The 72,089-nt window shown below is 36.2% G+C and overlaps 2 pseudogenes; both read left to right on the top strand.

Moving 5' to 3' along the window:
* Positions 1–34,285: 34,285 nt before the first annotated feature.
* LOC150001887 (protein NipSnap homolog 1-like) lies at positions 34,286–35,383 on the top strand (annotated as a pseudogene).
* A 2,115-nt stretch (positions 35,384–37,498) lies between these two features.
* LOC150001888 (protein BTG4 pseudogene) lies at positions 37,499–38,193 on the top strand (annotated as a pseudogene).
* The last annotated feature ends 33,896 nt before the right edge of the window (positions 38,194–72,089 follow it).

Below are 72,089 nucleotides of genomic sequence, written 5' to 3' on the forward strand. Positions count from 1 at the left end.
TCTTTCTTTGAGTTAAAACATCTCTTATCTGTTTTTTCTATAGTATAATAGTTTTAAACCTCTTTACATCTATATTAATACTGGATCATTTGCTGCTGATAGTGTGATTGTAGGTGGGGGATATTTTTGAGAGTGTGGGTTTCTTGCCTGGGTTGTATGTTTATGTTTTAATAGCATCTCCAAAAAATAACTCAAGATGTAGTGGGCAATGTGACTATCAATAACTAGTCAGAGTGAAGTTTCCACCAAAGAGTAACTGAAAAACAACCAGAGAGCTTGAACCAATGGTATAAAAGGCATCCCAAGAACATCTAACTCAGAATATCAAAGGAATGCACCACTGAATCCCACAAGTCTCTTATACAGAATCTCATACCATGAAGGTGGGAAATCAAAGCAGGCAAATCTAAGAAACAAAAACAAACAAGAAGAAGCATCCAAAATGGGGAGACACAGAACAACCTCCCAATGAAAGGAAAAGAGTAATCCACAGAAAGAGTGCTAAATGAAACAGTGGTAAGCAAACTATCAAACATAAAATTTAAAAGAAAAACAGTTTTAAGGAAGCTCAATGAACTTGACAAACACAGAGAAAACTATAACAAACTTCAGGGGAACTACAAAGAACTTCAGGGAAGCTACAAAGAACTTACGGAGAAGTACACCAGTATAAAAAAGGATATAGAAACTATCAATAAGAACCAGGAAAAATGAAGAATGCAATTTCTGAACTGAAGAACAAAGAAGAAGCAATAAAAAACAGGTTAAATGAAGCAGAGGATCGGATCAATGAGATAGAGGACAATGTAGGAAAAAATTCCCAGACAATACAACAAAATGAAAAAAATATTAAAAAAAAAATGAAGAGGGTTTAAGATAAACTGCTGACAACATGAGACTAAACAACATTTAAATCATAGGGATACAAGAAGAATAAAAAGAAGAATAAGGGATAGAAAGACTGATTGAAAAAATAATGACAAAATTTTCTGAACTTGATGAGAGAAAAAGTCATGCAAGTTCAGGAAACACAGAGGGTCCCAGTGAAGATGAACCCCAAAAGGCCCACTCCAAGGCACATTATAATTAAAATGGCAACACTCAAAGAAAAAGAGAAAATCCTAAAGGCATCAGGAGAGAAAGAGCAAATAACATTCTGGGAGCTACAATAAGACTATCAGCGGATTTCTCAACAGACACACTACAAGCCAGAAGGGAGTGGCAAAAAAATATTTCATACAATGAAAAACAAAGGCCTACAACCAAGACTACCCTACCCAGCAAGGTTCCCATTCAAAACGGAAGGTGAAATAAGGAGTTTCCCAGACAAAGGAAGACTAAAAGAATACATCTACACCAAGCCAGCATTACAACAGATGCTAAAGGGAATGCTTTAAGAAAAAAAAAAAAAGAAAAAGAAAAAGAGAGAAGGAGAGGAACATGGGTACAAAAGGAAATGAATAAATATATGTCAATAATAACCTTAAATGTAAGTGGATTAAATGCTGCAATCAAAAGACATAGGGTAGCAGAACGGATATGAAAACATGACTCACAAATATGGTGTCTACAAGAGACACACCTCAAAACAAAAATTTACACAGACAGAAAGTGAAGGGATGGGAAAAAAGTATGCCAAGCAAATTGACATGAAAAAATGTGGGGGTAGAAATACTTATATGAGACAAAACAGATTTCACAGCAAAGGCCATAAACAGAGCCAAAGAAGGACATTTCATTATACTTAAGGGAACAACCCATCAAGAAGATATAACCCTGGTAAACATATATGCATCCAACATAGGAGCACCCAAATATATAAGAAAAATCTTGGAAGACTGCAAGAAGGATATCAATAGCAACACACTCAAAGTAGGCAACTTTAATACCTTATTGCCAACAATGAACAGATCTTCAAAGAAAGTTCACAACAAGGATATTGAGGCATTGAATAACATTCTAGATCAAATGAACATAATTTATATATATATATATATATATCTCAAAATTTTCACACCCAAGAAGCAAAATATACATTCTTTTCCAATACACATGGGACATTTTCCAAGATAGACCATATGATATGGCACAAAACAAGCCTCGACAATTCAAGAAAATTGAAATTATGTCAAGTGTCTTCTCAGATCACAATGCCTTAAAACTGGAAATCAACCTCAGCAAAAAAAAAAAAAAAAAAAAAAAAAAAATCAAAGATTTTCAAACTCATGGAGAATGAAAAACATGCTATTAAATAATCAATAGGTTAACAATGACATCAAGGAAGAAATCCAGAAGTATCTAAAAACTAACGATAATGAACACAAAACAGCTAAAAACCTATGAAACACTGCCAAAGAGTCCTGAGAAGAAAATTCATAGCAATACAGGTCTATCTGAAAAGGATAAAAGACTCTTCAATAAAAATTCTAACCCCACAGCTACAAATACTAGAATAACAACAAAGCCCAGAGTGAGAGAAGAAGAAAATCATCAAGATCAGGGCAGAATTAAATGACATAGAGACTAAACAAACAATTCAAAAGATCAACAAAATTAGGAGCTGGTTCTTTGAAAAGATAAACAAAATTGATAAGCCTTTAGCTAGGATAATCAAGAAAAGAAGAGAGAGGACCAAGATAAACAATATCAGAAACAAAAGAGGAGAAATCACGACCAATACCACAGAAATAAAAAGGATTGTAAGAAATTATTACAAACAACTCTATGGCAAGAAACTTGACAACCTAGATGAAATGGACAAATTTCTAGAAACATATAATCTTCCAAAACGGAATCAAGAAGAAGTAGAAAGCCTGAACAGACCAATAACAAAGACTGAAATTGAAGAAATAATTTAAAAATTGCCAGCACAGAAAAGCCCTGGACTGGATGGCTTCACAGGTGAATTTTACAAAACATTTAGGGAAGAACTAACGCTTACACTTCTCAAATTATTCCAACAAATCCAGGAAAGGGAAGACTCCCAAACACTTTCAATAAAGTCAGTATAACCATAATTCCAAAACCAGGTCAAGACACCACAAAGAAACAAATTACAGGCCAATATCACTTAAGAACATAGATGTTAAAATCCTCAACAAAATTTTTGGCAAACCAGATGCACCAACACATTAAAAAGATTTACACAACGATCAAGTGGAATTCATCCCAAGGATGCAAGGATGGTTTAATATTCCCAAGTCAATAAATGTAATACACCACATAAACAAAATGAAAGACAAAAATCACATGATCATATCAATAGATGCTGAAAAAGCATTTGGTAAAGTACAACACCCATTTAGGATGAAAACACTCAGCAGAATGGGAATAGAGAGAGCATACATCAACATAATAAAGGCTATAAATGAGAAACCGGAAGCCAGCAGCGAACTCAATGGACAAAAACTGAAAGCATTCCTCCTGAGATGAAGAACAAGACAAGGATGTCCACTCTCTCTACTCCTATTCAGCATAGTCTTGGAAGTTCTAGCCACAGCAGCCAGACAAGAAAAAGAAATAAAAGGCAACCAAATTGGAAAAAAGGAAGTAAAACTGTCAGTATTTGCAGATGACATGATAGTGTACATAGAAAACCCTATAGACTCCAGTAAAAAACTACAAAACTTAAAAATTAATCTGAAAAATAGAAGGGTACAATGTCAGTATTCAGAAATCAAGGCATTTCTGTACCCTAACAATAAAAAATCATAGTACCAAGAAAAAAATTTTATTTCTATTACAAAAAGAAAAATACTGTATCTAGGAATAAACTTAACCAAAGAGATAAAAGACTTGTACTTAGAAAATGACTTAACATTGAAGAAAAAATTAAGGACACAAATAAATGGAAACAAATACCATGTTCATGATTGGGAAGAATCAACATCATTAAAATGTGCATACTATCCAAAGCAATTTACAGATTCAACGCAATCCCTATTAAAATACCAGTGGCATATGTCACATATCTAGAATAAATACTATAAAAGTTTATATGGAAGCAAAAATACCCGAATAGGCACAGCAATCTGGAGTCAGAAGAACACAGTAAGAAGAATCACAATACCTGACATCAACTATATTACAAAGCCACTGTAATCAAAATGACCTGATACTGACATAACAACAGATGTATAGATCAATGGATGAGAATAGAGAGCTCAGAAATAAACGCCTTGTCTATATGGTCAACTTACATTTGAAAAATGGAGAAGGAACATAAAATGAAGTGAGGAGAGCCTCTTCAACAAATAGTGCGAGGAGAACTGGACAGGGACGTGCAAAAAAATGAAACTAGATCACCAATTTACACCACACACCAGAATAAACTCAAGATAAACCGAAGACTTAAGTGTAAGATGTGACAACATAAAAGTCCTAGAGGAAAACATAGGCAGGAAAATTTCAGATATCCCATGTAGCAATATTTTCACCGTACATCTCCTATGGCAAGGGAAATAATGGAAAGAATAAACAAATGGGACTACATCAAACTAAAGAGTTCCTGCTCAACAAAAGAAATATCAGTAAGATGAAAAGGGAAAACATATTTGTAAATAATATTTCAGACAAGGATTGATCTCCATAATATATAAAGAACTTATACGACTCAACCACAAGAAGACAGACAACCCAATTTAAAAATGGACAAAGGACATGAACAAACACCTTTCCAAAAAGGATATACAGTGGATCCAAAGTCATATGAAAGAGTGCTCAATATCACTAGGCATCAGAGAGATGGATGCATATGAAAACCACAATGAGATACCACCTCACAACAGTCAGAATGGCCATCATCAACAAATTAACAAAGAGCACGTGCTGGAGAGGATGCAGAAAAAAGGGAACAATAATGCACTGATGGTGAGAATGCAGACTGGTGCAACCACTATGGGAAACATTATGGAATTTCCTCAAAAAACTAAAAACGGAAATGCCTTTTGACCCAGCAATTCCGTTGCTAGGATTATATCTGTAGAATCCTGAAACATCAATTCAAAAGAACCTATGCACCCCTATATTCATAGCAGCACTATTTACAATTTCCCTGGCTGGTTTGGCTCAGTGGATTGAGCATCGACCTGCGAGCTAAGTGTCGCTGGTTCGATCTTCCAGTCAGGGCACATCAGAGAAGGAAAACTCTGACTCCAAAAAACCTCCGCTGCCTTGCGGCATACCTCTTCAGGGGAAAGGCTAAGGGAGTATACCCCGACAGAAAATCCGGAGCCGGAGTCCCTAAGGCGGTTTGACGTTGTAGTCAACACTGGCAACTCCTGCGGCGCACCTGAAGCCAAACTGTATTGACTCCGTCTTTCCCTTGGACCCTTCAGCTGCGAAGAGAGGGGGGGTCTGTTGCATGGGCAACAGCAGACCCTCCATATCACCCTGCCCAGGCTCTGTAGCTTCAGCTTCACTGGAGAGGACACTCCAGAGTCATCGCAAGATGTCGATTCAACACGGGAGGAGACAGATACCGTGTCACTCCCGAGTAGGACTGCACAGCCATTCTCGGCGGTGCAGATAGACTCTTAAGAAGCTACACCATCGTCTCTCGAGACGGACAGCTGCTGACGATGACGACAACGACGATTATTTACAATAACCAAGTGCTGGAAACAACCTAAGTGCCCATCTGTAGATGAGTGAATCAAACGACTGTGGTACATTTACACAATGGAGTACTGTAAAGCAGAATAAAAGAAGGAACTCCTACCATTAGCAACAACATGGATGGAACTAAAGAGAATTATGCTTAGCGAAATAAGCCAGGCAATGAAAGAAAAATACCATATGCTATCACTTATTACAGGAGACTAATGAACAATACAAACAAACGAGCAAAATTGAACCAGAGGCATGTAAACAAAGAGTAGAGTAACAGTGACAAGTGGGGAGGGAAAGGAAGAGAAAGAAGGTAAGAAGGAAAGGGGTTAGTCAAAAAACATGTATAAATGATCCATGGACATGGGCAACTGGGTTGGAACTGAAAGTGGGACAACTGTAATAGAAAAACAAACAAACAAAATTTTTTAGTGGGGGATAAAATGAAAGCAAAATAAATTTCTAAAACAACCAGCAAAACCCCCCACCCCCAAAGAAAGAACCGTCACATGTAGGAAAGTGAACAAAAGAAAATGTAAAGTATGGATATGCAATTTTAGTGAATATTAGAAGGACAAGGATTTTCCTTCACACTCTATATTTTTCTCCCTACCTGAACACTCCAGAATTCGGCTTTCTGAAGAAGTTAGTGATGCCAGAAGATTCTTTACATAAAAGTAATACGACCAGTTGTCAATAGTTTTGCTAAACAAGAATTGACTCGAATGTCATGCCTAAAGGAGACATGCTTGCGCTCTGGTTGTTAACAAAAAGCCCTGAGGAACTGGGATTGACTTTCAAATATAATAAAATCCCATGAGAAAAAAGGCCTGGACCTTGGCTGGTTGTGCGGTTCATGGCAATGAAACATGGCTAGATGGGACCTTAAGGCACAATGGAAAACCTAAAGGATTTGGAAAATACAGGTGTTTACAGGCAAGGCTGAATGGCAGTTATGTAGCTCAGATGTGTCCTGAAGGACAGACCAAAGGTCACCCTAAAAGTTTCTTGTGTAAGTTTCAGCAAAGAAGACTTAAAAATCATAAGTGATCATTTGCTGCTCTTGTTGTGTTTATGCAAATGAACAGCATAAATTAAAACTGGACTTATTGCAGTCCCTTTAATGACAAGGAGGGTAATCTTAAGGAAAAAAATCACAATTTAAGGAAAAATCACAATGCTCAGTGGTAGACTATAAAGTAGTGCAACTAATTGTCTTTAAAGTTTCTTTTCATTTAAAGTTTGTTTTCATTTGAAAGTTAAACTAGGACTGTGACATCATCAAAGATGCTTAATTTACAGGCAAGAAGAATGTCAAATGCCTTCCAACTGGATGTCTTTCTAATCATACAGTCTTGAATATTTAGAGACTCATTTGTGGGTTATGTTGCATAAATTAACGTGTGTTCTGTTTCCATAGGGCATAAGCCTATGATCTCATTATCTGACTGATAGTAGGAACAGGCCTCACTTAATCCTATCTGAATTGCTGTGTTCTGAGACTCAATGGTTTGGCTGAACTAAGTGGTTGGGTTGCTGAAGTATAGGGTTGTCTGTGGACTTCACTCTTTTTAATTAATTTATTTATTATTTGTTTATTTATTTATTTATTTATTTTTATTTCTTGGTTTTTCAATTACAGTTGTCCTATTTTTTCCCCATTGCTTCCCCCCCGACCACCCCTTATCCCATCATCATATCCCTCCTCGTTGTCCATGTCCATGAGTCATTTATACATTTTCCTTGACTAAACCCTTCCTTTACTTATCACCCTTCTCTCCCTCCCCCTACCTCTATTGACTATTATTCTGCTCCTTGTTCTACTTAGTTCATTTGTTTATGTTGTTCTTTAGTTTCCTGTATTAGGTGATATCATATGGCTGTTTTTTTCTTTGCCTGGCTTATTTAACTAAGCATAATTCTCTCTAGTTCAATCCATGTTGTCACAAATGATAGGAGTTCCTTCTTTTTTTCTACTCCAAAGTATTCCATTGTGTAAATGTACCACAGTTTTTGATCCACTCATCTACAGGTGGGCACTTAGGCTGTTTCCAGCATTCAGCTGTTGTAAACAGTGCTGCTATGAACATAAGGGTACATAAATTCTTTTGAATTAGGATTTTAGGGTTTTTCGGGTATAATCCTAGCAGTGGAATTGTTGGTTCAAAAGGCAGTTTTATTTTTAGTTTTTGAGGTAATTCCATACTGTTATCCATAGTGGTTGTACTAGTCTGCATTCCCACCAACAGTGCAGTAGGGTTCCCATTTCTCCACATCCTCGCCAGCACTTGTTGTTTGTTAATAATGGCCATTCTGACTGGTGTAAAGTGGTATCTCATTGTGGTTTTTATTTACATCTCTGATGGCTAGTAATGTTCACCATTTTTCATGTGTCTATGTGCCTTCTGTATGTTCGCTTTGGAGAAGTGTTTTTTTAGGTCCTTTGTCCATTTTTAATTGGGTTGTCTGTTTCCTTGATGTTGAGTCATATAAGCTCTTTATATATTTTGGAGATCAGTCAGTTCCTTGTCTGAGATATCATTGGCAAATATGTTTTCCCATATGGTTGGTTTCCTTTTCATCTTGCTGATGTCTTCTTTTGCCGAGCAGAAAGTCTTTAGTTTGATGTAGTTCCATTTGTTTATTTTTACCTTTATTTCTCTTGCCTTAGGAGATGTATCTGTGAAAATATTGTTATATGGGATATCTGAAATTTTCCTGCCTATGTTTTCCTCTAGGACTTTTATGGTATCATGGCTTACATTTAAGTCTTTGATCCATCTTGAGTTTATTCTCATGTGTGGTGTAAGTTGGTGGTCTAGTTTCATTTTTTTGCATGTCCCCATCCAGTTCTCCCAGCATCATTTGTTGAAGAGGCTCTTCTCAGTCCATTTTATGTTCCTCCTCCTTTTTCAAATATTAGTTGATCGCATAGTCCTGGATTTATTTCTGGGCTTTCTATTCTATTTCATTAACCTATATGTCTATTCATATGCCAGTACCAGACTGTTTTGATCACAATGACTTTGTAGTAATGTTTGATGTCTGGTATTGTGACTCCTCCTGCTGTGTTCTTCTGTCTCAAGATTCCTTTGGCTATTTGTGGCTTTTTTAGTTCCATATAAATTTTTGAAGTATTTGATCTAGGTCTGTGAAATATGTCATTGGTATTTTAATAGGGATTGCAATAAATCTGTAAATTACTTTGGGTGGTATGGCCATATTGATTATGTTGGTTCTTCCCATCCAAGAACATGGTATATGCTTCCATACATTTGTATCTTTTTAAATTTGTTTCTTCAATGTTATATAATTTTTAGAATACAGTTCTTTCATCTCTTTGGTTAAGTTAACTTCTAGGTAGTTTATTTATTTTTTTGTTGCTATAGTAAATGGTGTTTTCTTTTTTGTTTCTGTCTCTGAAATGTTATTGTTGGTGTACAGAAATGCCTTAGATTTCTGTATATTTATTTTTTACACTGCTATTTACCCAAATTCGCTTATTATATCGAGTGGTTTTTTGGTGGAGTTTATAGGGTTTTCTATGAATACTATCATGTCATCTGCATATAATGATAGTTTTATTTCTTCTTTCAAATTTGGATGACTTTTTTTTTTTTTCTTGTCTGCTTTCTGTAGCTAGGACTTCCAACAATATGTTGAATAGGAGTGGAGAGAGTTGACATTCTTGTCTTGTTCCTGATTTTAGGGGGAATGCTTTCAGTTTTTGTCCATTGAGTATGATGTTGGCCTCAGGCTTCTCATATATAGCCTTAATTATGTTAGGTATGCTCCTTCTATTCCCATTTTGCTGAGTGTTTTCATCATAAATGGGTGTTGTACTTTATCAAATGCTTTTTCAGCATCTATTGATATGATCATGTGATTTTTGTCTTTCACTTTGTTTAGGTAATGTATTATATTTATTGATTTGTGAATATTAAAGCATCCTTGCATCGCTGAGAGGAATCCCACTTGATCTCGGTGTATGATCTTTTTAATTTATTGCTGGGTCCAGTTTGCCAATATTTTATTGAGGATTTTAGCATCTTTGTTCATCAGTCATATTTGCCTATAGTTTTTTTTTTCTTTGTTGTGTCTTGACCTGGTTTTGGAATTAGGGTAATGCTGACTTCATAGAAAGAGTTTGGAATGTTTTACTGTTTTTGGATTTTGGGGAATAGTTTGAGAAGGGTAGGAGTTACTTTTTCCCGAAATGTTTTGTCAAATTCGCCCGTGAAGCCATCTGGTCCAGGGCTTTTGTGTGCCAGGATATTTTTGATTACTGTTTCAATTTTATTCTTTGTTATTGGTCTGTTGAGACTTTCTGCTTCTTCTTGGTTCAGTTTTGGAAGGTTATATGTTTCTAGAAATTTGTCGATTTCATCGAGGTTCTCAAATTTCTTGCCATACAGTTCTTTGTAGTAATTTCTTACAACCCTTTGTATTTCTGTGGTATCGGTTGTGATTTCTACTTTTTCATTTCTGATTTTGTTTATATGGGTCTTCTCTCTATTTTTCTTGATAAGTCTGTCTAAAGGCTTGTCGATTTTGTTTATTTTTTCAAAGAACCAGCTCCTACTTTTATTGATCTTTTGAACTGTGTGTTTAATCTCTATGTCATTTAATTCGGCTCTGATCTTGGTGATTTCCTTCCTTCTTCTTGCCCTAGGCTTTGCTTCTTGTTGTTGTTGTTCTAGTTCTTGTAGCTTTATGGTTAGATTTTTTATTTGAGATTCTTCTGTCCTTTTCAGATATGCATGTACTGCTATGAACTTCCCTCTCAGGACTGCTTTTGCTGTGTCCCATAGGTTTTGGGCTGTTGTGTTTTCATTATCATTAGTTTCCAGAAATTTCTTGATTTCTTCTTGATGTCATTGTTAACCCATTTATTCTTTAATAGCGTGTTATTCATCCTCCATGAGTTTGGGTGTCTTTGATATTTTTCTCTGAGGTTGATTTTTAGTATCAAGGCATTGTGGTCTGAAATGATGCTTGATATGATTTCAATTTTCTTGAATTTGTTGAGGCTTGTTTTGTGTCCTATCAGGTGGTCTATCTTTGAAAATGTCCCTTGTACATTTGAAAAGAATATATATTTTGCTTCTTTGGGGTGAAAAGTTCTATATATATCAGTTAAGTCCATGTGGTTTAGTGTGTTGTTCCATGCCTGTATATCCTTGGTGTTTCTTTGCTTCAAGGACCTGTCTTTTGTTCACAATGGAGTGTTAAAGTTTCCTACTATGAGTGTATTGCTTTTAATATCTTTCTTGTGGTCTTCTAATATTTGTTTTATGTATTTGGGTGCTCCTATGTTGAGTGTATATTTTTTATCACTGTTATATTTTGATAAATTGTTCCCTTAAGTATTATGAGATATCCTTCTTTATCTCCTTTTATTGCCCTTGTTTTTAAATCTGTTCTGTCTGGTATGAGTACTGCTACCCCAGCTTTTCTTTAAGTCCGTTTGCTTGGAATACTTTTTAATATCCCTTTACTTTCAGTCTGTGTGAGTGTTTTGTTTTTATGTGTTTCTTGAAGACAGCAAATATGTGGGTCCTGTTTTCATATCCATTCCATTACCCTGTCTTATAATTTGATCATTTACTCAATTTACATTTAAGGTTATTATTGACAGGTGTTTATTCATTTCCCTTTGTACTTGTCTTCCTCTCTTCTTTTTTCTTAAAACATTCCCTTTATCATCTCTTCCAATGCTGGCTTAGTGGAGATGTACTTTTTTTGCTTTCTTTGTCTGAGAAACCCCTTATTTCACTTTCCATTTTTAATGATAGCCTTGCTGGGTAGAGTATTCTTGATTGTAAGCCTTTTTTTTTTCATTGCTTGCAATATTTTTTGCCATTCCCTTTTGGCTTGTAGTGTTTCTGTTGAGAAGTCAGTTGATAACCTTATCGAAGCTCCATTGTATAATATTTGTTGTTTTTCTCTTGCTGCTTTTAGGATTCTCTCTTTGTCTTTGAATGTCGCCATTTTAATTATGATGGGCCTTGGAGTGGGTTTTTTGGGATTCCTCTTCATTGGGACTGTCTGTGCTTCTTGAACTTGTGTGACTTTTTCTCTCATCAGGTTAGAAAAATTTACTCTCATTACTTCTCATATCAGCTTCTCTTTTCCTCGTTTTTCTCCTTCTCCCTCTTTTATTTCGAAGACCTCGATATTATTTTGTCTCATGTTATCCTGTAATTCCCTTAGATCTTCTTAATATTTTTTCAGTCTTTTTTCATTTTGTTGTATTGTCTGGTAATTTTTTTTCCTACATTTCCTCTATCTCACTGATCTGATCCTCTGCTTCATTTACTCTGCTTTTGATTGATTTTACTCTGTTTTTCAGTTCAGAGATTGTATTCTTCATTTCTTCCTGGTTCTTATAGTTTCTATGTTCTTTTTTATGCTGGTATAGTTCTCCATAAGTTTCCTGTAATCTTCTTATATCTGTTGGTAATGTCCTTGGAGGTTGTTGTAGTTGTTTTTGAGGTTGTCGAGTATATTGAGCTTCTTCACCATCATTATTTTGAATTTCATGTCTGACATTTGGGCTATGTTTATTACATCTACCTCTCTTTCTAGGGATTCCTCTTTTCTTTTCATTGGGGGGGGGCTGTTTCTGCGTCTTCCCATGTTGGATTCTTCTTGTTTGTTTTTGTTTTTTGGATTTGTCTGCCCTGACTTCCCACCTGTGTGGTATGAGATTCTTTATAGGAGATCAGGGGGTTTCAGTGGTGCAGTGTCTTTGATCTCCTGAGCGTGATGTTCTTGGGATACCCTTTATGTCATTTGTGTATGCTGTCTGGTTATATTTCAGATGCTCTTTGGTTGGACCTTCCCTCTGACTAGTTGTTTGAGAGTCACTCTGTCCACTTTGTCTTGAGTTCTTTTGTGGAGATGCTGTTAAAAACATAAACTCACAGCCCAGGCAGGAAACCCACACCCTCAAAAATATCACCCACCCTCTATCCCACTATTATCAGCAAATGAGCCAGTATTAATATAAATGTAGAGAGGTTAGGGCTTTTATACTTTAGGAAGAATAGATAAGAGTTGTTTTTAAGGAGAAAAAATGTAATTTTTGAGAGAGGGGGATGATAGATTAATAATAGTAGCAATTAGTGTCGAGACTATGCAAGACAGTAAGTAATATTTCCATTGTGTGTCAATAATATAAAAAAAGAGAATGCATAATCTATTAAGAAAGTGGAATTATGTAGTATTTGATTCATATAGTAGCTATATGCTATATATTTAGTGTGAAAGGGAGGCTAAACAAAACAGACAAACAAATAATCAAAAATTAAAGAGGAAGGGTGAGAAGGAGAGATGGTATGAAACAAATTAAAGAGTAGTTTAAAAGAAAAGTAGAAGTTTAAATTTAAATAAAAATAAGAAATTAAAAAATTAAAATATAATAAAATACAAACAAAAAAAAACTAAAATAGAAATAAAAAGTTTTTTTAAAAAAATAAAGTTTCTACTCAGTTCAGCCTTTTTGCGCCGTCTTGTCTTTCTGGATCCACAGCTCATCTATTGAGGCGGGCCAGAGTTTTCTGATCCTGGTGGCATAGGTGTGTGCCCGCGTGCGGTGTTGTCTTGCGCCTGGGTAACACTCACGCACCTAGTGGCTGGAGTGTTCATTTGGCGCTTGTTGGAGCTAGCCGGGGTGCTTGTGTGCACAGGCACGTGCGCACACACGGTGGCCTATGCGCTAGCCTCAGGCCTGCTGCGCCATGCCCCAGGAGTCGGTCTCTCGCCCCTTGGGGCAGGGCCCCAGACACTTGTGCAAGGTGGAAGTGGGCATCTATAATTAGCTGCTGCTGCCCGCTGTTCCTGCATCCACCTAGGCGGGTACGAGTAAAGCTTGAGCAAGTGGGCTGTGCCCTGGCCTGACGCCTATTGGGGCAGGCCAGGGGTGTCTGTGCATGGTCTCCTGCATGCCCAGGGGGCCGACCCTGCGCCTGTTGGTGCCTGTTGGGGTGGGTCCGAGGGGCTCTGGGATGCACGGCCAGCAACCTGGCTGTATGCCTGGGCCAGTGGATGAGGGCACCTCCCTGTATGCACCTGGGCAACCCAAGAGGAGAGTTGGTGAGTGTGCGAGCACATTTCTGCGCCTGCGCTCCTCAAGAATGTCCTATTACCCCAACCTTTCCTCCTCTCTCCACAGCACACAAGAGAAAAGTATAAAGGAAAAACATGTTCTTACATACACAGCAGTATGCTGTTTCTTGTCTCTCAGTGCCAGATGCCACCTAGCCCACTCCTGGCTCTGCCAGTGGGCAGAGACCCACTCTCCTCTGGAGAAGCTGTGGTCACTAAAAAGTCTGTGTATTCCCAGCCACAGATCAAGAAGCCAACCCAGTCAGAAATCCCGTTTGGTTCCTTTTTCCTCCATTATCCTCACCAAACAGGTCATTCCAAGATGGTTTTCTCTGATGCAGCAGTGCCAAGGCTCAACTCCTGCCACTGTCCAGATGCTCACTGAGATGTTCTGTCTGCAATCATTCCAAACTGCCGACAGGTCTTGGGAGCCAGAAAGCGCAGCTTCCCCTCATTCCTCTGCCATCTTCAAATCCTCCTCTGTGGGCTTCACTTTGAAATTGGTTTCTCTTTTCTGTCCTAATGGCTTGGACCAAAAAGACCCAGAGTTCTGAGAGGGGAGAAAGCTAAAATATTCCCCTCAGCCCAAACTATGTATAGTGAGCAAAAGGGTTTTGGACAGGTGTGACATGCCTTGCACACCTTCCTCCAAAGTCTTTTTTTTTCTAATGTGAAATATTGAAAAATTAATCCCTGCCTTTTGTAATCCAGTGATTATGGATTGAATGATACCTTTTAACCCTGTTGCCAAATTTGTTGCCACAGAATACAAGGATGCCATTTTGTTAAACCAAGCATGTTTTTGTCCACGGATAGCCCACTGACCTGGAGTCTGCAAGATCCTTCCCCATGTGGGAAGACCACCCTCTCCTCCACACCCCCACTTTATTAGAGATTTCTGGACCCAAGCAGCTAGAGGACCACGAGACCTTTGCCCATTTTCCTTTATAAGATCATAAAGGGTCTTAAGTCTGAGAGGGCACAATTGTTACAGAACAGTGGTCCCCTCAAAAATAAATAAATAAATAAATAAATAAATAAATAAATAAATAGTGGCTTGAACAGTTATTAAGATGGTTTTATGAAGACAGGAGTCCCCCCACTCCACCATCTTATCAAGATGCCAGCACTTAAATAAATCATTTTCCTTCTCACCAGCAAAAACCAAAACAAAACAAAAACTTTGGTACATTTACACAATGAAATACTATGCAGCAGAAAGAAAGAAGGAACTCATGCTATATGCGACAACATGGATGGAACTAGAGAGAATTATGTTTAGCGAAATAAGCCAGGCAATGAAAGAAAGATACCTTATGATATCACCTGATACAGGAGACTAATAAACAACACAAACAAAGGAACAAAATTGAAGAAGGAACAGAGTAACAGTTATTGGGGGGAGGCAGTTAGGGGGTGAAGGGGTTTAAATAAGGTAAGTAGTAAAGGAACTAGTATAAATAACCCATGAACATAGACAACAGGGTGGGATTGATGGTGGGAGAAGGAGTGGGCTGGGTAGGAGGTGGGGAGCAATGGGGGGAAAAGTGGAACAACTGTAATTTAAAAACAATAAAGACAAAATTGAAAAAAAGTTAATGCTTTATTAAAAAAAAATGAAAGCAAAATGAAAAATGGAGAGGGGCATATTTTTTTTCCAGTTTGAATGGTCATTAAAACACTTGCAAAAAGAGAAACATAACATATATAATAAGTGTTGGTTTCCTTTGAAGTAATCTTATATTATAGTGCAAAATTGTACATGGCTTGAAGAAGTTTGCTGATTCTCAGGTACTCAGTTGATTATGGGTAAACAGGTTAGTATAAACAGATTGAATAAAAATATGTCACCTACTTTTCCCCAGGAAATTGAAAAGAGTTGTAAAGGTAAATTTTTATTTAATGTCTGTGACATAAACAGTGGTGTGTTTTACCTAATGTCAGGCTGGATCACTATGCCAGAGTTTGCTAGTCAACATCATGCTGCATTATGTATTAGAGAATAGCACCCCTTCTTCAATTAGCTAGACGATGTTAATTAGCAGACAAGTGCTCTCCTGATACTCATGGAGGGAGCAAAAAGGAGATCAAGTGTTTCCCACTCTATAAATGTCTGCAAACACATGGGTCTGTTAGGATTCCAGAAGATAGTGAACATTTCACAGCTGTTGAAGCACTGCTTCTTGACTGTGAGGCCTGCATCTTACTGTGGTGTGCAAATTATTTAGCAAGTGCCGCATTACTTATAGAATTAATTGCACAAATTAATCTCATAAATAATTTATTTGGGGGACTGTGAATTAACAGTGGACCATAGTAAAATAAAAACTTATTTTTGAAAAACTGATATCAAATATCATTTTGAGTTAGATTTAATTTTGTTTTCCTTTTTTAATTTTTTAAATTTCAATTTATTTTGTATTTGTTTCAAGTGTGTAGCATAGAGGTTAAAGAATCATATACTTTACAGAGTGTTTCCCTGATATTTCCAGTACCCACCTGGCACCATGCATAGTTACCACATATTACTGACTATAATTCCTATGCTGTACTTTATATCTCCATGACTATTTTATAACTACCTATTTATACTTCCTCCCTTCACTGCTTTCACCCAGTTCCCCCACTGCACACCCCTCTGGCAACCACCAGTTTTCTGTCTGCATCCTGGAGTCTGTTTCAATTTATTTGTTCATTTATTTTGTTAGTTAGACTCCACATACAAGTGAAACAATACGGTATTTGTCTTTCTCTGATTTACTTTTTTTACTTAACAAAATACCCTATGGTCCATTTATGGTGTTGCAAGCGGTAAAATTTTATTTATTTTTTATGGCTAATATTCTATTGTATATATGTACCACATCTTTTATATACAATAATCTATTGAAGGGCACTTGGGTTGCTTTCATATCTTGATTGTAAATAAGGCTGCAATGAATATAGTGGAGGATATACTCTTTCAAAATGATGTTTTAGGTTTCTTCAGAAATATATATATAGAATTGCTGGGGCACAAGGCCATTTTATTTTAATTTTTTGAGGAATTTCCATACTGCTTTTCATAATTGCTAGATCAATCTGCATTCCTATTAACAGTGTCTGAGAATTCCATTTTCTCCACATCCTTGCCAATACTTGTTGTTTGTTGATTTATTGAAGAGAGCCATTTTGACAGGCATAAAGTGCTTTCTTATTATAGTTTAATTTGCATTTCTCTGAAGATTAGTGATGTTCATCATCTTTTCATACGCCTATTGGCCACCTCTATATCCTCTTTGGAGAAATGCCGCTTCAGTTATTCTGACAACTTTTTAGTCAAACTGTTTGTATTTTTGCTGTTAAATTGTATGAGTTTTTTCAAATAAATTTTCGGTATTAACCTCTTATAAAATGTACCATTGACAAATTATTTTCTTCCATTCAGTAGGTTGCCTTTTTGTTTTATCAACGCTTTGGCTGTGAAAAAAAATTTAGTTTGATATGGTCTCATTTGTTTATTTCTTCTTTTGTTTCCCTTTCCTGAGGAAATATATCAGTAAAAATATGTACAAAATAAATGTTACAGGTTATACTGCCTATATTTCCTTCAAGGAGATTTATGGTTTCAAGCTTTTCATTTAAGTCTTTTACCTATTTTAAATTTATTTTCGTATTGGTATAAGAAGGTGTCTAGTTTCATTTTTTACATGTATTTGACCAATTTTCTCAACACCAATTATTTAACAGCCTTTATTTATCCCATTATATGTTCTTGCCTTCTTTGTCAAATATTAATTGACCATAAAGGCATAAATTCATTTCTGAGTTCTCTATTCTGCTCCATTGATCTATATTTTTGTTTTTATGCCAATACTATGTTCTTTTGATTACTATGGACTTATAATTTCATTTGATATCTAGTAACATGATACCTCCAACTTTATTCTACTTCCTCAAGAATGCTAAGGCTACTTAAGGTCTTTTGTGATTCCATATACATTTTTTAATTATTTGTTCCAGTTTTGTGAAATATGTCATTGGCATTTTGATAGGAATTGCATTGAATTTATAGATTGCTTTGGGTAGTATTATAATTTTAGTGATGTAAATTACTCCTATCCAGTGAACACAATATATGAAATAGGGCCCTTTGTAGTATAGGCTTCTTTTCTAGGCGAGTGTTCTAAAAACTCATCTGTATTAGTGTACCAGGTGGACTTGTGAAAGGCTGCATTCAGCTTAAGTTAATTTTTTTGGAGGCTGAACATGTTTGTACATTCCATCATTGGTGATTCATGAGTGCACCTGGCCACACTGTGCTGGGTTGAGTGTTCAGCAGTTTTTAACCCCAAAAAATGACATTACACCTCCCACTCCACACCTCCCTTCCCTATTCACTCAAACTCACCCTGAGGGACTTTTTTTTTTTTTTTCCCGGGTGACAAAAGTTTTCAAAGGGAAATGTTTTGCAGATGTAGAAACAGTGAAACAAAAAACAGCAGAAGCACTAAAAGGCATCAAAATTGAGTTCAAAAACTGTTTTGAGCAGTGGAAAAAAGTCTTGATAGGTGTATTGCATCAAATGGAGGGTACTGTGAAGGTGACTGAAGTTTAAACATGTAAGAATAAATGCATAATTTTTTATCAATGAATTCTAATGTTCTTTGGGTTCCCCCCTCATATGTTTTTCATTTAGTTGTATGTTCTTTGATTTCTTTCTTTAGTGTCTTACAGTTTTCTGAGTACAGGTCATTTACTTCCTTGGTTAAATTTACTTCCATTTTTTGATGTAATTGTAAATACAATTGTTTTCTTTGTTTCCCCTTCTAATAGTTCATTATTGGTGTATAAAATTACAACTAATATCTGAATATTAATTTGGTATCCTGACAAATTAGCAGTTCTAGGAAATTTTTTGGTGAAATCTTTAGAGTTCTCTCTATAGAGTATCATGTCATCTGCAAATAATGTTTTCCTTCTTCCTTTTCAATTGGGTGCATCTTATTTATTCTTCTTCTTGTCTTATTGCTGTGGTCAAGATTTTTCCAGTAATATGTTGAACAGCAGTGGTGAGAGCAGATATCCTTGTCTTGCTCCTGACCTTAGAAAAAACACTTTTAGTTTGTGCCTATTGAGTATGATGTTGGAAGTGGGTTTTTTATATATGGCCTTTATTATGTTGAGGTATGTTCCCTCTATTTTCACTTTGCTAATGGATCTTGCCATTAATATATACCTGATTTTGTCAAATGTTTCTTTTCTGCATTTATTTATATGGTCATATGTGGTATATCACTTTAATTAATTTGCAGATATTGTGCCAACATTGCATCCTGTAATAAATGGTGTAGATCTTTTTAACATAATCCTAAGTTAGGGTTTCTAATACTTTGCTGAGAATTATTGTATCCATGTTCATAAGGGATATTGGCCTATAAATTTCTTTTTTTGTAGTGTTTTTATCTGGTTTTGGAATTAGAAATTTGTCTCACAAAATTAGCTTGAAAGCTCTCTTGAATCTTTTGGAATAGTTTGAGAAAGATAGGTATCGTTTCTTTATTAGAACGTTTGCAAAATTCACGTGTAAAACCATTAGGTTCATGACTTTTGCTTGTTGGAAGTTTTTGATTATTGCTTTAATTTCATTTGTTGTAATTGGAAAGATACCCTATTTCCTTTTTATTCAGTTTGGAAAACTGTATGTTTTAGAAATTTATCTATTTATTCCAGGTTGTGCAACTTTTTTGGCATGTATTTTTTTATAATATTTTATTATAATTCTTTGTATTTTTGTGTTGCTAATTGTATTTTGGGGTTTTTTTTTTGTTGTTTTTTTTGGTCTTTCATTTCTTATTTTTCTTGATGCATCCAGGTAAAGATTTATTTATCTTGTTTATTTTTTTCTAACAGTCAGTTCTTGGGTTTATTGATCTTTTGTTTTGCTTTTTTAGACTCTATTTCACTTATTTCCACTCTGATCTTTATTATTTCCTTTCATCCATTTATTTTGGGCTTTCGTTGTTCTTTTTCTAGTTCATTTACATGTAAGTTTAGATTGTTTATGTAAGATTTTTTTGCTTCTTGTGGTAGGCCAGTAATGCTATAAACTTCCCTCTTAGGATTGCCTTTGCTGTGTCCCATAGATTTTGTTTGTGTTTTTTTTTTTCATTTGTCTCAAGGTATCTTTGATTTCTTCCTTGATCTCATTGTTAACCAATTCACTTTTTAGTAACATATTATTCAGCCTCCATGTTTGTGTGTGTTTTTCAGTTTTTTTTTTTTCTTCTTGCACTTGATTTCTAGATTCATTCCATTGTGGTCAGAGAAGATGCCAGATATGGTTTAAATTGTCTTAAATTTATTGAGACTTGTTTTGTTTCCTAACATGTGGTCTATCCTAAAAAATGTTCTATATGTACTTGAAAGAATGTATATTCTGCTGTTTTGCAGTGAAATGCTCTGTAATATCTACATTAAATTTATGTGATCTAGTGTGTCATTTAAGGTCTCTGCTTCTTTGTTGATGTTTTCTATGGAAAAAATCTGTCCATTGATGTCAATGGGTTGTTAAGTTCTCCCCATGACTGTATTATTATCAATACTTCCCTTTATGTCCATCAAAATTTGTTTTACATATTTACATATTATATCCTCTGTTGGATTAATCTTTTCATTATTATGCAATATCTTTTGTTTGAAAATCTATTTTGTTTGAGATAAATATCACAATTCTTAATTTTTTTGTTTCCATTTACAATATCTTTTTTAGTCTGCAAGTATCTTTTTTCTAAGGTGGGTCTATTATAGACAGCACATTATATGGGTCTTGTTTTATTATTCAATCAGCTACTCTACATCTTTAGAGCATTTAATCCATTTAAATATAAAGTGATTGTTAGGCGGAGAGTGGATCTCTGCCCGCTGGCAGAGACGGGACTCGACCAAGTGGCATTGGCGCTGAAGGACAGGAGACAGCGTGCTGCCGGGCAAGTGAGAACATAATTCTCCTTTATATTTTTCTCTAGTGGACGGTGGAGAGGGGAGGAAAGTTTGGGGGTGGTAGGCCGTTCTGGAGGAGCCAGGAGCGCTCATCCACTCCCCAACCCTACCCTTGGGTCGCGGGGGCGCACATAGGGAAGTGCTCTCACTCACTGGCCCAGGTGCGCGGGGCCGTGAGTCCAGGCGTCCCTCGGACACTACCCAACGGACATAAGATCAGTGCCCCTATGGGCACAGGGAGGGCCCACTGAACAGGCAGAGAACCGTGCACAGACACCCCTAGACAGCTCCCGTGGGCCCAGGGCCCCAGGCCAGAAAGCAGACCACTAGCGCAGGCTCTGTTTGTGCCCGCCCAGACGGGTGAGGGAAGGCAGGTGGCTGCGGCACGGGAACAGCGGGAGGCAGCGACTCACGGATGCTCACTTCCACTGAGCACAAGTGTCCCCGGCCCTGCCCTAAGAGGTGAGAGACCAACTCCCGGAGCTCGGCTCAGCGGGACTAAGGGCACGGGGCAGTGCGCGAGCACGAAAACACCTCAGCCCAGGGACAATAGGCACCAATCCCGGAGAAAGCTCTCGGGCTGCCCACGAGTGCAGGGACGCGCGCAGGGACACCTCGGCGCGAACAGGGAACCACCGCAGCCCGGCAACAATAGGCTCCAACCGCGGGGCAAACTCTCGGGCTGCCCGAGCACGCAGGGGCTCGAGCGCAAGGGCACCTCAACTGGCTCCAGCGGGCAGCAAGGGAGCACGCCGTGCTGGCAACCGCGGGCGTGCACCATACCAGCAACCGGGGGCGCACACCAGTCCTGCAAAAAACAAGAACCTCTGACCTGCCACACTAGACCAGCTGCGGATGCAGAAAAAGAAGGAACACACCAAGGCTAAAACGGAGTAAAAACATCGCTTTTTTTTTTTCCAATTTTTTTCTCCCTTGTTCTTTCTTTCTTCTTAATTATTTCTTTTCTTTCCTTCTTTCTTTATTCTTTTCTTGGGTTTTTTTGGGGGGGTTTTGGGAGGGTATATATATTTTTTTATTTTCAATTTTTTTCTCTCTTTTTTCTTTCTTTCTTTCTTCTTTATTCTTTCTTTTCTATCTTTCTTTGTTCCTTTCTTTCTTCCCTTTTGGGGTTTTTGTGGGGGGGGTTGTGGTAAATTTTTTTTCTTCTCTTTCTCTCTTTCTTCTTTTCTTTCTTCTATTTTCTTGGGGTTTTTTTACGGGAGTGTTTTTCCTTCTCCTCTTCCAAAAATAACAAACTTTATCTCTAACGTGTTGCATATAACCTCTCCTTCTTATCCTTTCTCTTTAATCGTTGTTTATTCATTTGTGTGTCTAGTTTAGCCCCCCTATCACTCTAAATAATGTAATATAATTACTATATAAACCCAAATACAATACAATCCCACTTTCTTACTATATTATGTATTTTTCTATCCTTTTCTTCTATTTTTATTAACATACAATGTAACTATTACTTACTGGCTTGCACAGTCTCAACTATTATTAATCTATCACCCCCTCTATCAAAAATTATATTTTTCATCCCCCAAAACAACTCTTACCTATTCTTCTTATAGTATAAAAGCTCTAATCGCTTTACATTTATATTAATACGGGCTAGTTGGCTAACGATAACAGGATAGAGTGGGGGATACTTTTTGAGGGTGTGGGACTCCTGCCTGGGCTATGTGTTTATGTCTTTAACAGCATATCCACAAAAGAACTCAAGACAAAGCGGATAGAGTGACTCTCAACCAACTAGCCAGAAGGAAGATCCTATCAAAGAACATCTGAAATATAACCAAACAGCATAAACAAATGACATAAAGGGTAACTCAAGAACATCAGGCTCAGGATATCAAAGAGACTGCACCACTGAAACTCCCAGACCTTCGATAAAGAATATTACACCACAAAGGAGGGAAGTCAAAGCAAACTACCCCCCCCCAAATAAATAAATAAATAAATAAATAAAAACAAAAAGAATCCAACATGGTAAGATGTAGAAACAACCTCTCAATGAAAAGAAGAGAGGAATCCCCAGAAAGAGAGGTAGATGGAATAGACATAGCCCAAATGTCAGACTTGGAATTCAAAACTATGGTGGTGAAGAAGCTCAATATGCTCGAAAACCTCAAAAACAACTATGACAACCTCCAAGGAAGTTACCAACAGCTCCAAGAAAATTACAGGGAACTTTCAGAGAACTACACCAGAATAAAAAAAGGCATAGAAACTATCAACAAGAACCAGGAAGAAATGAAGAATGCAATCTCTGAACTGAAGAACACAGTAGAATCAGTCAAAAGGAGACTAAACGAATCAGAGGATCGGATTAGTGAGTTAGAAGATAATGTAGAGAAAAACTCCCAGACAATACAGCAAAATGAAAAACGATTGAAAAAATATGAACAAGATGTAAGGGAATTACAGGATAGCATTAGAAAATAATTTAAGGATCATCGGAATACGAGAGGGAGAAGAAAAGGAGCATGGAATTCAAAATCTTATAGGAGAAATAGTGACAGAAAATTTTCTGAACCTGATGAGAGAAAAAGCTATGCAAGTCCAAGAAGCACTGAGAGTTCCAATCAAGAGGAACTCCCCAAAACCCACTCCAAGGCACATCATAGTTAAAATGGCAACATTCCAAGACAAAGAGAGAATCCTAAAAGCAGCAAGAGAAAACAGCAAATAACATACAAGGGATCTCCGATAAGGCTATCGACAGATTTCTCAACAGAAACATTACAAGCCAGAAGGGAATGGTCAAAAATATTTCAAGCAATGAAAAACAAAGGCCTACAACCAAGAATACTCTACCCAGCAAGGCTCTCATTCAAAATAGAAGGTGAAATAAGGAGTTTCTCAGACAAAGGAAGACTAAAAGAATACATCCCCACCAAACCAGCATTGCAAGAGATGGTAAAGGGAGTATTCTAAGAAAAAAGAAGAAAAAAACAAGAGAGGAGAGGAACAGAGGTACAAAGGCAAATGAATAAATACACGTCAATAATAACCTTAAATGTAAATGGATTAAATGCTCCAATTAAAAGACATAGGGTAACGGAATGGATAAGAAAACAGGACCCACATATTTGCTGTCTACAAGAAACACACCTCAAAACAAAAGATTTACACAGACTGAAAGTAAAGGGATATAAAAAAATATTCCAAGAAATCGGACCGGAAAAAAAAGCCGGGGTAGCAGTTCTCATATCAGACAAAACGGATTTCAAAGCAAGGACAATAAAAAGAGACAAGGAAGGACATTTCATAATACTTAAAGGAACAATCCATCAAGAAGATATAACACTGATAAACATATATGCACCCAACATAGGAGCACCCAAATACATAAAGCAAATACTAGAAGACCACAAAAAGGATATCAACAACAACACACTCATAGTAGGAGACTTCAACACTCCATTATCAACAATAGACACATCATCAAAGCAAAGAAACACCAAGGATATACAGGCATTGAACAACACACTAAACCACATGGATCTAACTGATATATATAGACTTTTCACCACAAAGAAGCAAGATATATATTCTTTTCAAGTGCACATGGGACATTTTCAAAGATAGACCACATGATAGGTCACAAAACAAGCCTCAACAAATTCAAGAAAATTGAAATCATATCAAGCATATTTTCAGATCACAATGCCTTGAAACTAGAAATCAACCTCAGAGAAAAAAATCAAAGACACTCAAACTCAAGGAGATTGAATAACATGCTATTAAATAATGAATGGGTTAACAATGACATCAAAAAAGAAATCAAGAAATTTCTAGACACTAAGGATAATGAGCACACAACAACCCAAAACCTATGGGACACAGCAAAAGCAGTCCTGAGAGGAAAGTTTATAGCAGTACAGGCATATCTGAAAACGCTAGAAGAATCTCAAATAAAAAACCTAACCATAATGCTACAAGAACTAGAACAACAACAAACAAAGCCTAGGGAAAGAAGAAGGAATGAAATCATCAAGATCAGAGCAGAACTAAATGACATAGAGACTAAACAAACAATCCAAAAGATCAACAAAACTAGGAGCTGCTTCTTCGAAAAAATAAACAAAATCGACAAGCTTCTAGCCAGTCTAATCAAGAAAAAAAGAGAGAAGACACAAATAAACAAAATCAGAAATGAAAGAGGAGAAATCACAACTGATACCTCAGAAATACAAATGATAGTGAGAAATTACTTCAGACAACTGTATGACAAGAAATTTGACAATCTAGAAGAAATGGACAAGTTTCTAGAAACATACAACCTTCCAAAACTGAATCAAGAAGAAGTGGAAAGTCTCAACAAACCAATAACAAAAAAGGAAATTGAAACAGTAATCCAAAATCTCCCGGCACACAAAAGCCCTGGACCGGATGGCTTCACAGGCGAATTCTACAAAACATTCAGGGAAGAACTAACTCCTATCCTCCTCAAACTGTTCCAAAAAAATCCAAGAAGAGGGGAAAATCCCAAACTCTTTCTATGAAGCCAGTATTATCCTAATCCCCAAACCAGGTCAAGACACAAGAAAGAAAGAAAACTACAGGTCAATATCACTGATGAACATCGATGCTAAAATCCTCAATAAAATATTGGGAAACAGGATCCCGCAATACATCAAAAAGATCATACATCATGATCAAGTGTGCTTCATTCCAGTGATGCAAGGATGGTTTAATATTTGCTAATCAATAAATATAATACATCACCTAAACAGAATGAAAGACAAAAATCACATGATCATATCAATAGATGCAGAAAAAGCATTTGATAAAGTACAACACCCATTTATGATGAAAACACTCAGCAAAATGGGAATAAAAGCAGCATATCTTAACATAATTAAGGCTATATATGAGAAGCCTGAGGCCAACATCATACTCAATGGACAAAAACTGAAAGCATTCCCTCTGAACTCAGGAACTAGACAAGGTTGTCCACTCTCTCCACTCCTTTTCAACATAGTGTTGGAAGTCCTAGCCACAGCAATCAGAGAAGAAAAAGAAATAAAAAGCATCCAAATTGGGAAAGAGGAAGTAAAACTTTCATTATATGCAGATGACATGATAGTATACCTAGAAAATTCTATAAACTCCACTAAAAGACTACTCGATATAATAAGTGAATTTGGCAAAATCGCAGGGTACAAAATAAATATACAGAAATATAAGGCATTTCTGTACACCAACAATAAAACAGCAGAGACAGAGACAAAAAAGAAAATACCATTTACTACAGTAACAAAAAAAATAAAGTACCTAGGAGTAAACTTAACAAAAGAGATAAAAGACCTGTACTCTGAAAATTACATAACATTGAAGAAAAAAATTAAGGAAGAAACAAATAAATGGGAGCAAATACCATGTTCTTGGATGGGAAGAATCAACATCTTCAAAATGGCCATACTACCCAAAGCAATTTACAGATTCAATGCAATCCCTATTAAAATACCAATGACATATTTCACAGACCTAGAACAAACACTCCAAAAATTCATATGGAACCAAAAAAGACCCCGAATAGCAAAAGCAATCTTGAGACAGAAGAACACAGCAGGAGGAATCACAACACCAGATATCAAACAATACTACAAAGCCACTGTAATCAAAACAGTATGGTACCGGCATAAGAATAGACATATAGATCAGTGAAACAGAATAGAGAGTCCAGAAATAAATCCAGGCCTCTATGGTCAACTAATATTTGATAAAGGAGGAAGGAACGTAAAATGGAGTGAGAAGAGCCTCTTTAACAAATGGTGCTGGGAGAACTGGATAGGGACCTGCAAAAAAATGAAACTAGACCACCAACTTACACCACACACAAGAATAAACTCAAGATGGATCAAAGACTTAAATGTAAGCCGTGACACCATAAAAGTCCTAGAGGAAAACATAGGCAAGAAAATATCAGATATCTCACGTAACAATCTCTTCACGGATACATCTCCTAAAACAAGAGAAATAAAGGAAAAAATAAATGAATGGGATTACATCAAACTGAGGAGTTTCTGCTCAGCAAAAGAAAACATCAGCAAGATGAAAAGGAAACTAACCATATGGGAAAACATAATTGCCAATGACATCACAGACAAGGGACTGATTTCCAAAATATATAAAGAGCTGATATGACTCAACATGAAGAAAACAAACAACCCAATTAAAAAATGAGTAAAGGACCTGAACAAACACTTCTCTGAAGAGGACATACAGAAGGTCCATAGACACATGAAAAAATGCTCAACATCATTAGCCATCAGGGAGATGCAAATAAAAACCACAATGAGATACCATTTTACACCAGTCAGAATGGCTATCACCAACAAATCAACAAGCAACAAGTGCTGGCGAGGATGTGGAGAAATGGGAACCCTACTGCACTGTTGGTGGGAATGCAGACTGGTGTAGCCACTATGGAGAACAGTATGGAATTACCTCAAAAGATTAAAAATGGAACTGCGTTTTGAACCAGCGACTCCACTACTAGGATTATACCCGAAGAATCTTGAAACACCAATTCAGAAGAACTTATGCACTCCTATGTTCATTGCAGCACTGTTTCAATAGCTAAGTGCTGGAAACAACCCAAGTGCCCATCTGTAGATGAGTGGATCAAAAAACTGTGGTACATTTACACAATGGAGTACTATGTAGCAGAAAGAAAGAAGGAACTCCTGCCATTTGCAACAACATGGATGGAACTAGAGAGAATTATGCTTAGTGAAATAAGCCAGGCAAAGAAAGAAAAATACCATATGATATCACCTAATACAGGAAACTAAAGAACAACACAAACAAAGGAAGGAAATAGAACAAAGAGCAGAATGGCAGTCAATAGTGGGGAAGGGAGAGGGATAGAAGGGGGATAAGTAAGGGAAGGTTTAATTAAAGAGCCTGTATAAAAGACTCATGGACATGGACAACGGGGAGGGATATGATTTCGGGAGAAGGGGTGGGTTGTGTGGGGGAGAGAAATTAAGGGAAAAGGGGACAACTGTAATTGAAAAACCAAAATTAAAAAAAAAAAAAGAAATAAAGTGATTGTGGAAAGATACATATTTATTGCCATTTTATTCTTTATAATTATGTTTTCTTTCTTTCTTTTTCTTAAAGCAAGCCTTTTAACATTTTTTATAATACTGGTTTGGTGATAACAGACCCTTTTAGATTTTTCTTGTATGGGAAGCTCTTTATTTTACCTTTAATTTAATATGATTGACTTGCTGGGTAGAGTAGTCTTTGTGTAAGCTTTTGCTTTCATCACTGAATATTTGTGCCAATTTCTTCTGGCCTAAAATGTTTCTGTTGAGAAATCAGATGAAAGTCTTATGGGAGCTCCATTGTAGGTCTTTCTAACTTTCTCTTGCTTCTCTGAGATTTTTTTTTTTTTGTCTCTAACTTTGTCATTTTAATTATGATGTATCTTGTTGTGGGCCCCTTTAAGTTCATCTTGTTTAGAACTCTCTGAAAGTTATGGACATGTGTGTCTCTCTTTTTTTTTTTAACATTTTAGAAAAATGTTCAGTCACCATTTCTTCAGTTAGGGTCTCTATCCTTTACTCTCTTCTTTATTTTTCTTGTACCCCTATTATTCTTCATGTTGTTCCAGAAGCCTATCCCTACTTTTAAATTTTTTTATTTTTTTTATTTTTTTGCTATTCTGGTTCGGTATTTTCAGTTACTTTGTGATTCAAATTTCTAATTCTCACCTCTGCTTCATCTAGACTGAAATCGTTTCCTTCTAGTGTATCTCTCATTTCAGATAGTTTTTAATTTATGACTGGTTCTTTTGTATGGTTTCCTTATCCATTTTTATGTTTACTTTTTGTTTAAGTTCTTACTGAGTTCATTCATTCTTCTCCTAAGTTCCTTGAGCATCCTTATAATTACTGTTTTGAACTCTGGTAGCTTGCTTGCCTCCATTCCATTTAGTCCTTTTTCTGAGGATTTCCTCTTTTTTTGAGGTATGTTTATTTGTCTCCCCATTTTGAGAGCCTCTCTGTATCTGTTTTTGTGTATTAGGTAGATCTATGTCTCCAAGTCTTGGTATGGTTGTCTTATATAGTAGATGTCTCATGGTGCTCTGTGGCACAGTCTTCCTGATCATTTGAGCTAGGTTCCCCAGGAATATCTACTTTGTGTGAATTTTAAGCCCTTTTATTCTAGTTGAGTCTTGACTTGTGTTGGCCTATCTGTGAGTAGGTTTGCACCTTTGGCAGTCAACTCTGACTGCAATGTATGAACTGCTGTGCAACAGCTGACACCACAATGCAGAGTTTTTCCCTAAAAGGATCTGTTGCGTGCTGATATCTCCCTGTGGGTGTACTGTTTGTGGTGTTAATTTGGTTGTATTTTGATGTCCCCTACCCTTGTGTTGATTTCAGGGCTTCTTGGGAGGGAGTTCAATTAAAGTCAATGTTAAGCATAGCCTGTGACCTGCCCTGAGATATGTGTTTGGAGCTATAGTTTGTGGCTACCTGCACTTGCCTGGGTATGCATGGGAGGGGAAAAGCAGTGTACCAAAGCTGGTTTCCATCAGCACTGAGTCTAGGGAAAGCAATAAAAAATCCCAGGGCTCCCTTAGATCTACCTTCTCCTTATTTGCCTTTTAGGTTTGATATCAGAAAGAAATTTAGTGGTAAAGTTCCCAGTTGCATGAGGTAGGCTTTCAGTGAGTCACCAGGTAAGGTCAAGTGGTGTTCACTAGGTTAATACAAATTCAAACTTGGTGCCAGGGCTGTGTCTAAGATCATCCAGCAACAGTCTCAGGGTACACCAACATCAACCGCCACCTGCTGGATGCTCATGTTTGTTTGTGTTGGGGTGGTGTCTCAAGTATTTGTCAGTGTGAGACTAGCAGAGTTCAGGCCCAAACAGACCAAGATTTTTTAAAGTATATTTTATTGATTGTATTGTTACAGTAGTCCCATTTTTCCCCCTTTGCTCCCCTCTGCCAAGTACCCCTCTTTCCTCCATCAATTCCACCACCCTTACTTCATGTCCATGGGTCATGCATATAAGTTCTTTGGCTTCACCCTTTCCTATATTATTCTTAACTTCCCCCTATTTTGTACCTACAAGTTATGCTTCTTAATCCCTGCACCATTTCCCAATTTCTTCACCTTTCCCCTCCCAGCTGATAACCTTCCAAATGATCACCATACCAATGATTCTGTTTCTATTCTGGTTTGCTTAGTTGGATTTTGTTTTTATTTTTTAGATTCAGTTGTTGATAGTTGTCAGTTTGTTGCCATTTTCATGTTAATAATTTTTCTCTTTTTCTTAAGTAAGTCCCTTTGACATTTCGTATAATAATAGCTTGGTGACGATGAACTCCTTTAGCTTTACCTTGTCTGGGCAGCACTTTATCTGCCCTTCCATTCTAAATGATAGCTTCGATGAATAGAGTAATCTTGGTTGTAAGTCCTTGCTTTTCATCACTGTGAATACTTCTTGCCAGCCCCTTCTTGCCTGTAAAGTTTCTTTTGAGAAATCAGCTGATAGTCTTATAGGCACTGCTGTGTAGGTAACTCTCTGCTTTTCTCTTGGTGTTTTTAAGATTCTCTCTTTATCTTTAACCTTTGGCATTTTAATTATGATGTGTCTTGGTGTGGTCCCTTATGGGTCTAGCTTGTTTGGGACTCTGTGCTTTCTGGACTTTTATGTCTATTTCATTCACCAAGTCTGGGGGATTTTCCCTCATTATTTTCTCACATAAGCTTTCAATTTTTTGCTCTTTTCTCTCTCCTTCTGGGACTCCTATGGTTGTGATTTTGGCAAGTTTAAAGTTGTCCCAGACATTCCTAAGCCTCTCCTCATTTTTTTCAATTCTTGTTTCTTCATTCTGTACTGGTTGACTGTTTATTTCTTCCTTATGTTCCAAATCATTGATTTGAACCCCAGTTTTCTTTCCTTCACCACTGGTTTCATGTGGATTTTTTTTTGTTGTTGTTGTTGCTTAATTTAGCATAGCCTTCACTTCTTCCCTTATGTGTTTGCCGTACTTAAGCATATCTGTCAAGCCTGTAAGCATCTTTATCACCAGTGTTTTGAACTCTATGTCTGTTAGGTTGGCTGTCTCCTCATCTATTAAGTTGGCTACAGACCAAGATTTATTTGTCTTAGGGGATGTCTCTGCACAGAAACAATGGTGCCAATCAAGCTTGTGAGAGAAAAATGGCTCCTCTCTTAGAGCCTCACAACTCAGTGTTTTCCAGAATCTTCCCTGACCTCCTAAAAGGTCTTCCAAAAAATTCTGCACTGTGGGACAAGGTTAGCCACAGCCCAATAACAGTTTTTTAGAGTGTAAACTCAGCAGCATGAGACCACTGGGAGTCAGGAGTGTAAAGCTAATGGTTCTCTTACAGGTGGATGAGGTGCTGCTCCTCTGGCATGCAGGTAGCAGGGATCTGTTTCTCTGGCACATGGGGCATCTGCCACTCTTTTTGGTGCTGGGGTGGATAGGGCACTCTGGCCCTGACCTGTAAAGGGGAACCGTTACTCTAGAGCTTAGGTTGCCTAACACTGCTGTTGATTTTGTTTAACAAACAATACTTTAGAACATAAATTTTTAGACAATCCATTTAAATTCTCTAAAATATAGAGATAGTTGAGACAAATAAGTGTATTCAAGTAATTGCATCAATGCATCAATGTTCCAATTCACTTTGTGTGTATAGATAGACGCACCCATAATAACGTGTACAAATTTTTTAAAAGTATTTTTTCTAAAAGAGAGCTCCTACATATACAAACTCGAAATAGAAATACATTAATAGGAAAGATGGTAGGTTTTGTTCTAACAGAGTAGCAGGCCGTCCAACTCTTTCACCAAAAAATAAAGACCTTACCCATATACCTCCTAATTCATTTTTAAAACTTGAAGTAGAAGCAAATCTCTCACTTTCCCACAATAAAACATAAGAATGTCACTGTGGACCTAAGAAAAAGACAGTCACAAGTTTGTTTTTCAGTAGACTCCTAGGGAGCTGAACACAAAATCCAATAAATAATTAGCTCTCATGTGACAGGCTTCTGAATTACTGTGATACATTAATTGGACAAAATTAGCATGAATTAAGGCAAATAAGTATAACATGTAATTTATTACTTACTAAGCATGGTGCTACAGTGGAAGCTTCGGATTTCCCTTAAGATTGCTTTAACAGCTATAATGCATTCCTTAATTTACTCTGTGGAAAATCAATTTTTTCTGAGTTCATTAAACACCAACATGTTACAGTGCAATTCTCTAGAGCACAGAGGCTCAATACATTATGCAAATCCATACCAGAGTGGTACCAATATGTAAATAGCAGTAATATTATTGTTAGCATACTATTAGTAAGTCTGACCAGAGTGAGCATATCTAGAGCTTCTTGAATCTGTTGACTTTGTGTGTGTTGAGCAGTTGCATGCTGTTCTTTGTGACTATAGTGCTAATATTTCTTTCAAGATATGTCAAAACTTTTGTAAATGGCTGGTAACAGTGTTATTTCTTTCTAAATTACATATCTTCTTGTTTATGCTAAAGAACTATTCAACAAGTGTTTATTAAGTATATAGCGTGGGCCTACTGCTGTAATATTTAAATTTTAATTGATTCTGTATGCTTCATATACCTCATTTGAGTCAGATAAATAATCTAAGCTATTTAAGCCACAATTACCTGGAAGTATATCTGAATTTCTCATTTCAGTTGGCTTTAGTGTATCTAGGTTGCATTAATAACAAAAAAATTCAACACATTATTTGACTAAAAATAACTGTAAAAAGCAGTGTGTTCACGAAAAATGTACTAAAGCAACTTGGTTGGCTCTAAATATTGATATAAAGGGTGTTCATAAAAAATGAATATCCACAATATCAGGTTTTAAAAGGATTGGTGATTTGGGTCCCTCAATTATATTTGCAGTTCTATAATCTTTCTGACTTTTTTTTTCCAAAGAATAAAAGTTTACTTTTAATTTTGAATTAATTTTTACTCTTTTTTTCTATTGGTAATTTTTAGAATTAAAAAATCAACTAAATCTCCATGTTCATTAATAAGATGCTATGAACCAAATTGTGTCCTCCTAATACTCATATTTAAATACCATGTTGATGGTATTTAAAGGAGGAGAGATGGGAGATAATTAGGTTTAAAGGATATTATATGGGTGGGCAATTGTGATACCATTAGTGCTTGCTCACTTTCTCTCCATCATATCAAGACACAGTGAGAAGATGGCTATCCACAAACCAGGAAGAGTTCTCACCAGAAGCCAATCATGCTGGCATCCTGATTTCAGACTTTGAACCTTCAAAATAGTTATACATTTCTGTTGTTGAAGCCACCCAGTCTATAGTAATTTTTATGGCAACCTGATTAAAACATAGAGTAACAGAACAATCTAAAAAGATTCAATTTAGTAGATTACATAAATAAATTATGTTAAAGTAACATAATTATGCTAATTTGGTATTTTGTTTGGCTGGTTGGAAAATACTATACATATATGTAGAAAATCTTCATGAAAGATATAAATCTAAGAGTTGTCTGTGACTGACTTTGGTTTCTGTAATGAACTTGCATTGTTATTATGAGAGCTAAATATTACTTCAATAAAAATGGAAATCTGTTAGACCATATACAATTTTTTTCCCATGGAATATATTTCTTACTTCCTTTCTCCTCTGGTCACTTGGTTTCAGCCACATTGTTCTTGTTCTTTCCTAGCACACTCCAGAAAAGCTCACACCGTGAGGCCTTTGCACTTGCCATTATCTTAACCTAGAATTTTATGCCTTCAGACAGTCTTACCAACTCCCATACCTCCCCAGGTCAGCTCAATTAAATGTCACCACAATGGGGCTTATCCTTACCCCATAAATAACATTTCAAACACCTCCCATTCACTGCACTCCCATTTACTTAACCTGACTGACTCTTTCTCATAACAAAATGATACTTTTCTTCCTGACTATAACATACCATGCTGTATAAAATTTAATTTTATTTCATTTTTAACTTTATTTTTATTACAGATGTCCTCATCCCCCCCTTGCCCATCTCCCCTCCCTGCACTTACCCCCTCCCCTTTCCTCTGGCCATCACCACACTATTGTCTGTGTTCTTTGGCTACTCCCTTCATCTTCTTTCATCCAGTTTCCCCTACCTTTTCCCCTTGTCAGTCTGTTCCATGTATCCATGCCCCTGTTTCTATCTTGTTCAACAGTTTATTTTGTCCATTAGATTCCACATATAAGTGATGATCATCTGATATTTGCCTTCCACTGACTGGCTTATTTCACTTAGCATTATAGTTTCCAGGTCCATCCATGCTGTCACAAAAGATGAGTTCCTTCTTTTTTACAGCTCCATAGTATTCTCTCTCTCTCTCTCTTTCTCTTTTTCTCTCTCTTTCCTTCCCTCTCCCCCTTCCTCTCCCTGCTCCCTCCCTCCTCTCCCCTTTCTTCCTTTTCTTTCCTTCCTTCTTCCCTCCCTCCCTCCCTTCCTTTTCTGTCTTGGTTTTTTTTTTTTTTCTGTTCACACGAATGTAAATTCCAGCTCCTCTTCTACATGGCTCCATGGCTGTGTAACATCTCTGTGGCCATGCCTCAGCTATGAGGAGATGGCCCAGGGTGGCGGTGGGGGTGGGGAAGTGTGGGCAATGTTGTGGTTATATCTGCCAAGTGCTTCTATTCCAAGGACAATGAAAACAACTGGTTACCCTCACTCTTTGTGCACAAGCTGGATCCCTGGAAGGACACCCCTCTCCAATGTTGCTGTCCAAGGAGACCAGCAACCTTTATAAAAACCAGCTTCACAATGTGAAGCCCAAATATCTGGATGCTTACAACAGCCTGATGAAGGCTGTAATGCCCACACTACACCTGGATGAGGATTACCTGTGCTTGCTCCTGAGCAACTGGAATTCATGCTATGAAGAGGAGGACCAGGCAGTGCACCTGTGACAACTTTTAGATGCTACGCAGCTGTCATGGACTGCATAAACAACCTCAAAAACAAGGAGTACCTGGAGTTCCAAAAGGAGTGTAGCCAGATGTTGCTGTCCAGGAGAAACCAGATGTTCCTTGAGTTCAGCTTCTGAAATGAGCCGCAGGCCTGAGTGGGTTCCCATACGTATGAGCTGAAGAAATAGACGTGTAAGCCAGGAACCATGATCAATTGGGGAAACAACTGGGCTCAGGTCATCAAGTACCTGCAGGAGAAATAAGGAGGTGGTGGGTGGCTTCTTCTTACATATAGGAAAGCTCTAGGTTGTACATCAATTCTGGGCCTATAAATACCTGCAGTTTTGGGAAGACACTAGAAATGCTGCATGGAGGAAGAGATGTTGGGACAAAAATATCTAGTACACAGTCTTCCTAATGTAACATATGGAGTCTTGGATCACGATTCCTTAGAAAAATCTCACCTCTTCAATTATGTTACTGCTGCCTCCTTCATTTCCCACCTCCTTCATGGCAGCCACAGACAGAGCAACTCCCAGTCCTGCTGTCTTTGTCCTCAGATCTGGGAAGACTCTGGGGACTAGTGCTCAGCTCAGACAATGGGAAGCTGAAAGATGACAGGGTTCTGAGGTCTTTCAGCTCTGTCCAGACACATCCCACCTTCCCCATCCACTCCTTCCCCTGTGCTGGAAACAGTCTTTAATTTCTATGAATGAAAACAGCAGTGTTTTACTTCTTTCTCCTAAGATTCCTCATCTCAAGAACACTAGTCTCCAGTTATCACCATGAAAAACCACAGTTTACCTTTAGTTGCATAAAAGGTAGTGTGTCTAATGGTTAGATGTGGGGTGTGAAGGGAAGAGATGAAACCAGATAAGGCTCTCAGGAATTCTCTGTTCTCCTCTGGACCACCCACTTGCTGGACAGTCTGAACCAAGTTCCTCCTGCTGGGGAAAAGCCTAGAATTCCACAAGAAGTAGAGGAAAACCCTCAAGTTAGCAAAGTCAGCAAGAGGTCTAACTGACTTACCCAGAAAGGCTGGAAAAAGGGAGCTGAAAAGGATGTGGGGGCAGGAAACAGACTGGAATAAAAACCAGAATCAGGAACCCAGAAGGTAAAACTTAGAATTCAAAACTTGTGGTTTAACTGCAGATCTTGGAATACAGAATGGGTTAGGGTTAGGTTTAGGGTTCCTAATATAAGACAGTTGGAAAGAAGTTTCCCTCTTCATAATAAAGTTGTAAACTTGAATGTGTAGTCCTAGCCCTTTTGTGCTCTCCCTTTTCCTACCTGTAGGCAAAGATATGGGCCATCCTGCATCCCTTTTCTCCTGCTTCACATTTGATCAGTCCAATGCTCATTTTACTGGGCCACTGGGTATCTGGATTTGGGTCAGTAACTTTGGAGGCCTCTTCAATGACCCCCACACCTCATGAACATCTGGGTAGATTGGTTCTGCCTCCCTTTCAGGAAAACCTGTGCTGTAGTTGTAGATGGAAACAATCAAATGCTTACTATAACAACCAAAAAAAAAAAGAAGAAGAAAATGTAAATTACATAAGACCAAGGATATTTGTTTTATTCACTCATGTGTCTTAAATGTCTAGAACAGTATATGATAAATATTTGATAAATTATTTTTTTTCTGAATGAAAAAATATTCTGACTCTGGTTGTTTGTTTATGTGTGTGTGTGTATGTGTACATAGGAAAATATATTTAATTATTTAGTACCAAATCTGTAAAATGGAAAAATAATACTTAAAACTTATAGGGTTGATATGAAAATCAACTTACATAAGGTTTGCAAATTTGAAGCATAGAAGAATGTGAAAAGCATTTGATAAATGTCATTTTAGTTTATTTACCATCTAGTTGTCTACTGTTAGAGGCAAGCTCTTTAGTGTTGTACAGATTACAGTTTTTCACACATATATAATTTATGTTATATTTAGTTTTATTTTTTTCTGATTAATACCCTTTTATGGATATTTAAGGTATTCCAACTTTTGACTAATATAAATATTTACATTATTTTGTCACTGTTTCTTTTTCTTACCTTCTTTTACTTCATAACACGTAACAATCTTTAATTACATAATTATTAAAATGTAAATTTGCTTAATATGTTTTCATAATGCACTATAATTTCATTGATGGACTGTACCCATGTAATTTGGTAACCTTTTACACTTAGAGCCTGGCAGTGTGCTTGGAACATAATAGGTAATACTTATGAATTGAGATAAACATTAAAGATCTAAAAGTAAATTTAAAAACATAGGTGGTAAACTCCTTGGTATTGGTCTTGGCAACACTTTTTTTGGATTTAACACCAAAACCAATAATCAACAAGTAGAACTATGTCAAACTAAAAGCTTCTTATAACAAAGAAAACCATGAACAAAATGAGAAAGCAAACTATCAGATGACAGAAAGTATTTGCAAATCATATATCTAAGAGGTTTATATTCAAAATATATTAAAAATTTAAACAACTCAATAGCAAAAACTGTTGTTTCTAAAAACGGGTAGCTGATCTGAATACACATTGTTCCAAAGAAGACAGGCAGATGATCAAAAGGTACAGGAAAAGGTGCTCGACATCACTAATCATCACAGAAATTCAAGTCAACCATAATGACACATCACCACACACCAGTTGGAATGGCTATTATCAAAAAGATAAGAAATCGCGACATGGGTGCGAGTTGGAAGCTTAAAGCATAGTTGGTCTTCTACCTCTCGCCCACTTTTTGTTGGGGCTAAAGAATTTTTGCTGTTGCAGATCTCCTGACAGATTTTTCCCCCCTTGAATCATGAGGGATGAAATTGCAAGAACAGTTTTTTTTGTCACAAGATTGGTGAAAAAGCATGATAAACTGAGTAAACAACAAATAGAAAACTTTGCAGAATAGCTGATGACTATCTTGTTTGAGACATACAGAAATCACTGGCACTCTGATCGCCCTTCCAAGGGGCAAGACTTCAGGTGTATCAGGATAAACAATAATCAGAATAAAGATCTCATTCTACCAAGGGCTTGTGCTGAAAGTAATGTGGATTTTTCTCACCTGGGACTTCCAAAAGAGAGGACAATATGGGTAGATCCCTTTGAAGTTTGCTGTAGTGTGACGAGAAAGGTCACCCATTTACAGTTGCTTCTTTCAAAGGCAGATGGGAGCAGTGGGAGCTGTCGCAACAAATCCGGAATGCCATCAGTAGAGCCTCACTAGACTCCTCTTTCAACAAGTCCTCGGATGAAGAAAATTGTGACAAAGAACCTCAGATGATTCCTAAAGTCAGCAATCCAAAGAGAGTATTTGTAAAGTTGAAAACTTGAAATGTCCCTTTCAATATTGGTTCCAAATCCCCAGCAAAAAAGAATCTGATGGATGGCTGTCTGGGTTTCCTGGGAAACGCTTGTCATGCATTGTGTAAGAACCCCAAGGGTCATAGGCCTGCACCTCTCTGCCGGGTGGAGAGGTACCACTGGGTCAACAGAAACCGATAAAGCAGTGGCTGGGCACTCAGTACGCAGAGCTCAAAGGAGCCACTTTATTTTATCTAAACCCAAACTAGTCTAAAATGGAGAGGCCCATGAAACAAAAAATAATGACATCAGGGACCAGCGTGCATCGTGGTGAATCCTCTCACGTAAATTATGACTGTGTTCTTAGCTGTACTTTTAATTCTTACTTAATTTCATATAAAGTTTTATGTAATACTAATGAATATACCCAATAATAGACTGAAGATCCTAACCTGTGATAAGATTCAATGAATTATGAAAAGTAACAATTTAAATAAATGTATTGTGTTTTTAATATATTCCTCATTCAGTTTGTTGCAAGAAAATTTTAAAAGTTTGTGTTTCTTCAATATCTATTAAAAATAGATCATCATTTATGGAAAAGTGATTTTCATAATACAGTTTTTGGTTCTACTTTATTACCTGCCCTCACTTTTATTCATAAGGCCAGTGAGAGCTTGTTTGAAAATTACTCCTTAAGAAAAATAATTCTCTTTTTTAAAAATTTGTTTATTTCTAAACCTTATAATAGACTTAACCATTATGACTTATTTTATAAGAGTGATACAGTCATCCTCTTATATATACAAGTGCAAGAATATATATACAGACAATTTAAGTAAAAAACCATACTACAGAAACTACTTGTTAAAAAATTTAGATTTAACTTTATCTTAGCGAAATTAAGAAACCTAAAATGAAACAAAGAATTACTGAAGTATTTAAAAGCTTTTCTATCACAAAGTATTTTATTTCCTGTACTTCTTTTTTTTTTACTATCTTTATTTATTTATTTATTTACTTATTTTACATTTTTATTTCTTTCCCCCACTAAAAATTATTTTGTTTGTTTTTTCATTACAGTTGTCCCACTTTTTTCCCCCTTTTGCTTCCCTGCACCCTGCCCACCCCCTTATCCCACATTCAGTCTTTAAAGGAAAACATCAGGATGCTGGAGCAGTCTTTTAAACTTAATTTTTTTTATACAGTATTATTTGTTGCTATGTAAGTTGCAGAAATTAGCACTCTTCATTTTTCTCCTATCCCTATTTCCCATATCAGTTTTTAAGACTGAGGTATAATTGACAGATAACATTATATTATTTTCAGGTTATACAACCTAATTTAAATATATATGGACCCTGTGAAATGATCACGACAATAATTCCAGTTAATATCCACTACCATACATTGTTACAAACATTTTTTTTCTTGTGATGAGAACTTATAATGTTTACTCTCTTAGTAATTTTCAAATATGTAATGTGTTTACTGTCAAGGTTTAACATTTATGTTCTGTCCTAGAACAATTATTCCTGTAGTTTTATCTTAGTTTTATGTTTCAAATGATTCAATGTTCATCAATAAACTTTACTATATGTGAAATTTATTTTGATTCATCTTTGGTTAGCTGGATTTTATTGTTAAGCAGCTTTTCTTTTTTTAAAAATTAAACTTTTTGAGAGAATTGTAAATTCACATGCAATTAAGAAGACAAGAGATCCTGTGTATGCTTCGTGTAGTTTCCACCAATGGTAACATTTTATGAAATTATGTCACAACAAAATATTGACTTTGATGCAGTCAGGGTACAGAACATTTCCATCACCCACAAGCATCCTTCTTATTGCCCTTTTGTAGTCACACCCATTTCCCTCCCATTCCCATCTCTTCCTTAACCTCTTTGAGAACTACTAATCTGTTCCCCACTTCTATAATTTTGTCACCTCAGCATATATTAAATGGAATCATAGGTAGGTAACCTTTTGGCATTGGCTTTCTTCACTAAACATAGTTCTCTGGAGATTCACCCAGGTTGTTGCATGTATTAATTGTTTGTTGTTATGGTGTTTCATGGTATGGATATACCAAGATTTGTTTAATCATTTACCCATTGAATGATGACAACTAGGTTGTTTCTATGACAACTAGGTTGTTTCTAGTTTGAGCGATTATGAATAAACCTGCTATAACATTCATGTAAAAAAAAAAAGAAAAGAAAAAGCAAGGAAACACTTGAACACTGTTGCTGGAATTGTAGATTGCTACAGCCACCATGGAAAACAATATGGATGTTCCTCAAAAAATTCCACTTCTGAGCATTTATCCAAAATAAATAAAAATACTAATTCAAAATATTATAGGCACCTTCGTTCATTGCAACATTATTTACAATAGTCAACATATTGAAACAACCAAAATATCTATCAATAAATGAATGGATAAAGAAGATATGATGTACACACAGACACACACACTCACCGAAATATTATTCAGCCATAATAAGAAAGAATATATTGCCATTTGTGATAACATAGATGACCTTGAGGGCATTATGCCAAGTGAAATAATTCAGGTAGAGAAAGACAAATACACAATGATCTCCTTATATTTGGAATCTAAAAAATAAACAAACAAAGCCAATCTATAGGTACAGAAAACAGATTGGGGGTTGCCAGAAGTGGAAGTAGGAGAGTGGGCAAAATGGGTGAAGAAAGTTAACAGGTATAACTTTACAATGATAAATAAGTCATGAAGATGTAATGTATTATATGGTATCTATAATCAATACTATATTGTATATTTAAAAGTTTCTAAGAGACTAGATATTAAAAATTCTCATCACAAGAAAAAAATTTGTAACTATATATGGTGATGGATGTTAATTAGACTTCTTTTTTTTAAGTATATTTTATTGATTATATTGTTACAATAGTTCCAATTTTTTCCCCTTTGCTCCCCTCTGCCCAGCACCCCCCTCCCACAGCAATCCCGCCCCCATGTCCATGCCCATGGGTTGTACATACAAGCTCTCCCGCTTCACCCTTTCATATATTCTTCTTCTATTTCTTTTTTAACAGTAAAAAATAACAACCCCTCACTCTCAGACTTAAGACCCTTTATAATCTTATAAAGGACAATGGGCGAAGGTCTCAAGCTCCTCTAGCTGCTTCAAGCAGGACATGGTCGTCATCCTATCTACCTTTGGGTCCAGAAATCCTTAATAAGAGTGGGGGTGTGGAGGGGAGGGTGGCCTTCCCACCTGGGGAAGGATCATGCAGACTCCAGGTCAGTTGGCTGTCCCCAGACAACAGCGTGTTTGATTTAACAGGCTGGCATCTTTGTTTTATTCTGGGGGCAACATATTTGGCAACAGGGTCAAAAGATATTATTCAATCCATAACCACTAGATGACAAAAGGCAGGTATTAATTTTTCAATGTCCCACATTAGGGAAAAAAAGAGCTTCTTTGGAGGAAGGTGTGCCAGGCATGTATCACCTGTTCAAAACCCTTTTGCCCATTATACTTAGTTTGGGCTGAGGGAAATATTTTAGGTTTCCCTCCTCTCAGACCTCTGGGCTCTTTCTGTCCAAGCCATTAGGATGCAAAAGAGAAACCAGTTTTAAAGTGAAGCCCACAGACCTCCCCATACTTCACCAACCTAGCCACTTAGTTCAGCCAAACCATTGAGTCTCAGGAGGCAGCGATGCAGACAGGATTAAGTGAGGTCTATATGTACAAACAATCACTCAGGTAATGAGATCATAGGCTTATGTTCTATGAAAACAGAAAACACATATTAATTTATGTAATATAACCCACAAACAAGTCTCTAAATCTGTAGGACTGTCTTATCGGAAAGACATCCAGTTGCAAGGCATTTGACATTCTTCTTGCCTGTAACTTAAACATCTTTGATGATACCACAGACATAGCTTAACTTTCAAATGAAAACAAATTTTAAATGAAAAGAAACTTTAAAGATGGTTAAGTGTACTACTTTATAGTCTACCACTGAGCATTGTGATTTTGCTTGAATCACAATTTTTCTCCCTTAAGATTACCCTCCTTGTCATTAAAGGAACTTCATTAGGTCCATTTTTAATTTATCCTGTTTATTTGCATAAACACAACAAGAGCATATAATGATCACTTATGATCTTTAAGTCTGCTTTGCTGGAACTTACACAAGGAACATTTAGGGTGACCTTCAGTCTGCCCTTCGGAGCACAGAAGCTGAGCCCCATACCTGCCATTCAGCCTTGCCTGTGAACACCTGTCTTTTCCAAGTCCTTCAGGTTTTCCATTGTCCCTTATGGTCCCTTCTAGCCATCTTTTAGAAAAGCAACCTTCATTCCTTCCCTGGAAAGATTTCCATGGGCTACACATCCAACCTAGGTATCAGGCGGCTTTTCTCATGGCCTTTTAGTACCTTCTAAGGTCAACCTTAGTTCCTCGGGGCTTTTTGGTGACAACGAGAGCTCAAGCATGTCTCCTTTAGACATGACATTCTAGTCTAAGTCTTGGTAAAAAAAAAACTATTAACAACTGGTGTTATTAGTTTCATGTCAAGAATTTAAAGTCATTACTTACTTCTTCAGGATGCCAAATTCTGAAGGGATCAGGTAGGGAGAAAAATATACACTGTGAAGGAAAATCCTTGTCCTTCTAATATTCACTAATATTGCATATCCATTCTTTATATATATATATATTTCCCCACTAAAAATTTGTTTGTTTGTTTGTTTTTCTATTACTTTTGTTTCAGTTTTTTTTTTCCTATTGCTTCCACACACCCTGCTCACCCTTTCTCCCACAGTCGGTCCCCACCTAGTTGTCAATATCCATGGGTCATTTATACATGTTCTTTGACTTGACACTTCCCCTTCTTACCCCCTTCTCTCTCTCCCACCTTTTCCCTTGTCATTGTTAGTCTACACCTTGTTTACATAATTCTGGTTCTATTTTGCTTATTTGTTTGTGTTGTTCATTAGACTCCTGTAATAGGTGATAGCATAAGGTATTTTACTTTCTTTGCCTGGCTTATTTTGCTAAGCAAAATTCTCTGTAGTTCCATCCATGTAGTTGCAAATGGTAGAAGTTCCTTCTTTCTTTCTGCTGCATAGTACTCCATTGTCTAAATGTACCAAAGTTTTTTGATCCACTCATCTACAAATGGGCACTTAGGCTGTTTTCAGCACTTGTCTATTGTAAATAGTGCTGCTATGAACATAGGGGCGCATAGGTTCTTTTGGATTGATGTTTCAGGGTTCTTTGGATATAATTCTAGGAATAAAATTGTTAGTTCAAAACACAGCTCCACTTTTAATTTTTCGAGGAAATTCCATACTGTTTTCCATAATGGTTACACCAGTCTGCATTCTCACCAGCAGTGCACCAGGGATCCCTTTTCTCCACATCCTTGCCAGAACATGTTGTTTGTTCATTTGTTGATGATTGCTATTCTGACTGGTGTGAGGTGGTATCTCATTGTTGTTTTTACTTGTATATCTGTGATGGCTAGTTATTTTAAGCATTCTTTCATATGTCTATGGACCTTCTTTATGTCCTCTTTGGAGAAGTGTTTGTTCTGGTCCTTTGCCAATTTTTGATTTGCGTTGTCTGTCTTCTTGGTGTTGAGGCATATAAGTTCTTTGTATATTGTGGATATCAATTCCTTGTCTGAGGTATCATTGGCAAATATGCTTTTCATCTTGCTGATGTTTTCTTTTGATGAACAGAAAGTCTTAATTTGATGTAGTCCCATTTGTTTATTCTTTCCTTTATTTCCCTTGCCTTAAGAGATATATCAGTGAAAAATTTTCTATGTGGGATATCTGAAATTTTTATGCCTACGTTTTCCTCTAGAGCTTTTATGGTGCCATGGCTTACAGTTAAGTCTTTGATCCATCTTGAGTTTATTCTGGTATACAGTGTAAGTTGGTGGTCTAGTTTTATTTTTTTTTATGTCCCTATCCATTTCTCCCAGCACCATTTGTTGAAGATGCTCTTTTTACTCCATTTGATGTTCCTCCCCCCTTTCTCAAATATTAGTTTACTGTATAAACGGGTTTATTTATGGGCTCTCTATTCTGTTCCATTGGTCTATGTGTCTGTTCTTATGCCAATACCAGACTGTTTTGATTACCATGGTTTTGTAGTATAGTTTGATATCAGGTATTGTGATTCCTCCTACAGTGTTATTCTTCCTCAAGATTGCTATGGCTATTCGGGCTATTTTTTGGTTCCATGTTAATTTTTGAAGTGTTTGTTCTAGGACTGTGAAATATGTCATTGGTAATTTAACAGGGATTGCATTGAATTTATAAATTGCTTTGGGTAGTATGGCCATTTTGATGATGTTGATTCTTCCCATCCATGAACATGGTATATGCTTCCATTTATTTGTAACTTCCTTAATTTTTTTTCTTTAGTGTTATGTAGTTTTCTGAGTATAGGTCTTTTACCTCCTTGATTAAGTTTATTCCTAGGTATTTTATTTTTCTTGCTGCTATGGTATACAGGATTTTAGTTTTTTGTTTATATCTCTGAAATATTATTGTTGGTGTACAGAAATGCCTTTGATTTCTGAATATTGACTTTGTACCCTGCTATTTTGTCAAATTCACTTATTAGGTCAAGTAGTTTTTTCATGGAATCTATAGGGTTTTCTATGTGCACTATCATGTCATCTGCAAATAATGACAGTTTTACTTCCTCTTTCCCAATTTGGATGCTTTTTATTTCTCTTTCTTGTCTGATTGCTGTGGCTAGAACTTCCAAGACTATCTTAAATAAGAGTGGAGAGAGTGGACATCCTTGTCTTGTTCCTGTCCTCAGGGGGAATGCTCTCAGTTTTTTCCCATTGAGTATGATGTTGGCTTCAGGTTTCTCATATATGGCCTTTATTATGTTGATGTATATTTCCTCTATTCCCATTTTGCTGAGTGTTTTCATCATAAATGGGTGTTGTACTTTATCAAATGCTTTCTTAGCATCTATTAATATGATCATGTGGGTTTTTTTTCTTTCATTTCATTTATGTGGTGTTTTATGTTATTGATTTGCAAATATTAAAGCATCCTTGCATCCCTGGGATGAATCCCACTATATCATAGAGTATAGTCTTTCTAATGTGTTGTTGGATTCAGTTTTCCAATATTCTGTTGAGGATTTTAGGATCTATTTTCATCAGTGATATTGGCCTGTAGTTTTTTTTTTTCTTTGTTGTGTCTTGACTTGGTTTTGGAATTAGGATAATACTGGCTTCATAGAAAGAGTTCTGGAGCTTTCCCTCTTCTTGGATCTTTTGGAATATTCCGAGGAGGATAGGAATTAGTTTTTTCCTAAATATTTTGTAAAATTCACTTGTGAAGCCATCCGGTCAGGAGCTTTTGTGTGCCAGCAGCTTTTTGATTGCTATTTCAATTTCACTGGTTGTTAATTGTCTATTCAGGCTTTCTGCTTCTTCTTGATTCAGTTTTGGAAGACTGTATGTTTCCAGAAATTTGTCCATTTCATCTGTTTTCATATTTCTTGTGATACAGTTGTTCATAATAATGTCTTACAATCCTTTGTATTTCTGTGGTATCGGTTGTGATTTCTCCTCCTTCATTTCTGATTTTATTTACTTGGGTCCTCTCTCTCGTTTTCTTGATGAGCCTGGTGAAAGATTTGTCAATTTTGTTTATCTTTTCATAGGACCAGCTCCTATTTTTGTTGATCTTTTGAATTGTTTATTTGGTCTCTATGTCATTTAATTCTGCTCTGATCTTGATGATTTCCTTTCTTCTACTCTCTCTGGGATTTGTTTATTATTGTTCTAGATCTTGTAGCTGTAGGGTTAGATATTTTTTATCAGAGATTCTTCTATCCTTTTTAGGTAGGCCTGTATTGCTATGGACTTCCCTCCTAGACTGTTTTGCTTTGCTGTATCCCACAGGTTTTGGGTTGTTGTGTGTTCATTATCATTTGTTTCCGGAAACTTTTTAATTTCTCCTTGATGATATTGTTAACCCATTCATTCTTTAATAGTATGTTAATCATTCTCCATGAGTTTGAATATTTTTGATATAATTTCAGTTTTTTTGAATTTGTTGAGGCTTACTTTGTGTCCTATCATGTGGTCTATCTTTGAAAATGCTTCGTGTGCACTTGAGAAGAATGTATATTTTGCTTCTTTGGGGTGAAAAATTCTATATATATCAACTAAGTTCATTTGATCTAGAGTGTTGTTCAGTGCCTCATTATCTTTGGTGTTTCTTTACCACAAAGATCCATCCATTTTTGACAATGAGGTGTTAAAATCCCCTGCTATGAGTGTGTTGTTGTCTATATTCTTCCTGAAGTCTTTCAAGATTGTCCTTACATATTTGATTGCTCCTACGTTGGATGCATATATGTTTATAAGAGTTATATCTTGTTGATGGATTTTTCCCTTAAGTATTATGAAATGCCCTTCTTTGTCTCTTTTTATGGCCTTTGCTGTGAAATATGTTTTTTCTCATATAAATATTGCTATCATAGCTTTTTTTTCATGTTTATTTGCTTGATATACTTTTTTCCATCCCTTCACTTTTAGTCTGTGTAAATCTTTTGTTTTGAGGTATGTCTCTTGTAGACAGCATATATGTGGGTCATGTTTTCACATCCATTCTGCTACTCTATGTTTTTTAATTTGAGGATTTAATTCATTTACATATAAGGTTATTATTGACAGGTATTTATTTATTTACATTTGTACTTGCTTTCCTCTCCTCTTGTTTTCTTCTTTTTCTTGCAGCATCCCCTTTAGCATTTCTTGCAATGTTGGTTTGGTGGAGATGTATTCTTTTAATCTTCCTTTGTCTGAGAAACCCCTTATTTCACCTTCCATTTTGAATGAGAGCCTTTCTGGGTACAGTATTCTTGGTTGTAGGCCTTTGTTTTTCATTGCTTGAAATATTTTTTGCCATTCCCTTCTGGCTTGTAGTGTTTCTGTTGAGAAGTCAGTTGATAGCCTTATCGAAGCTCCATTATATAATATTTGTTGTTTTTCTCTTGCTGCTTTTAGGATTCTCCCTTTGTCTTTGAATGTTGCCATTTTAATTATGATGTGCCATGGAGTGGGTCTTTTTGGGTTCATCTTCATTGGTATTCTCTGTGCTTCCTGGATTTGCATCACTTTTTTACTCATCATTTAGGAAAATTTTCTGTCATTACTCTTTCAATTGGGTTTTCTATATCTTTTTCCTCCTCTTCTCATTTTTGTGTCTCTATGATTCTAATGTTGTTTAGTCTCATATTGTCCTGCAGTTCTCTTAAACTCTCTTCATTCTTCTTTATTCTTTTTTCATTTTGTTGTATTGTCTGGGAGTTTTTTTCTACATTGTCCTCTAACTCACTGATCTGTTCTTCTGCTTATTTAGCTGCTTTTAATTGATTCTACTGTGCTCTTCATTTCAGAAATTGTATTTTTTATTTTTTCCTGGTTCTTATTAATAGTTTTAATATCCTTTTTCATGCTGGTGTAGTTCTCCATAAGTTCCTTGTAGCTTCCTTGGAGTTCTTTGTAGTTTTCCTGGAGTTCTTTGTAATTCCCCTGGAGTTCGTTGTAGTTTTCTTTGAGTTTGTCAAGGTCATTGAGCTTCTTTATAACCATTTTTTTGAATTCCATGTCTGACATTTGGGTTATGTCTATTTTATCTATCTCTCTTTTGGGGAATTTCTCTTTTTCTTTCATTGGGAGGTTGTTTCTGTGTCTCCCCATGTTGAATTCTTCTTGTTTGTTTTTGTTTATTGGATTTGTCTGCTTTGATTTCCTGCTTTCCTGATATGGGATTTTTTAAAGGAGACCTGGGGTATTCAGTGGTGTAGTCTCTTTGATCTTCTGAGCCTAATGCTCTTGTGTTGCCTTTTATGCCATTTGTTTATGCTGTCTGGTTGTATTTCAGTTACTTTTTGGTGGATTCTTTCCTCTGGCTCATTGATTGAGAGTCAATCTGCCTACCTTGTCTTGAGTTCTTTTGTGGATGTGTTGTTAAAACATAAGCACACAACCCAGGCAAAAAATCCACACCCTACAAAATATCTCCCAACTACAACCCCACTATCAGCAGCTAACGAACTAGTATTAATATATATGTGGAGAGATTAAGACTCTTATATTATAGGAGAAAGAGATAGGGGTTGTTTTAAATGAAAGAAAGATGTTTTTAAGAGAGAAGGTGGTAGAAATATAATATTAGCAAATAGATTTAAGGCTATGTGAGACAGCAAGTAATATATACCCTGTATGTTTACAAAGGAGGAGAAGAATGCAGAATGAAGTGAGAAAGTGAAAGTGTATAGTATTGGGTTTATATACCAGTTATATGCTGGTATATAAAGTGTGAGAGGGAAGATAAACAAAACAAACAAACAGACAAACCAACAAAAATTATAGCAGAAGGATCTGAGGGATAGGAGGTAGGAAACAGATTAAAGAAAGAGTTAAAAACATTATTCAAATTATTTCAAAAACAGGAAAGAAATAAAGAGAGAGAGAAACCAAAGGGAAGGAAAAAAGACAAAGAAATGAGGGGGAAGAAAAGAGAGGGGAGAGAAGAAAAAGGAAAAAAAATTAAAAATAGAAAGAGAGAAAGAGAGAGAAGAGAGAGAGAGAGAGAGAGAGAGAGAAGGGGAAGGAACAAAGGAAAAGGAAAGAAAGGGGAAGGAAAAGAGAGAGGGGACAAAAATTAAAATAAAAAAATAGAAAGAAAGAAAGAAATGAAAGAGAGAGAGAGAGAAAGAAAAGAGGGGGAAAGGAAGAAAAAGATAGAAAAAAGAAAAAATAAAGGATGGGGAAGGAAAAGAGAGGGAAAAAAATAGAAACAAAAGGTTTTTACTTAGTTCAGCTTTTAGGCATAGTCTCCTTTTTTTCTGGATGTGCCCTGACCAAAATTCCATGGGTTTCAAATTTTTTCTGGTTGGTTGGCTGGCCTCTTCTTTCTGTATTTGCACCCGAAGTCCTTCCGTGGTTGAAGCTAGCGGATAACACCACTACCTACTCCACCACCATCTTCTATCCAGAGTATATAAAATTTTAACACAATCTGTAATGCAGAAATTTATATGACTTTTATTACAGGTACTTTGTTTATTTTATCTGTTTGATAGTTATTTTGGGGCAGTCTTTTTAATATTCATTTTAAAAATTAATACTCTATAAGATCAGATTGAAATATAAATATCTCATTAAGTAACATGTTGTCAGAGATTAAATTGTGAATGAGAACATTTTTATGAGTGCAATAGCTATGGAATCTTTTCATGATTTAAGTAGTGCTGTTAGATTGAAAAATGCTTAATTTCTCAGTTTCCAAGTATTTTTCTCTTTCTATAACTATACATTCTGAAAGTGCTTTGAATGATATATTCTTTTGGTCTGAGATTAGTAACCACATTTGTTATTTGTTTATTATGTGTTTAATAATAATGTAATATTTGTATAACTTACAACAATCATACAAATATATCACTTCCTAATTAGAATCACTTTTACATAGGCTTTTTAAAAATATATAAACACTGAGTAAAAAATCTGAATTCAAATTAAGTCTTTGCTTTTCACTTATACAGAAGACATATTAGAATACCTAACATTCATTGAGCACTTACAACTGCCATCCATTGTGCTCTGCATAGTTTATTCACTCTCATCTCCACAATGACCCCTGGCATGGGCACCTTCACCATTTTTTCTTTATAAGTTAGGAAACTGAGGTTAAAGAGATTAAGTAATTTTCCCGAAGTTACACAGCTTGTGAATGACAGAGATAATAATAGAATCCTGCCCCTCCTGAACCTTAAGCTTGATTTTAATACATTAAATGTTTATATATTTTTTATTATTTTATTTTTAGAGAAAGGGAAAGGATGGAAGAAAGAGGGAGGGAAACATTGATGTGAGTGAGAAGCATGGGTTGATTGCCTCTTGTTTGCATCCTGACTGGGGACTGAACCCACAACATAGGTATGTATATACCCTGACTGGGAATCTAACCCGAGATCTTTTGTTTTGTGGGAAATGACCAACCAATTGAGTCACATTTACTTTATAAACTATAGTGACTAAAGACCATGGTTCCCACAGAATAACACTTTGTTGTCAATGATCTTGCCTTACCAGAGGTCTAAATTGTGGACTTGTGAGAGCTACATGGGGAACTTAATGTTAATTTCCTTTTTTTATAACCATCACTTTCCTCTCTCAAAAACATCTGTCACAGGAGTCTGTCATTATTTCCATCCTAAAACTACCAAGTCAAATAGAAAACAAAAGACTAAAAACATATATTTCCAGTATCTCACTCTTAATGTTACTGATTTTGCTATTCCAGGGATTAAATTTGGTTTTAAATCAGAGAAGTCAGATTCAGAAGTATCCATTCAAGTGTGATTAGTGAAAAGAATCCTAAGGTAAAGCAAATAGGTCAGCCCAAGGAAGCAAAGCATGAGGGAGACATTCAACAGTAGAGGGTAAGAAGCCATGAAGACAGAACCAAGTGTTAAATCTGAATGGGAAATAAGAAAAGACTAAAAGAAAGCTGTGGAGGAAAGGCTTAGATGATCAATTTAGATCTAAGGAGGCAGTAGTAAACTTGATGTGGAATGAAGGTGAACAGAGATTAATTAATATGATCAAGTCCTATTAGAAACTTTATATGTGTGTCATGTGTGATTTATCCAATAACCTTGTTATGAAGGAGTAATCATTCCCATTTTACAAAGAGGAAATAGGCTTAGAGAGGAACAGTAGTAAGGAATGTAACTTTAAGCTAATGACTGACAGAATGTACAACCCATTAATTTTCCACTGCACTGAATATATGATAATGCCAGAGTTCTTTTTTTAATGTACAGTGCATGATTAACAAGGTTGTGATTCCTTAAAAGAACCACACAGGGCCAGAAATTAGTATAGCTAAACCAGCAGTGGTCCAAAATATTTCATGTCTTTAAAATTTTAGAAAACTATTTTGAGTAATTTTTGTTATCAATCAGTCATTTTTATGAGAGATTTAACTTATGCTCTTTGATTGTCATGGATTATTAATCAAACTTGTTTGTATATCTAGACAGACCCATAATTAAAATTTTTATAGTTATACTAGAATCCTTCTTGCCTTATTCTCTCACCTTCAGTTGAAAATCAAATGATTTGAGTTTATTTCTAAAATGGCTCTTAAAATGTTATGCTTCTTTCATTTCTATATCAATAATCTAGGAAATGTCACCTTCATTTGCCCTGGCTGGTTTAGCTCAGTGGATTGAGCGTCGGCCTGCGAGCTAAGTGTCGCTGGTTCGATCTTCCAGTCAGGGTACATCAGAGAAGGAAAACTCTGACTCCAAAAAACCTCCGCTGCCTTGCGGCATACCTCTTCAGGGAAAAGGCTAAGGGAGTAAACCCCGACAGAAAATCCGGAGCCGGAGTCCCTAAGGCGGTTTGACGTTGTAGTCAACACCGGCAACTCCTGCGGCGCACCTGAACCCAAGCTGTATCGACTCCGTCTTTCCCTTGGACCCTTCAGCTGCGAAGAGAGGGGGGGTCTGCTGCATGGGCAACAGCAGACCCTCTATATTACCCTGCCCAGGCTCTGTAGCTTCAGCGTCATCGCAAGATGTCGATTCAACACGGGAGGAGACAGATACCATGTCACTCCCGAGTCGGACTGCACAGCCATTCTTGGCGGTGCAGATAGACTCTGAAGAAGCTACACCATCGTCTCTCGAGACGGACGGCTGCCGACGACGACGACGACGACGACGTCACCTTCATGTTTCACTTCAACTGTCAGATGACTGTTAACAGAGTTTCTGAGTACCAATATTCCTTTACCGAATCTCTCCTTCTAATTGTCACTCTACTTACTAATAGTCATCCATTACTACCTCTTACAGAATAATTTCAAACACTATATATAGCACGGCAAGCAAAGCTTTTCATTATTTAGTGCTAATATTTTTTACCAGCCTCATGTCTTGCTATTTTGTTCTTAACTATAAAGAACTTTGAAATTCTGATTTTACCCTATTTGCAAGCTAACAAGCTTACCAGTAATAGTTTTATGAGTTTTCACAAGAGACAAGAGATTTTGGGGTTTGAAACAAAAGACTTAATTATGTATAACAATAGTAGTAGCCAGAATATCAGTATTTCCCAGCATTGGTTCTCAAAACAACTTTTACATGCTGGTTCAGAGAGCCAAGTGACACCTGCCAATGCATTGCAAGAGAACTCTGAGCTTAGTGTAATTAGTATTTTATAATGAACAGTAAGCATGACAGCCTTTGCTCTGGAGGAAGACCTTATTTTTATTTTATTAAACAATAAGTATGGCTCTCTTTTGATCCAGAGAAAGACACTACCTCTCTCTCATTTTTATGTAAATTTAAGGGAAATTATTGTAAAATCATGTCAGTAACAATTCTGGTGGGGAATGGGAGACCCAACAAATGGTTAAATATAAGCCTCTTGCAACAGTTTGGGAGACCCTGTACCAGGATGTTTTTATTCATGAGAAATGCTCCAGGGTGACTCTGACAAGCTACATATGTTAATATCCATCTCCTCACCACCACCCAAGTGCCAGAGTTGTTTTACCTTCACTGCCACAAAATCAGTGTGTCACATACCTATAGCTGTAATGCCATCTTTTCCCCAATTATCTCTTACTTGCATCTAGATCTTTTATCTGGAAACATCAAATACAAGAGGAACAAGTGCATTTCTAATAAACTAACAGAAACATATTATACCACCCACTTTGGCCCATATGGGCAATGTAGGGGACTTGGAAAGCAATATACTTAGACAAGTATTCATTATCCTTATAATCTAGGATCAAAAATCCAATAAGAGAATTCACAGGATTGAATTACAATTAAGTTTGGGTTACCTAGGCCTCCTTTTTACCAGGATGATAGCCAGATATTATAGCAGCCAGCCTTCCTAGGGTTATGGGTAGGGGAAAGAAAAGTGGATTGGGTCTAGCAATGGTCAGAGGGCAAAATGCTCAATTTTCAAAATAGGACCATATGATTCTCAAGCATTTTTTGGACCTGCTTATTACTCATAGCCCAGGTGGGAGGAAGGGATTCCTTTTTGGAGAAAACCAACTTTAGCAACCAAATTGTCTTGTTAAATTGTGAATCAGAAAGAAGTAAAAAAAGTAGAGTCAGAAATATTTTTGACTTGACATTTGAATAAGCCTTTCTAATGTTCAATAGTATCAAATATTATGGGAGAATGAAGGCCTACCAAATATACCTATACTATAAGCTACTATTGAGAAGCTTTTCCAATAAATGTTAAAGCATTGCCAAAATGTAAGTTGTTTAAAAAGCTGAAAATATGACACAAATAATTTCAAGAACCATAATAGTAGAGGCATTTGATATGACAAGAATATTAGCACTGAAACTGAAAAAATGTCAAAAGTGGTGAGGCACCAAAAATTGCCCCAAAAGAAAGATCAAAGTTCTGATGGAATTTATTTGTTAAGAGTGAGAGGAAATAATGCCTCTCATGATGTACCCTCTCTCTATGATAGAAACAGGTCAACTTTTGGCTGGAGCTGCATTTTGGCATGCAATGGGAGCGTATGCATCAGAATATAGAGCCTTTTACTTTGTGAGTGGCTTATGATTTTATGATCATGGATGCTTCAATTTCAATTAAGATGATGCATCCAGGCAGCATTCATGGCAATGTAGGTTGTCCAGGCTCTATAAGCAGCTTAATTTCATTGGTCTCATCAGAGAGCTGACTCTTACTAGGCATTAACATGAGTGATACAGACAGTTTAAGCAAAAGCCACAATTTGTTTTTAGAGTTCACAGCCTCAAAGAGGAGTATCTTTAATCAGCTGTGAAGGAGTTAAATGGGTTAGTACATGTACAGAGTTAAGAATAGTGCCTGGTAAAAATATGTACCTAATAAACAACTCAGCGAGTGATTGAGTCAGGACAGGGATCCAGGAAAAATGGGTACTAATTGTATTACATTTCTATCAATGAATCTAATAAACTTCATAAGGCATTTTATGTTTTTAATGTATATTGTCTTATTTGATCCTAAATACAACTGGGAGATAAGGTGCAATCCTTTATCTTGTTCAATGGTGAAAAGAAAAAGTTTCAAAAATAATGATCTATATACATTGTCACACAGCTTGTTATTAACTGAGTCAGATTTTTATCAAGATCTTCTGATGCCATTGTCTACATCCATTGCATGAGACACAATACTTTCATTTATTCTGTCTCAGCCAGAACATTCTCAGGAGTCTGCTTAGTGCAAATATATTACCTTCAAACAATTTCTAAGATTTTAAAAAGCCATGAATTGTGAACAACTACTTCAATATGTATGGATATTTTAATCAGATTTTCATCTCAATTTAAAATATAAAACTAATTACAAACAAATGTAATACTTATAAATATAAGAATTTTAGTAGCATCAAATAGTTTTGGAAATAGGTTTGTGAATAGTAAGTTTAAAAGTGACTTTTTAAATAAATCTGTGTATTCTTACCAGTGGATTTATAATGTTTTACTAGTTTTGTTCAGTGTGTGTCTCAGGCTACATCTAAACTCCTTTTGTCTGTGGTTTGCTGTCTTCTAACATGCCCCAGGCTGTCTTTGTTGTTCAGTCTAACTTGGTTGCTGCTTCTCTTGGGAATAGTTCAATCTCTGTTACTTTGCATGTTTCAGAAGCTTACAGACCTTTTTAAGCAGTAACCCAATGTTAGCTTGGTGTTCCTATTATTATCAGGGCTTACTATCTTTACTGTAAAAGCCTATACACTCATATTTTACTATTTTCTAACAAGTTTTTTTTGCATTTTAGACATTTTTTTCCTGCTTTTTGCAGACAGGATCACATGGTAGATATTTCTTCACATGCTTAACTACTTCGGCTCCCTCTTGGCCAAGTACACACTTGGTATTTGCATATGTGCCAATGGCCCACATAACTTTTTTTTTTTTTTACTAACTATTCAGTATGGGAGGGATTTTCACCCGCTCTTCCTTCAGGAAATCCTCAATTTGACTTGGAATGAACTGTTGCTGAACAGAACTACCAGAAATTCAATCTCTCTCAGGAAACAGCAAAACTGTGCCTGCAGATGCTTCTCATTCCTTCATTTTGTAAAGGCACTTTGGCTAAAGTAAAAAAAAAGGAAGGCTATACATCAAAGAATTTCTGTGACATGACTCATTTTTCTATGTTTAACTCTTTAAATTACTTGTAGTTAAAAATACACAATTTAAAAGATTAAAAAATTTTATTTGAGGCAAGAACAAAGTAAGAGATGTCATAAATAAAATGTCTATTTGTTGTTTTATAAATATGCAATACATTATTATTTAACAGTAAGTATATGTTTGTGAAATATAATGAGGGTCACTTTAGTCTTAAAAGGAAGGAAGGAAGATAAATTGCATGAACTCTCTATAGCCCTCTTCAATCATTCTCTGCTTTATTAAAGGAAAAGGAAGATAAAAAAAATATAACTAGAGAAGGGAGTCTTAAATGTTTGCATCTTCCAAAGATTGCTGTAATTAAAATATAAAGTAAGTTGCATTTTGAGAAATTATCTGACAGTCTTTTGGGAACTTCTTTGTTGGTAACTGTCTGCTTTTCTCTTGCTGCTTTTAAGATTCTCTCTTTATCTTTAACCTTTGGCATTTTAATGATGTGTCTTGGTGTGGTCCGGTTTGGGTTCATCTTGTTTAGGACTTTTTGTGCTTCCTGGACTTGTATATCTATTTCCTTCACCAAATTTGGGAAGTTTCCTTTCATTATTTTTTCAAATACGTTTTCAATTTCTTGCTCTTCTTCTTCTCCTCCTGGAACCCCTCTGATTTAGATGTTGGTATGTTTGACATTGTCCCAGAGGCTCCTGAGTTTATCCTCATTTTTTGAATTATTTTTTCTTCTTGCTATTCTGATTGAATGTTTTTTTTTCTTAGGTTCCAAATCATTGATTCCATTCTTAGCTACACCCCTTCCACTGTTGTTTTCCTGTAGACTTTTCTTTATTTCATTTAGTGTAACCTTCATTTCTGCCTGGGTCTTTTTTATGCTGTTGAAGTACCCATGAATTCCTGAAGCATCCTGTTAACCAGTGTTTTTAACTCTGCATCTGATAGGTTGCTTATCTCTATTTGTTTAGTTATTTTTCTGGAATTTTGTTCTGTTTTTTCATTTGGGCCATATTTATTTGTCTCCATATGCTGATAGCCTTGCTGTGTTTGTTTCTGTGTATTAGGTACAGCTGCTTTTACTCCCTGTCTTAGTAGCATAGCTTATTGGAGAAAAGTGCACAAAGGACTGGCAAGAAGTATTCAAAGTGATGAAAAGCAAGGACCTACAACCTAGAGTACTGTATCCAGCAAAGTTATCATTTAAAATGGAAGGGAAGATGAGTGCTTTCCAGACAAGATAAAATTTAAAAAGTTCATCATCACTAAGTCATTATTATATGAAATACTAAAGGGAATTATATTTAAAAAAATGAAGATCAAACTATGAACATTAAAATGACAGTAAACTCACAACTATCAACAACTGAATCTAGAGGAAGATGGCGGAGGAGTGAGGGGAGGCTGCGCTTTCAGGCTCCCGAGACCCATCTGTAGTTTGGACTAATTGCAGACAGAACATCTCAGTGAGCAGCTGGACACGGGCAGGAGTTGAGCCATGGCACTGCTGGATTAGAGAAAAACCATCTAGGAACAACCTGTTTAGTGAGGATAGCAGAAGAAAAAGGGACGAAAAGCGATTCCTGACTGGGGTGGCTGCCCAAGCTGCAGCTGGAAGTACACAAAGGCTTTTTGGTGACCACAGGCTTCCCCAGAGAGGAGTTGGGAGGAGAGCGGATTTCTGCCTGCTGACAGAGACAGGACTCGACCGAGTGGCATTGGTACTGAAGGACAGGAGACAGCATGCTGCCGGGCAAGTGAGAACATAATTTACCTTTATATTTTTCTCTAGTGGACGGTGGAGAGGGGAGGAAAGTTTGGGGTTAGTAGGCCATTTCTGAAGAGTGTAGGGGCAGAGGCGCACTCATCCACTCCCCAACCCTACCCTTGGGTCACACAGGCGAGCATAGGGAAGTCCCCTCATTCACTGGCCCAGGTGCGCGGGGCCGTGAGTCCAGGTGCCCCTCAGACACGCCCCAACAAACATAAGATCAGTGCCCCAACGGGCACAGGGAGGGCCCACAGAACACGCAGAAGACCATGCGCAGACACCCCTAGCCAGCTCCAGTGGGTGCCAGGCCCCAGGCCGGAACGCAGACCACTTGCCCAGGCTCTGCTCCTGCCCACCCAGATGGATGCAGGAAAGCGGGTGGCTGCGGCACGGGAACAGTGGGTGGCAACGACTCACAGACAATCACTTCCCCTGTGCACAAGTGTCTGGGACCCCGCCGTGGGAGGCTAGAGACCAGCTCTGGAGCACAGCGCAGCTGGGCAGGCCCCAGGCAAGCTCTCGGGCTGCCCTGCACATGCAGGGGCAGGCGTGCAAGGGCACCTCAGCTGGCTCCAGCGGGCAGGAAGGGAGTGCGCCATGCCGGCGACCGCGGGTGCACACCAGTGCTGCAAGGAACGAGAACCTCTGAACCGCCACACTAGACCAGCTGCGGATGCAGAAAAAGAAGACGACACACCAAGGCTGAACTGAGTAAAAACATTCCTTTTTTTCTTTCTTTCTTTCTTTCTTTCTTTCTTTCTTTCTTTCTTTCTTTCTTTCTTTTCTCTTTTTCTTTCTTTTCTTCTTTCTTTCTTCTTTCTTTTCTCTCTTCTTTCTTTCTTTCTTCTTTTTTCTTTTTCTTTTGTTTCTTTTTTTCTCCCTTCCTTAAAAAAAGGAAAAAGAAGAAGAGGAGAGGAGGGGAAGAAAAAAAGAAAATAAAAACAAACCATATCTCTAATGCATTTCATATAATGTCTCCTTCTCATCCTTTCTCTTTAATTGTTGTTTATTTGTTTGTGTGTCTAGTTTAGCCCCCTTTTCACTCTAAATAAATAGAATATAATTACTATATAAACCCAATACAATATAATCCCACTTTCTTACTATATTCTGCATTTTTCCATCCTTTTCTTCTATTTTTATTAACATACAATGTAAATATTACCTACTGACTTACATAGTCTCAACTAATATTAATCTATCATCCCCTTTATCAAAAATCATATTTTTCCTCTCTAAAAACAACTCTTAACTATTCTTCTTATAGTATAAAAGCTCTAATCTCTTTACATTTATATTAATATCGGCTCATTGGCTGACGATAGCGGGATAGAAGGTGGGGGATATTTTTGAGGGTGTGGGTCTCCTGCCTGGACTGTGTGTTTATGTTTTTAACAGCATCTCCACAAAAGAACTCAAGACAAAGTGGATAGAGTGACTCTCAATCAACTAGCCAGAAGGAAGATCCTACCAAAGAACATCAGAAATATAACCAGACAGCATAAACAAATGACATAAAGGGTAACCCAAGAACATCACGCTCAGGAGATCAAAGAGACTGCACCACTGAAACCCCCTGATCTCCTATAAAGAATCTCACACCACAAAGGTGGGAAGTCAAAGCAGACCATCCCCCAAAAATAAAAGCAAACAAGAAGAACCCAACATGGAAAGATGCAGAAACAACCTCTCAATGAAAAGAAAAGAGGAATCCCCAGAAAGAGAGGTAAATGGAATAGACATAGCCCAAATGTCAGACATGAAATTCAAAACAATGGTGGTAAAGAAGCTCAATATACTCGACAACCTAAAAAACAACTATGACAACCTCCAAGGAAGTTACCAACAGCTCCAATAAAATTACAGGGAACTTGCAGAGAACTACACCAGCATAAAAAAAGACATAGAAACTATTAACAAGAACCAGGAAGAAATGAAGAATTCAATCTCTGAGTTTAAAAACACAGTAGAATCAGTCAAAAGCAGACTAAACGAAGCAGAGGATTGGATTAGTGAGTTAGAAGATAATGTAGAGAAAAACTCTCAGACAATAGAGCAAAATGAAAAAAGATTGAAAAAATATGAACAAGGTGTAAGGGAATTACAGGATAGCATGAGAAGGAATAATATCAGGATCATCGGAATAAGAGAGGGAGAAGCAAAGGAACCTGGAATTGAAAAACTGATACAAGAAATAGTGATAGAAAATTTTCTGAACCTGATGAGAGGAAAAGTTATACAAGTTCAGGAAGCACAGAGAGTTCCAATGAAGAGGAATCCCCAAAAACCCTCTCCAAGGCACATAATAATTAAAATGTCAACATTCCAAGACAGAGAATACTAAAAGCAGCAAGAGAAAAACAGCAAATAACATACAAGGGATCTCCGATAAGGCTATCAACCGATTTCTCAACAGAAACATTACAAGCCAGAAGGGAATGGTCAAAAATATTTCAAGCAATGAAAAGCAAAGGCCTACAGCCAAGAATACTCTACACAGCAAGGCTCTCATTCAAAATGGAAGGTGAAATAAGGAGTTTCTCAGACAAAGAAAGACTAAAAGAATACATCTCCACCAAACCAGCATTGCAAGAGATGCTAAAGGGAGTATTCTAAGAAAAAAGAAGAGAAGAAAAAAAAAATAAAAAAAAGAGGAAAGGAACAGAGGTACAAGGGGAAATGAATATATACTCGTCAATAATGACCTTAAATGTAAATGGATTAAATGCTCCAATTAAAAGACATAGGGTAACGGAATGGATAAGAAAACAGGACCCACATATTTGCTGTCTACAAGAAACACAACTCAAAACAAAAGATTTACATAGACTGAAAGTAAAGGGATATAAAAAAATATTCCAAGCAAATGGACTGGAAAGAAAAGCTGGAGTAGCAGTCCTCATATCAGACAAAATGGATTTCAAAGCAAGGGCAATAAAAAGAGACAAAGAAGGACATTTCATAATACTTAAAGAAACAATCCATCAAGAAGATATAACATTGATAAACATGTATGCACACAACATAGGAGCACCCAAATACATAAAACAAATACTAGAAGACCACAATAAAGATACCAACAACAACACATCCATAGTAGGGGACTTCAAAACTCCATTATCAACAATAGACAGATCATCAAAACAAAGAAACACCAAGGATATACAGGCATTGAACAACACACTAAATGACATGGACTTATAACTGATATATATAGAAATTTTCATCCCTCAAAAGCAAAATGTACATTCTTTTCAAATGAACATGGCACATTTTCAAAGATAGACCACATGATAGGACACAAAGGAAGCCTCAACAAATTCAAGAAAATTGAAATCATATCAAGCATCTTTTCAGACCATAATGCCTTGAAACTAAAAATCAACCTCAGGGAAAAAAATCAAAGACACCAAAACTCATGGAGAATGAATAACGTGCTATAAAATAATAAATGGGTTAACAATGACATCAAAAAGAAATCAAGAAATTTCTAGAAACTAATGATAATGAACACACAACAGCCCAAAACCTATGGGAGGCGACAAAATCAGTCCTAAGAGGGAACTTCATAGCAATACAGGCATATCTGAAAAGGATAGAAGAATCTCAAATAAAAAACCTAACCCTAAACCTACAAGAACTAGAACAACAACAACAAACAAAGCCTAGGGCAAGAAGAAGGAAGGAAATCATCAAGATGAGAGTAGAATTAAATGACATGCAGACTAAACGAACAATCCAAAAGATCAACAAAACTAGGAGATGATTCTTTGAAAAAATGAACAAAATCAACAAGCCTCTAGCCAGGCTCATCAAGAAAAAAAGAGAGAAGACCCAAATAAACAAAATCAGAAATGAGAGAGGAGAAATCATGACTGATACCACAGAAATACAAATGATAGTAAGAAATTACTACAGACAACTGTATGGAAAGAAATTTGACAACCTAGAAGAAATGGACAAATTCCTAGAAGCATACAATCTTCCAAAACTGAAGCAAGAAGAAGTGGAAAGTCTCAACAGACCAATAACAAAGAAGGAAATTCAAACAGTAATCAAAAATCTCCCTGCACACAAAAGCCCTGGACCGGATGGCTTCACAGGTGAATTTTACAAGACATTTAGGGAACAACTAACTCCTACCTTCCTCAAACTATTCCAAAAAATCCAAGAAGAGGGAAAAATTCCAAACTCTTTCTATGAAACCAATATTACCCTAATCCCCAAACCAGGTCAAGACACAACAAAGAAAGAAAACTACGGGCCAATATCACTGATGAACATAGATGCTAAAATCCTCAATAAAATTTTGGCAAACAGGATCCAGCATACATCAAAAAGATTATACACCACGATCAAGTGGGATTCATCCCAGGGATGCAAGGATGACTTAATATTCACAAATCAATAAATATAATACATCAACTAAACAAAATGAAAGGCAAAAATCACATGATCATATCTATAGATGCAGAAAAAGCATTTGATAAAGTACAACACCCATTTATGATGAAAACACTCAGCAAAATGGGACAAGAGGGAGCATACCTTAACATAATCAAGGCTATATATGAGAAGCCTGAGGCCAACATCATACTCAGTGGACAAAAACTAAAAGCATTCCCCCTGAATTCAGGAACTAGACAAGGTTTTCCACTCTCTCCAATCCTATTTAACATAGTGTTGGAAGTCCTAGCCACAGCAATCAGACAAGAAAAAGAAATAAAAGGCATCTGAATTGGGAAAGAATAAATAAAACTATCATTATATGCAGATGACATGATAGTATACCTAGAAAATCTTATAAACTCCACTAAAAGACTACTCAATATAATAAGTGAATTTGGCAAAATAGCAGGGTACAAAATAAATATACAGAAAATAAGGCATTTTTGTACACCAACAATAAAATATCAGAGACAGAGGCAAAAAAGAAAATACCATTTACTATAGCAACAAGAAAAATAAAGTACCTAGGAGTAAACTTAACCAAAGAGAAAAAGACCTGTACTCTGAAAATTACATCACATTGAAGAAAGAAATTAAGGAAGATACAAATAAATGGAAGCAAATACCATGTTCTTGGATGGGAAGAATCAACATCATCAAAATGGCCATACTACCCAAAGCAATTTACAGATTCAATGGAATCCCTATTAAAATACCAATGACATATTTCACTGACCTAGAACAAATACTCCAAAAATTCATATGGAACCACAAAAGGCCCCGAATAGCCAAAGCAATCTTGAGACAGAAAAACACAGCAGGAGGAATCACAATACCAGATATCAAACAATACTACAAAGCCACTGTGATCAAAACAGTCTGGTAGTGGCATAAGAACAGACATATAGATCATTGGAACAGAATAGAGAGCCCAGAAATAAACCCAGGCCTCTATGGTCAACTAATATTTGATAAAGGAGGAAGGAACATAAAATGGAGTGAGAAGAGCCTCTTTAACAAATGGTGCTGGGAGAACTGGATATGGACTTGTAAAAAAATGAAACTAGACCACCAACTTACACCACACATGAGAATAAACTCAAGATGGATCAAAGACTTAAATGTAAGCCATGACACCATAAAAGTCCTAGAGGAAAACATAGGCAAGAAAATTTCAGACATCTCACGTAACAATATCTTCACAGATACATCTCCTAAGGCAAGAGAAATAAAGGAAAAAATAAACAAATGGGATTATATCAAACTAAAGTGTTTCTGCTCAGCAAAAGGAAACATCAGCAAGATGAAAAGGAAACCAACCATATGGGAAAACATATTTGCCAATGACATCACAGACAGAGGACTGATTTCCAAAATATATAAAGAGCTTAGATGACTCAACATCAAGAAAACAAACAACCTAATTAAAAAATGGGCAAAGGACCTGAACAAACACTTCTCTCAAGAGGACATACAGAAGGTCCATAGACACATGAAAAAATGCTCAACATCATTAGCCATCAGGGAGATGCAAATAAAAACCACAATGAGATATCGTTTTACACCAGTAAAAATGGCCATCATCAACAAATCAACAAGCAACAAGTGCTGGCGAGGATGTGGAGAAACGGGAACCCTACTGCACTGTTGGTGGGAATGCAGGGTGGTGCAGCCACTATGGAAAACAGTATAGAATTACCTTAGAAAATTAAAAATGGAACTGCCTTTTGAACCAGCGATTCCACTACTAGGATTATACCCTAAGAATCTTGAAACACCAGTTCAAAAGAACTTATGCACACCTATGTTCATTGCAGCACTGTTTACAATAGCTAAGTGCTGGAAACAACCTAAGTGCCCATCTGTAGATGAGTGGATCAAAAAACTGTGGTACATTTATACAATAGAATACTATGTTGCAGATAGAAAGAATGAACTCCTGCCCTTTGCAACAACATGGATGGAACTAGAGAGAATTTTGCTTAGTGAAATAAGCCAGGCAAAGAAAGAAAAATACCATATGATATCACCTAATACAGGAAAGTAAAGAACAACACAAACAAAAGAACTAAATAGAACAAAAAGCAGAATAGCAGTCAATAGAGGGGAAGGAAGAGGGAGAGAAGGGGCATAAGTAAGGAAAGGGTTTAGTCAAAGAACATGTATAAATGACTCATGGACACGGACAACGGGGAGGTATATGATTACGGGAGAAGGGGTGGGCTGTGCGGCGGAGAGAAATGGGGGAAAATGGGACAACTGTAATTGAAAACCGAAAATAAAAAATTAAAAAAAAAGTGAATCTAAAAAACAAACTAAGCAAACAAGCAGAACAGAAATGGAATCATAGATATGGAGATCATTTGGAGAGTTATCAGCTGGGAGGGGAAAGGGGAAGAACTAGGGGAAAGATGCAGGGATTAAGAAGTACAAATTGGCAGATACAAAATAGACAGGGGGATGTTAAGAACAGTATAGGAAATGGAGTAGCCAAAGAACTTATATGTGTAATCCACAGACATGAACTAAGAAGGGGATTGCTGGAGTGAATGGGGGCATGGGCAGAAGGGGACAAAGGGGGGAAATTGTGACAACTGTAATAGCATAAGCAATAAAATATATTTTAAAAAGAGAAACAGCAAAAATCAGAAGATATAATGTAAGTTTATTTTATTTGGCCTTCAGATGTTATTTTTTATTTTTCATTTAAGCTTATCTTCAAAGAATTGTTTTAATAGTTGTGAAAGTTCAAACTCTCATAGATTTAATAAATAAAATATTAAAATTATTGGTTGCTACACAATAGTTTAATGGAAAATCAATATAACCAAAAATTGGCACCGAATGTGGAAAGTTCCATCACCTTTAGAAATGCACAGAGAAGGTCTGGAAGTGGTAGGTCAGGAAAGGGTGGAACGCTGTCATTAACAGTTATAGAAAATATCTCTTTGATTTCCACAAGGAGTGGCATAGATATGTCTTATTAGTTTCTTTAAACATGTTCTTAAGACCTCCTTGTGTGAAAACCTAACATAACACTAAACTCCTTTGTCATAACTAATCTCTGATTATACTATAAAATCAGCTTTTCATTTTTTTCATTTTCTAAATCACATCTTTATTTTAAAAATCAAGTTTATTTCCTATTAGAATGAAAGTACTGTTGAGATAATTATGTCACAATTTACAATATTTTTTGTATAATAACCCTTTGCATAATACTTCCAAGTGATATTCACAAGAAAATCAAGTCTTGTGTGTATGATATGACATCACCTGGTGTCATCTCTTATTGTCTAACAATAGCCCATAAGCCTATATAAGTTTTTCCATTTATAAAATTGGCAGAGCCATTGACAGAGATTGGGCAATATTGTAAAAAAAAAAAATTCAGTGGTTATATAACTGACTAATGGGGGTATTGCCTATGACTGCCCCTTTCTGCCACATCAAACTTGATAACTTGCACCATGGGCTGACCTCAGTGCTGAAAACAGAGGTTAAGATCAACCAGCCTCTATGTCCCTGAGAATTCAGAGAGCTTTAAACATTTGGGGTTGCTAACATTTTTAAAATTTATTTGTTTGTTTGTTTATTTATTTTATTTTTAGAGAGAGGAGAAAGAGAGGGAGAGAAACATCACTGTGTGGTTGCCTCTCAGTTGCACCCCCAACTGGGAACCTGACATGCAACCTAGTAATGTGCCCTGACTGGGAATCAAATCAGCGACACCTGGCTCGCAAGCCGACGCTCTATCCAACTGAGCCACAGCAGCCAGGGCTTAGTTGCTAACATTTAAAATTTGTGATTTTCTACATTGAAAATCTAAATTTGAAAGTCTGGTACCACAGTACCTGTGAGTCCTACACTGGCCACAATGGATGAGTAGAGAACCAGCCCATCCTAAGTATTTATTTATATGTCTTGAGTAGTTCCTGTAAGCATTTGAGTTTGACACAATAAAAGGATATTATCTCATGCTTTTTAAGAAAACTTGATTGAAAAATAAAATACATAAAATGTGCACATATTTGTACACATCTACTGACTTATTACATGCTAAACACTCTCACATAATCAGCCTCAAGATTAAGAAAAAGAGTGTTATTAACATTCAGAATCTCTTCTGTGTCCCTTGCAGTGATTATTTATCTTCCAGCAACAGCATACTGATGTCTAACCAGTTCTGGTTTTGACCATATTTCTAGAAGGTTTATTAAGTGTTTGAATGCATTTTGTCTCTTTTGAGCCTTACAACAACACTTGGAAATAGGTAGGGCTGTGTAGTCAATCAGATGAAGAATACTCCTCTACTTTTTCAATGCTGTTTTTTATTGTCTTCACTATGATATTTCATAATTTAGGTGACATATTTTATGAATAACTGAATAAATCCACCTGTAAAATCCTCCTATCTTCCTGGAGTAACTAAACCTGAGATGTTATAGAACATAATAAAACCAAACCCATTGAAAACACTTGTTATTTTAAGCAGTAGGAGACTCCAGTGTTGCCAACTTCTCTTTTCCCTCAAGCCTTTATTCATGTTGCTTGTTTTGAGAGCTCCTGGGTGCCTCTCTGATTAGAAGTGAAGAATACAGTTAGAACATTTGCTGCAGCTGTAGACTCGCCTCTCAAAGTTCATGTATTACCGAGATATTGCAATGCCTCTGAAAATACATAAAGCACTATTGTAATTCTTAGCATGAGCTTTGTAATACCTTCATTTGGGGAATTTATTTTGATAGAAATAGCTCATTAGACAAGAAAATGCCTATTTTGTTTTTATTTCATTGAAAAAAATCTGTTCGTGTTTGCATAGCCTGTAGAGTTAAAAACTTAGTGTAGCAAGACTTCAGCTGTTTTTTCTTACCTTTCAAAAACAATAACAGAAAGGGTAATTTATCTATAATATGCTGTAATTTACCCGAATATAATGAATACATACAATTTTGTATCCTCAAGCATTAATTACAGAGAAACTTATAGCAGTTTATAATGAACCATAAAAGTACTTCTTAAGAGCTTGGCCAGAGTAAATGGTAACTCTAGTTCTCACTTATCATAAGGGAATAACTGCATTGAAAAGACTTTTTATTCTAATTGTATAATTGAAAAATAACATTTAACTTAACCTTTAAACCTGATGTACTCATTAAAAAACTTTTTATTTGTTATTTTACAATATTTAAAATGACTACCTTGTTTTAAAAAATAGATATTATTTAGCTATAATAGTCATTTATACACTAAGAAATAATAGAAGAATATTTTTTTCAATTATGTCACTATATGTCCAAATATACTGGAGATATACTGAATTATAGTTTCCTCATGTATCTGTTTAAGAAACTTTCTGTAATTGTAAACTTCCATGGTATTGTGACTCTAGAATTAACAGCATTTTTTTCTTTTATGTAAAAAATATGTCACCAAGTTTTCTATGACTGTTATAAAGAAGTGGAATCAGTTATCAAAGTGGGGCAAATGGATTCTGCATCTTCTTTTGGGGGTTTTTATAATATTTACCCTTACTGTACTAGTAACTTGAACCAGGATCCTAATTGTGTTCTGAGAAATAGATGTGGTACTTTTCTTGCTATTCCATTTTGACCCATTGTCTTTATCTTTATAACTTACAGTGCAGCTGGAGTAAAGAATTCAGACAGGACTTTATCAAAAGATAACAAAATAGAAATAAATTTAGAGAAGTAGAAAAACTATTTGTCACATGGGGTAGAATTTTTAAATGTATTGATTTTAGAGAGAGAGAGGAGGGGAGAGATAGAAACGTGGATTTGTTGTTCCACTCAGCTGTGCATTTATTGGTTGATTCTTGGATGTGCCTTGACCAGAATTGAACCCACAACCTTGGCACATCTGGATGAAACTTTTACCAACAGAGCTACCCTGCCAGGAATATGGGACAGAACTTAATTTCAGCTTGTATTTTACTACCAGGATACCACAGCTCTATTCTGGGTCCCCTAAGACCTATCTTTAAATGACAGAGGCCATAACTACACACTGCCCCTTGCAAACTCCTTCAAAAGTATCTAGAAGACCAAGTCAATAGGAAGATTTAGAACCAGAAACATAGTTACCTCTTTTTTTCTTTCAATGTTTTATCTAAAGGCAAGACATCACACTTCTATGAGTGATTGATCAACAGACCTCAGGAGAGACAGCATCTTTCAATAAATGCAGGCCCTTGGCTTGCAGCCTGAACAGGATAGCTATTTAATAATATCACTCCTCAATCAAAAAAAAAAAAAAAAAAAAAGACTGATGCATAACAGAGTGGTTGTTTTGAATTTTTAACCTATGTAGGAAAGCCCTTCATTTTTTATTTAAATTTTACTTTTTAATTACAGTATACATTCAATATTAGTATGCATTAGTTTCAGGTGCACAGCATACTGGTTAGACAATCACATGATTACAAATGTTCCCCTAATATTTCCAGTACCCACCTGTCACCATACATAGTTTTTACAATATTATTGATTATATTCCCTATGCTGAATTTTATATCTTCATAAGAATTTTATAACTACCAATTTGTAACATTTAAGTCCTTTCACATTTTTCATCCAGTCTTCCAATCTCCATTCCCCTCTGGCAAACTTAGTCTGTTCTCTGTATCTATGAATATGTTTCTGTTTCATTTGTTCATTTATTTTGTTTTTTAGATTCCACATATAAGTAAAATCATATGGCATTTATCTTTCTCTATTTGACTTATTTTATTTAGCATAATACTCTCTAGGGCCATCCATGCTGATGCAAATGGTAAGATTTCATTTTTATGGCCAGGTTCATAGGTACTACTTCTTCTTTATCTAATGGTCTATTGATGGGTACTTGGGTTGCTTCCATGTCTTGGCTATTGTAAATAATGCTGAAATAAACATAGGGATGCACATATACTTTCAAATTAGTGTTTTGAGTTTCTTTGGATGTATACCCATTAGTGGAATTGCTGGGTCATAAGTTAATTTCATTTTTAAATTTCTGAAGAATTTCCACATTGTTTTCCACAGTGGCTATACCAATCTACATTTCCCACCAACAGTGCATGAGAGTTTGTTTTTCTCCACATCCTCACCAAAACTGTTCTTTGTTGTTTTATTGAAGAAAGTCATTCTGACAGGTGTAAGGTATTATCTCATTTAGGTTTTAATTTCCATTTCTCTGATGATTATTGACATTGATCATCTTTTCATATGTCTGTTGTCTATCTGTATGTCCTCTTTGAAGAAGTATCTATGCAAGTTATCTGCCCATTTTTAAATTGAATTGTTTGGGTATTTTTGGTGTTGATTTGTGTGAGTTCTTTATAAATTTTAGATATTAACCATTTGTAAGATGCATCATTGACAACTATCTTTCCCTATTTCGTAGGTTGTCTTTTATATTGTAAATGATTTCTTTTGCTCTGAAAATATGTTTTTAGTATGATGCAATCCCATTTATGTGACTTTTTGTTACCCTAGCCCAAGGATATATATTAAAAAAAAACAGTAAGAGAGACATCAGAGATGTTATTGCCTATGTATGGAGTTATATATTTGAGACTTTAATCCACTTTGAGTTTATTTTGGTATATAGTTTCACTTTTTGCATGTATCTGTCAAGTTATTCAACATCATTTATTGAGTAGTCTCTTTTTACCCCATTGTATGTTCTTGTCTCCTTGCCATATATTAATTGACTATATAGGTGTGAGTTTATTTCTGGGATCTTTATTCTCTCTCATTGATTTATTTGCCTGTTTTTATGCTAATTTCATGTTGTTTTGATTGCTATAGCCTTGTTGTGTAGTTTAATATCATCCTGCATGATGCCTCCCACTTTGTTCTTTTTCCTAAAGATTGGTGTGGCTATTTGGGTTTTCTTGTGGTGCCATATACATTTTTGGAATTGCATTGATAGAAATTGCACTGAATCTATAGATTGTTTTGGGTAGTCGTCGTCGGCAGCCGTCCGTCTCGAGAGACGATGGTGTAGCTTCTTAAGAGTCTATCTGCACCGCCGAGAATGGTTGTGCAGTCCGACTCGGGAGTCGGACTTGGGTAGTATGGACATTTTAATAATGTTACCTATTTCTATATCTGGGCATGGTATATCCTTTCATTTATTTGTATTTCATTCAATTTCTGTTTTAATTGTCTTATAATTTTCTAAGTTCAGGTCTTTTACCTCCTTAGTTAAATTTATTCTTAGTTGTATTTTGATGGAATTGCAAATGGTATTGTCTTCTTAGTTTCTTTTTATGATAGTACATTATTGATTTATAAAAATACAGCCAAGTTTTGAATATTTATTTGGTATCTTGCTACTTTACTGAATTTATTTATTAGTTCTGATAGCTTCTGGTGGAATCTTTAGGGTTTTCTATATACAGTATTATGTCACATGCAAATAATAATAGTTTTACTTCTTTGTTTTTAATTTGGATACCTTTTATTTATTTTTCTTGTCTGATTTCTGTGGCCAGGACTTCCATTACTATGTTAAGTAATTATGGTGAAAGTGGACATCCCTGTCTTGTTATGAATCTTAATGTCAAGTGGGAAAGCCCTTCATTTCTATCCCAATGAAGTACCCATATCCCTTTATTATGCTCTGGCATATAAAGGACAGATTTAGCCTCAGTGAGGGAAAAACAACATTTGGCCTTCATGTAATCCTAAACCACTAAAAATCTGGACAAAATATGTATATAGTTATGCAACATAGTCAACACTCTTTCCCTCCAGATTATAATTGTTGATACTTCATGCCAGCTTTCTTCTCTGAGCTTTTACCCTCTGGTACAGGTGTTTCCTTGACTTTCTTCCCCATAGTATATAGGGATTTTGCTGCAACTAGTTTTCTGACACCTTTGTAGGGGGAGCAGGTAAACTCTCATTTCTTAGGTAAAGGTCATGTATATTAATCAGGTTTCCTTTGATTGCTATTTACAGACACCAAAATAAATAAAATTAAGGAAGAGAAAATGTATTGGCTTATGTAGTTAGGAAAAATACTGGGGTAATCCACTTTTTCAAAGAAGAATATTCAATAAGGACTAAACCCAGAGACCCAATGCTATCTGATTTACCTTGTATTTATTAATTTCACTTCTGTAGTTCACTGGTTACATTCTACACATACTAGTCTCTGTCAGTTCTGCTGGTGAAAAAGAGTTGATTTGCCTCAGTATTCATTTACTTACTCTAAAATAAGACTGTTGGTTTTGCATTTGTTATGGGCTCATGTCTTGGAACAATCACTATTGGAGATCAGCGTCAAAGACTTGGGGTAAGGTTTAAGGCCAGAAGAAAAGAAGAAGGTTGTAAAAACTTTCTGGCTGGAAAAAAAAGTATATCTATATATTCTGTAACTATATGCATAGCAATATAACAATTCACTTTAAAAAAAATATGTGCATCCTCTTCTGTCTGCCTCTTTCAAAAAGGGTTGGTTGAAGGCTGTTTCTTTATGAGCTTATCCAAATGCAAACATATTTACCATGACTATATTCCTACATAAAGAATGAACATTTCTCTTAATAACTGTTTTTTGGCATCATTCCTTTTGAATACCTCTGATATAATTTTACTAAAAGTGCATTTGTCTTCAAGTTTGACTTAGGCATTTTAAAGGCCCTCATATTAGTTAAGAGTGCCTCTGTCTGTGAAAAGTTGGATGGATGTTTCTTTCATCATAATTTCTTTGTGAACGTCAAGCTTATCTCCTGATGGTGATTTTTTAAATTTTTTTCTTGTTATAGCTACAAATAGACAACTAGTAACTGTGTATATTTTTTGAGACAACAAAATAAAGTTGGTGCCAAGGTGTGTGTCTTTCAGGAGGGTTCACAGAATATTTACACAGAGAATGAGATTAATACCTTTTCAGAAAGCAGAACAAAAATTCACTATAGTGGACACTGAATATTTTTTAACCTGAAAATTACTTTTCCCTCAAACTTTCCCTAATACTTCAACCTCAGAAATTAGCTGCTTAAAATAGCTAATTTGGCAATATAATAAGAGCAAAGCACAGGAGTGAAAATGGACAATAAACTGGTTATTTAGGTTTAGTAGAAATGACGGCCATCCTTTATTTTGACTGTTTTAATATTGCTGTAGCTACTAACATAATTCACTTGATGTTGGAAGTTAGTATTGAGTATGAAAGTGGTCAAAATGTACAGATTAACTTGCTATGACCTTATCACATAAGTCGCACAATTTATGCCAGTTGGTCAGCTAATTTCATTTAGAGGAAGCTCACATTTAAAGGCAAGCATTCAGACACAAGTGAGAAAACCTTCTGCTCAAAACTGATTGCTGATAACCAAAGGCAACATATATACTTCTTGCTTCTTTTGTCATATCCCTAAGGAACTGTCACTATTGACATGTATTATTTATTAAATCTCAATCTTCTTGAGGCCACTGATTATTTCTTTTGGGGAAATGTCCACTAATTTCAAATATTACTTTAGAAAACTTGTATAAGATAGTTCACATAAATCCAATAAGATTACAAGTCTTCGGCTAAAAGTCAATTTGCCAAATGGCCAATTTACCTAAAGTTAATTTTCTAAAAATCAATTCACTGAATTACCTAGTCTCCAAATTACTGAGGATT

The sequence above is a fragment of the Furipterus horrens genome, unplaced genomic scaffold, assembly GCF_987537825.1.
Source record: "Furipterus horrens unplaced genomic scaffold, mFurHor1.1.pri manual_scaffold_9, whole genome shotgun sequence".
Taxonomy (NCBI): Eukaryota; Metazoa; Chordata; class Mammalia; order Chiroptera; family Furipteridae; genus Furipterus; species Furipterus horrens.